A 72,089-nucleotide genomic window follows, 5' to 3' on the forward strand; every position below is an offset into this window, starting at 1 on the left:
TTAGGGCTGTGATAGACTGTGAGCAGCAATTGGTGACAATTCGAGATGCTAGTGGGGGAGTGCTGACAGTCTATGGCGAGGGAACTCAGAGTGGGTCAACGTTCTGTTCGGCCGTCAGAGCAAGGCAGAGTTTGCAGAAAGGCTGCAAGGGGTTCGTTGCTTATGTGATGGATTCGAGGATTGATTCGAAGAGACCGAGATCAGTTGGCGAGGTTCCGATAGTGTGCGAGTTCCCGGACGTTTTCCCCGAGGAGTTGCCGGGTGTGCCTCCCGAGAGGCAGGTAGAGTTCCGTATCGATTTGGTTCCCGGGGCACCACCTATCGCCAAGGCGCCCTATCACCTTGCGCCTCCAGAGATGTAGGAGTTATCCTCACAGCTTCAGAAGCTGTTAGGGAAGGGGTTTATTTGGCCGAGTAGCTCGCCGTGGGGAGCGTTGATCCTTTTTGTCAAGAAAAAGGATGGTTCATACCGGATGTGCATTGACTATCGGTAGTTGAACAAGTTAACGGTCAAGAACCGTTATCCGTTGCCGAGGATTGATGATTTGCTTAATCAGCTTCATGGGCATCTTGGTTTACCAAGATAGACTTGAGGTCTGGATATCACCAGATGAGGGTGCGTGATGAGGATATCCAGAAGACAGCGTTCATGACTCGATATGGGCACTATGAGTTTGTGGTGATGCCTTTTGGGCTCACCAATGCACCAGCAGCGTTCATGGATCTCATGAACAGAGTATGACGGCTGATGTTGGATCGAACGGTGATCGTGTTTATTGATGATATTCTAGTGTATTCTAGATCCCAAGAACAACATGAGGAGCATTTGAGGGAGATCCTTGGGGTATTGAGGTCGGAGAGGCTTTATGCTAAATTCTCTAAGTGTGATTTTCGGTTACGAGAGGTCCAATTCTTGGGGCATCTTGTTAATCAAAATGGGATATTAGTCAACCCGGTAAAGATTGAGGCGATGATGAGTTAGGAAGTGTCGAAGTCTGCCACTGAGATCAGGAGTTTTTTGGGGTTGGCCGGTTATTATCGGAGATTCATTCAGGATTTCTACAAGATTGAAGTGACACTCACTCGGTTGACCTAGAAGGGTGTTTCTTTTTCATGGGGTCCGGAGCAGCAGACCTCGTTTGAGACTCTTCGTCGGAAGTTGTGCGAAGCCCCTGTGTTATCCCTTCCAGAGGGAGTTGAGGATTTTGTGGTATACTGCGATGCATCGATATCAAGGTTGGGTGTAGTGCTTATGCAGAGGGGGCATGTGATAGCATATGCATCGAGGCAGCTGAAGCCTCATGAGGCTACGTATCCCACTGACGATCTGGAGCTGGGAGCAGTAGTGTTTGCCCTCAAAATCTGGCGCCACTATTTGTATGGGGTTCGGTGTACCATTTACACAGACCACAAGAGTTTGAAGTATTTGATGGATCAGCCCAACCTAAATATGCGGCAGAGGAGATGGCTGGATGTGGTGAAGGATTACGATTGTGAGATCCTGTACCACCCGGGCAAGGCGAATGTGGTAGCCGATGCCCTGAGTCAGAGGGCAGAGAGTGTTCCGATATCAGGTATGTATAAAAGAATGACCGTGAAGACTCCGGTGTTAGATACCATTCGTGAGGCTCAGGCAGAGGCTGTGAGACCAGAGAACCGCAAGAAGGAGTGAGTGATTGGGCAGGTATCTGAGTTTGTGACTGATAGCCGAGGGCTTATGACTTTTCATGGTCGGATCTAGGTGTCGTTTATTGGCGGGGCACACAGTGTTTTGATGGAGGAGGCGCATAGATCAAGATTCTCGATCCATCCCGGGGCCACTAAAATGTATTTGGATCTGAAGAGAGACTATTGGTGGCCTTGTATGAAGAGAGATGTTGCGTGGGTTGTAGAGAGGTGCTTGATCTGTCGTCAGGTTAAGGCCGAGCACTAGCATCCGCATGGCAAGTCGCAACCACTTGAGGTTCCCCAGTGGAAATGGGAACATATTTCTATGGATTTCATCACCAAACTGCCAAGAACCCTAAGGGGTGTTGATGCAATTTGGGTGATTGTGGATCGATTGACAAAAAGTGCTCACATCCTTGCTATCAGTGAGAGTTCTTCCGCAGAGAAGTTAGAAGAAATATATGTGAAGGAGGTGGTGTCTCGGCATGGGGTGCTGATTTTGATTGTGTCAGATCGAGATGTACGTTTTACTTCCAGGTTCTGGAAGAAGTTTCATGAGAAGTTTGGTACGAGGTTGCATTTCAGCACTGCTTATCACCCTCACACCGACGGTCAGAGTGAGCGGACTATCCAGACACTCGAGGACATGCTTCGGGTATGTGTATTAGACTTCGGAGGAAGTTGGGACATGTATCTGCCTTTGGCTCCCTTCGAGCTGTTGTATGGAAGGAGGTATCGGACTCCCATTTGTTGGGGAGAGGTAGGACAATGGGTGATGGGTAGTACGGAGATAGTACTCCAGACGATTGAGCAGATTCAGTAGGTCAGGCAGAGGTTGCTGACGGCCCAGAGTCGCCAGAAGAGTTACGCAGATAGGCGTCGCTCAGAGCTCGATTTTCAGGTTGGTGATTTCGTTCTTCTGAAGGTATCACCTTGGAAAGGTGTGATTCGATTCAGGAAGAGAGGCGAGTTGGGATCTCGATTTATCGGTCCATTCAGGGTGAGAGCTAGCGTGGGCAGAGTAGCATATCTTTTGGAGCTACCTGCCGAGCTGAGTCAGATTCATGATACCTTCCACGTGTCTCAGTTGAGGAAGTGTATTGCCGATGAGTCAGCAGTGGTTCCATTGGAAGACATTCAGGTGGATGCGAGCCCGAACTATGTTGAGAGGCCAATCGCGATCCGAGCTAGGAGAATCAAGGTTCTGAGGAACAAGGAGGTGTCCCTGGTTCAGGTCCAGTGGCAACATCAGAAGGGGTCCGAGCTGACTTGGGAGCTGGAGATAGAGATGCGGGAGCAGTATCCAGAATTGTTTGCGGAGCGAGACTTCGAGGGAGAAGTCTGATTCTAGTGGGGGAGAATTGTAACATCCGGATTCCCAGGTATCTCATTTTAAGTATTTATATTGAATATTAGAGGGGGACTTTGCGAGTAGGCGCTCAGACTCGCCGAGTTGGATCGCGCATGTGTTGGTTTGATTTTGTGGAGGACTCGGCGAGTCCATATGTGGACTCGGCGAGACCACGTTGTTTAATGAAACCCTAATTTCTCGAGTTTAGGACCTATTTAAGGACCCTTATAGCCACCATTTGCGGCTACTAGACCATTGAGAGAAACCCTTATAGTGCTTGAGCGTTTGTGAGAGAGAAGAAGCCATTATTGGACCTTTGTGGGTTTGTTTTGCAAGAAGAAGTTGATTCCAGCTTAGAGGAGGCCAATGAGGTTGCTTATTTGAGGAATGCAAGCAAAGGACATCATCCTTGAGGTAGCATATCGATCCTTTTTCTGTTTTTTTAAAGAATCTATGGATCTAGGGTTTTCTATACCCTTTATTGGGTTGATTTGTTGGGAATATGGTCCCTTATCATGTTTAGACATCAGATCTGGATCCATAGTGGTCCAGAGAACCTATTCCATCTTGCTTTATGAGGAGTTATGGAAGAAATGGACTAAGGATGTTGTATTTGGGGCTAAATCATCAAGTAGTGTCATTTGGACATTGCATGAGCATCAAGTTCGAATCTTTACATGATTATTGAGCTTGGGAAGATTAGATCTATGGATTAGAGGAACAAATCTGACCTTACAAGGTCATTTGAGTGTGAGCATGGAACGAACTCGACGAGTCCATGAGCAGACTCGACGAGTCGAGTCGAGGTTGCCACTCGATTCGTGACATGTCTAACTTGTCGAGTGGAAGAAAGAATCGACGAGCCAAGAGAGTCTGAAAAGATTCAGAGGACCTTCTAGGACTCGCCGAGTCACCTTTGTGCACTCGACGAGTCGGGTCAAAGTTGACCGTTGAATTTCATTGACTTTAGGGTTCTGGTCAAGACTGATTCAGGAGAGTTCAGGGAAGGGTAGAATGGTCTTCTACCCAGTCTGTAGAGATGAGATCATGGGAGAGTATTGATCGGGAATGTTATTTGAATAATAGGAGGAGGCTAGGTCGAGACGTTGAGCACGAGAGTTTATCTGACTTCATGGAGCTGAGTCTTCTCACTATGCCTTACCCGATGGGGTGATTATGTGTGACCAGAAGGTCTTATGTATATGATGAATATGTGATGTATGTTGCATATGTTATATGTTATGATATGAGTATGATGATATGGACCGGAAGGTCAACAGAGTCATGGGATGGAAATCCCCTGAGACACCTGGATCGGAAGATCCCATAGAGTTATGGCCTAGAAAGGCGTATGTGCTGTACGTGATATTTGGGGAACTCACTAAGCATTATTGCTTACCGTTTGCATGTTATGTGTTTCAGGTACCAGTGATGATCGTGGGAAGGCGTCGGCGTGATCAGTAGACACTTATGGTGGAGATGTTTTGAGATTCTGGGGTTTTTGATTTGTACTCGTGTTATGTAAAAACAATTGATACAGGTTTTTGAAAATTGTGGTTGGAGTATTTCTATTAAATTAAAATGAAAAATTGTTTTGAAATTTCACGGTGTTACAAAGAATATGGAGTTCAAGCAAAGCAATTTGAGAGGGAGAATGAAAGGAAGCAAGAGCCTCAAGATGAAGTAATCCCAATTGACCCTTTTCAAAAGAACGTTGGATTATACGTAGACAATTTGAGGGGAGGAGTGAACTACATGTGAAAATATATGGATACTTTGTTTTCACACTTTAAGATCGAGAAGCCAGTTGACTTCCCACAACAATTCCCATACATTCCAACGTGAGAGTAGTTTTGGGGAGTCAATGATGTGGAATCATGCACGAGTGGAGGAAATAGTGATGATGAGCACGAATGATGACTATCCTTATACTTTTAAATTTTGTTTTGTTGTGTAAATCGAATGGTGCAATTTGTTTCTTTGCTTCACTCTAGGAATTTAGTCTTATTTTGTTTGTGTATATTATGAATTATCGCTAGAGAGGTTAGCCGAGAGCGAGAGTAGACATAAAGAGTCATGGTTTTTCATAAGTGTGGGGTGTGGAGAAATATAAAGAAAATAATGCAAGTATTGATTTCAACGATTGCCAGGGCATGGTCGACACATTCCCTCGCTATGGAGATTTCACAAATTGCGACATTTCGTCAGTAATCCTAGCTTCCACAACGCGATTTATATTACCACGCCGTAGGGGATTACTTATTCAAGTAAATTCTCCTGCATGGTTGACAATTTCCAACAAAATAGATTCTACTACATGCAATTTTTTTTTTTTTGCATTTCACACACCACCTTTTAAACGATGGCAATCTTGATTTATATGTGGGTATATTAAAACGTAGTGGATCCCCAACTTTCAGTTTACAAGATGAAGATGATGAAATTTATCCCACAATTATCGATTCAATCTCGTCATTACTACCCCAGGGGAGTCTATTCATTTTTCTCCCATTTTATTGTTTTTATTTATCTTTTGCATATAATAAGGGCATTGTAGTAAATAAGTGTGGGTAAGGGGGTTGGAAAAATATTTTCAAGCATAGAAGTTGAAAAATGCTAGGAATTTAAAATTTTATATAGACTTGAAAAAATAGTATAATATTACAAATTTAGTCAATTTTTAAAAATTTGATATTATTGCATTTGGACTAGTTTCGTAGTGTTATGTGGTATGATTCAATGCAAACTCTGAGATTTTGGTGAGCCAATATGTTATAGTGTATTTGTGGCTTCCAGGTCATAGTGAAATCATGAGATAAAAGTGCAATCTTGTGTAGTTTGAGGGACATAAAATTTTCAGCATCGTGTACCAGAAATATATCCAGGAAAGCTTATATAGACATTTCACTTTAGACTAATTCCTTAAACGAATAAGGGTTGAGGTTAAGTTCCTTTCTTAAGCATATGTTTTTCTTTTAGATTTTTAGTTTTGAGTGAATAACAATGTAAGTCCGCAAAATTGGCTTGACGTATCAATCCGATCCACTTGATGGTGCAAAATCCAAATCAAGTGGATGATCCAAGATAGAATGGAGAAGAAGGAGAAGAAGAACTTGATGAATCTTCAATGTAATGATAATATGAATGATAAATCCTTACACAAGATTCACACACACTAGTTCTCTCTCTAACTTTATCTCTCTAGCACATGATATGAATGAATACTCCTCTAGAACCCCTCCCCTCCTTAGTCTAGACTTATAAAACACTCCTCCTCCACCCTATTTATACCTATGGACTAAACCCAAATGCTAGACCGAAAACACATGGGTTTTCGGTCAAAGCTACAAATAAACCCAAGGAGTTTTCAGCCTTAGACCAAAAACTACAATATATAAGAAAAGCAAAGGATAAACCATATTTTGACCCAACAATCTCCCCCTTGGTTTATATCTTTCTTTTCCTTTGACCCAACAAACTCCCCCTAGGATTGTAGCATGCATTTCTTCTCAGTCTTCACTCTATGAGCTTGGCTTCATCGTTTATCTTTGATTTCTTCACAACTTCAAGATGAACAAATGAATCTTCTACGTGAGTGATTTCATCTTGAACATTTGGGCTTCTCTTCAAAATTTGACATTGAACGTACGTTGGGTGTGGATGCTTCATTTAGAGATTCTTGAAAATTGGCGCTTTCGGCTTGAGAATCTTCAGAGAGAACGAGTCTTTTGGATCACTTTAGCAGGTACATAGATAGCAGCAAATTGATTGTGGAGGCTTTAATGAATTTTGTCACATAATCTTCAAGCACAACTTCACCTTGATTCTGGGGTTGAAAGATTGAATGTTGAAAGAATAATCTTCATTTCTTGTTTCTTCGAATGAGAATTCTTCGACAATCACAGATGAAGCTTTGGCTTAGAAAATCTCGATACAATCTCAATGAGTCTCATCTACATCTGAATTCACTTTTCAAGACAAAGAAAAATTTGAGATAAAAACAAAACTAAAATAAAACTTAACACACATTTTTTTTTGGATTTTTCATATTTTCTGAAAAAAAAACATAAATAACAATATTTTTGAATTTTTGGTTTTCTGATTTTTGTTTGGTTTTTTTAAAATTTTAATTCTCCCCCTAAATTTGTGCATAGAGGAAAACTATGAACAAATTTAACCAAAACAAAAATAATAGCTAAATTTAAGACTAATTTGGGATCAAAGTTGTCAGGCAATCCAATATCGTTTATCAGCACACGCCTGCATGTCTAGATCTGGTCAATCACCGGTATTGCGGTCCACTTAAACATAAAGGATATTGACAAATTGGACAGATTATAAGTGACAAGTCATTGTGATATATATTCCTAAATGGACCATTTTGCTGACAACGACCAATGATATTATTGTCCACTTAAATTAAGTAGCAAGATCTACAGACAACCTATTAAATGGTTCAATTTTAGAAGCACTAGAATGTTTTTCCCACTTCATGATATACCTCAGCAATCAAGAACTTCCAAAGAACTCCTAACTTTAGGTGAGTATTCAATCATTAAGAAAGAAGTTAGATATAGAAGTGCATATGTTGTGTCCCAGTTCGGATGTCTTCCAATCATGCAGAGGGAACAACATATGTCTAACATAGATAGAGGAATAGAGAGATAGTAGGGTGCATATGATGTGTCCCAGGTCAGCGTTGGATTAGTGTTTAAGTCCATAACTATTTTGGTATGTACTTGACCCGATGGTGCATGGTCCTTTTGGGTTGCCTTCACCAAAGCAACTTCATAGGATGAATTATGGAGAGAGAAGATTAATTACGATTTATTAATATATTATGAGAATAATATATTAAAGGAGAAATCATATTGTTTAATTAATATTAGTCAACAATTAATAAGAATTAAGTTTGCGGCTAAAAGAGATTAATTAAACTTAAGGGACTGCAACTGTAATTATAAGATAGTTGCATTTGGTCTATGGATAACCATGGAATAATAGGTTGGACGAATTCTATGGGGAAACCCATTAGAAATCGTCCAAGGGTTATTCTAAAAGGGTCCATGGGCTGCTTAGGGCTTAAGCAGTCAAATTAGGGTTTCCTAGATGAAAACCCTAACAGCCTACATGTATATATAGTACCCTTAAGCCCCAAAACGTGGCTAAGAGTTCCACTAGGGTTTCCACACGTTTTGGGCAGCCTCCTCTCTCCTTATTCTTCATCCTTTTGCCCTTGGTGTTTGTGAACCATTAGAGGAGTGACAATTGTGACTCTAAGCTTTCTAAAGTCATTACAAGGAGGATTTGAGATTGTTATTGCTACATAACAATCAAGGTAAGATCTAAATCCCATTCATAAGTTAATTTGATTAATTGTATGCTAGAACTAGGGTTTAAAGTCTTGGATGAATTGCATGTACAATAGAGAAACCTAGATCCAAGCATTAGGGTTTGCATGAGCACATAGGATGTTCTAATGGACAAAACCCATTAGTCAGATCTTCCGATCACGTAGAGGGAACAACATATGGCTAATATATAGAAAGAATTGCATAGATAAGGGGAAGCATAGAGATAGATCTGCATATGTTGCATTCCAGTTCGGATATATACCAATCATGCAGAGGATGCAACATATGACTGAAATATAGAAAACAAGAAAATAATTTCCTACAGACCTACTTTATTAGAACCCCCAGTTGTCCTATCAGTACCAGAATTAAGGACATAAGTTCGTACATCGAAGAAATGTTTAGCCACAGTTCTATATAATTAACTTTAATGTATCTCGCAAGTTCCCATGTTTATCTTACTGCTCAATCTACCCAAGCATCGTATTATCAGTCCAAATGAGACTATCTAAGTCTATACTGTCAAGTCCTTTCGATTGTAAAACTAAGTCTAGTCCTTTTTAATCCTTCGTTCCTACCTACACATTGAACACAGAGTGTAAACAATTTGTCTTTCGTGCATTACACGAATTTCAAATTGCCCTTTAGCACTAGACTTCATGTCACTTCCCAATAACAATACCTACAAATGAAAAACTATAAAAAGTTGTCTTTGAAACGAATCATTGTAAGAGAAAACTCAGGAGTACCGAGAAGAAAACTCAAACCGTAAGTCACTAATTGAATTTGCATCCAGAAGATCTAAGAATCGCACGCATATTTCAATCTCAGAACAGGTCCGAAAATTCTTCACATCATTAAGCACAAACCCCATGTGTGATCCTTTACTTTCTTCCTTTCCCGCAAAGGACACATACTCTCAAACACAGTTCTGAATGTTGTACAGTTGAGAGATGTCTCCTATCATGTGCCTGGAACAGCCACTATCAACAAACCAAAGTCTGATGATATGCCTCCATAGCTGTTCCGACACAGAGTAGGATCAGTTGGTCTTTAGAACCCATTCCATTTTGAAACTGGGTTGACCGTTACCGTCTACGCAAGGTACTCTCTTCCATGACATACCCTGCATATCACAAACAGAAGATGAAGAAATATTAGAATCATTAGAAGATTTTGGAGATTGAACCTTTGGTACCCATCTGTAGTTGGGTTTAACCCATTTCTTGTTCGATCAGATGGGTGGCTCAGTACTTGCTTATGAACTTGAAGCTGGCCATCGAGATGACTTTGATCTAACCAGTCTTGTCTTCACTGGAGCATCTTTTGAATTTTGCTTCTTGGCCGACATTTCCTTCTTGACCTGGGGAATTGGATTCTTGGCCTTTTCACATTCTAGTCACCATTGTTTAAACGTGGCCTTGAAGGGTTTCTTTTGAAAAATCTCTCTCTTGATGTATTCGGCCACCCTTGTGCATAGCCGGCTGTTTCACTTGATCTGGTGGCCTGTATTTACCAACATCAGGTTGATTAGAAACAATAGATTCAGAGTTCAAGGAGTCATTGGTATGACAGTCAACAAAATTTATAGAACTAGACTTAGTTATGTTCTCCTTTTCCTCATCCTTTACTACTTTCCTACACAGGAAGTAGAATCGTTAGTATCTTTTATCTCAACACCCTCAGTTGACCCAGATTGTTCAGTCTTAACTGAAGCTGGAATAGTGGTTTGGCCATACTGAGCAGGTATTTCTTCCTCGTTGGTCTCAATGGGTGGGTTATAGTTGTCATCGAAAGGAGGTGGAACACTATGATACCCTAGACCCTTGGTTAGATTATCTTTAAATGTTAATTGTTTCTCAATCATGGATGCAACTACCTCACTTGACACATAAAATTTCTTAAGTTGAATTCAGCATCTTTATATTTAGCTTTTAATGCATCAAGTTCAGCATTCAAACTGGCAAGTTTTCCCTTAACATACTCATAATTCACACATGTATTGTTGTATTCTTCTTGAAGTTTTCTAAAGTCCTTGGTTTTGGCCTTTAGTTGTGCTTTTAGGGGTTTTTGACCTTTCCTTTGGATATAGCCTTCATATTTAAGGTCCTCATTTTCTCTTTTTAATATATCGATTTGTTCACGAAGAAACTTAATCGTAGTTTCACAAGATTGAGAGCATGAAACTTCATTGACCGGGATGTTTGTGGAACTCATTTTTTTTACCAAAAATTCCCTATGATTGTAGACCTCAAAAGTCAACCTTAAAAGTCATGTTTAAAAAGTCAAACTTAAAAGTCAAACCGAAAAGCGAAACTTAAAAACTTGAAAGTTAAATGAGAATGTCGATTTTTAAGGTCAAAAGTCAAATTAGGAAGTCAATAATTAAAAGTCAAAACTTTGGGCTGAAATCGAAACTTTAAAATTTGAAAAATTAATTTTTTAAGCAAAAATTGTAAAAAATCCGAAAATATGAACTAAAAATGCAAGGCTATATGATTTAATCAGGGAGGATGTTAAACATCTGGCTGGCTAGATCCATTGGTAAGGTGGCGGGTTATGTATGCAAGAGAACCGAGTTCGATCTTGTCCCACACAGGATTTTTGAATATTCGCTACTGACCGCAAACGAGGACCACACGCGTGAGGACCGTAAACGTGTTCAGACCGAAAGCTCGCTTCAACCGAACATGTGCTGGGCCACAAATACGAAGCGAACACATGCAAGAATTGCCGACCGAACACGAGCGCAATGTCCGAAGCTGAAAACGTCCATGGCCGAAAACGGATATCGGCTGTAAACGCTACTGACAACAAATGAGATTTCGGCTACAAACCCTCGCAAAATAAAAAATTAAAAAAAAAACAAACAAAAATCAGAAAACCAAAATCCAAAAATATTGTTATTTCTGTTTTATTTTTTTTTCAGAAAATATGAAAAATTCAAAAAAACTGTGTGCTAAATTTTCTTTTAATTTTGTTTTTATCTCAAATTTTTCTTTGTCTTGAAAAGTGAATTCAGATGTAGATGATGTAACGCCCGTAGATCTGGGCTAGTCAATTTAGAGACGTTAAGCATCAAAAATGACTTGTTGATAGAAGATTATTTAGAATGAATAATCTTAACTAAGTTATAGTATATGTTACAAGGATTTCGTACATATAAAGAACGTTGAAATCCGAGTTATAACGAAGAAGTTATGACCTGTCGAAGTTTCGCGACAGAACCGGCACGACGCAATGCGATGTAAATAATGAATTTACGATAGAGCGGGATTTGGCCTTAGCGATCTAAATGAAAGTCGTAGAATACGTTAAACCGAGAGTTTGCGTAAAAAGAACGTCCAAATCTGACTTCGTATGAGGAAGTTATGATTTTTCTAAGTTTCAGCTTAACAATATGCAGCCCGAAACTCGAATTTGAGATCGAGTGATTTTTGGTCCAAGCAATCTAAACGGACGTCGGATGAAGAAGTTATGAATTTATAACGGAGTTTTTCTATCCTGGCCTACTAAAATAATATAATAAAAATAAATTCAAAATTTGCCGACGGAGTCTAAACAAAAGTTGTAGACCGTAGTCTTACCTATGCAGGGATATATAGAACGTAGAAAACGGATCTCGTATGAGGAAGATATGAATTTTTGAAGTTTATTAAGTAATTAAACTATTTAATTTAATTATAAATGCGGATATTATCCGAAGGAGGGAGGAGTCATCGATCCGATCCGAACTACGCCCAGCGTAGTGCCGTACGCCCAGCGTACTCCGATGCATGAACCACTCGAGTGTTCCGCGTTCGTAAGCGATGATGACTCCGGTCTGATCCAGACTACACCCCGCGTACTGGAGATTACGCCCAGTGTAACGCGAGGAATCAAACCCTATATAAAGGGTGTGAGGGCAGCCGACCTTGTTGCTCATTAATTCTTCTCTCTCTCCCGTTTTGCCTCGATTTTCGTGCAAGAAATGTCCCGAAGCCCTGATATCATTCCCGAGACCCGAAGCAAGTCCCGAAGCCCCGAAGATCCCGAGAAGAAAGATTCCCGAGCCGAAGCTCTGCCTGCATGAAGCCCGGTTTTGGAGGAAAACATCCCGGTTTCGTCGCAAAAGATTATTTCAAGAGCCGTAGTGTAACATCCTAAAAATATAGGCCAAAATTTTCATTTTTAAATACGCCATTATAAAACCAACAATGTAATAAAACATCTGTAATATAATGTCATGTCAAAACCAAAGTAGAAATAATCAAACGTGTTATCATTAAACAATATCAGAGTGTAATCTCAAAGATCTCGTGTGAGGAAAACCATAGTGTGATGCGCTGCGATCAAGCCGGCTCCCTTCCTTTAAACATGAAGTACCTGAAACCAAAACTGAAAACCGTAAGCACAAAGCTTAGTGAGTTCCCCCATCATACCTCATACCATACAATCACATAGCATACATACTGCCAGGCAATTCTGGGGTGCCCGACCAACCCGTGTCAAGCCATTCTGGGGTGCTGACCTACCCGTGTCAAGCCATTCTGGGGTGCTGACCTACCCCTGTCAAGCCATTCTGGGGTGCTGACCTACCCGTCGGTCCTAACAACCGACCCTCGGGGACTATTCCACCCCCTCCTGCTACTATCACATATACCATAACATAAACATACTATCAGACATATCTGGGGTGCCTGAACTACCCTTCGGTCCTAACAACCGAACACGGGGACTGGTCCCCTCATACTACCTCTATCGCATATAACATAACAAGCCAGCATGCAAACATATCATCACATACTGTCAGACGTATCTGGGGTGTCTGACTACCCTTCGGTCCTAACAACCAAACTCGACTACTATCACACATAACATATCATGCTAGCATATAACATATCAAGTATTAGCAAACCTAGATGATATCACAAAGACAATCATCTATTATACGTCTCCTACTAGTGGGCCGGCATTATGGCCTTAGACCCACCGCTACTGGAAGGTAACTCACCTCACGCTGCTGAAGTCCCGTAGACACAATCTCACACTGCTGAAATCCCGCAGGCTGAACCCCAACTATTGGTTGACAGATTCCCGAACTGTCAACACCAAAATAACACCCAATTAATAATTGGGTCCCAACACATAACCATAATACATACTTGGATAATTACTACATTACCCCAAGATTGGCTTATTTAAGCCCAACAAGGCCCAATCCATAAGCCCAAAGCCAACTAGGAAACAAAGCCCAACATATGGCCCAATTTTCTAAATTGGGCCCAAACCCTTACAAGGTCTTACCATAAGGCCTAACCATTTAGTCCAGTCCAACATTCAACATTCTAATGGCCCAATATCACATAATCTTAAAGGCCCAAACTATGGCCCATATATGGCCAAATTTTCCAAATTGGCATATGGGCCTTACCACAAAGCCCATTAATTATACTAGTCCATTTGCTTGATCTTGGATGGCCCATTTTAATCCAAGTGAAATTAGGGTTTCACATAAAATGATGATTAGGGTTAAGTTTCCTACTTAACCCATTAAGGATTTAATCCATTAAGGACTTAATCCATTAAGTCCAATATCGCTTAGATTAATCTTTACCAATGATTATTATTTAATATCTCAAGTTATTAAATAATTCCCGTGTGACCCGATTAATTCCCCAAATTAAGATTTACTGGCATTAGGGTTTTTCAAAATCAAATACTAGCCCATTATTAATTTGTTGGACTTTTAGGTTATTTAGGGCTTTATTGGGCCTATCAAGCCCACTAAAATGTCATCAAGCCCATTAGGGTTTTATTGGGTCAATTAGAGTCCATTAGACTCATTAGGGTTTTCACTAAGCCCATTTGGCTTCATTGGGCCCATTAGGCTAACAAGGCCCATTAGGTTTTCAAGCATCCCCAATCGAGTCGACTCACAAGGCAAGCACACCGCCACCCGACACGGCGGCCGGTAGCGACAGGAGGCGGCAGCCACCACCCTACGGTGGTGGTTTGAGATTTATATTATTTCAATTATTACAATTTACAATGAAGTTACAGCTAAACACACACACACACTACACTAATTAATCACACACTCAACCACCAATTAATCATACACTCAACCACCAAAGGGTAGCCAGCGGCGGCAGATGGTGGCAGCCACCACCTCACGGTGGTGGTGGTGATCTCCAAGGTTTTCTAGCCACCCAAAACTCACACACAATTACTTCCTAATACACCACAGCGGAGAATAACACACACACACACACATCCTTTTCTTGGAAAAAATAAATCCAACACCCACCTATGGTGGGCGGCGACTACAGCAACACAGGAAACGGGCGGCAGCAGCGGCCATTCGCGACAACAATGTTGTCTTCTGCGTCAGCCACCATGGTCGGCGGCCATGGTGGTTCTTCATGAGCTCCAGCCGACAGAAAGTCACACACACCCACGCAACTACATCACAACCCACGATCCAGCCTCCGTTTCACGGTAGCGACGACCCAAAAATGCTTTCAAGAACACAGGAGGAGGAGGGACGGTAGCAGCAGAACAACAGCGCCTACGACGACACAATTCTCACTGGGGAGGGCACATTGGCGATTGTTCGGTGGTTTTTCCTCAATTACACACGCCGCCCGACAGAAACAATGGTGGTGCAAGCGGTGGTATTCGACAGCAAGGGATGAGGGGCAATAAGGTGGCGGCGGAGGGCTCTAATGACCGGAGATGGTGAATAAGGTAGATGGTGGCGCCGGACACGAAATGGGAGAGTGGCGGCTGTTTCATTCCTTAGGTTTAGGGTTTCATAACGTGTATAAATACATCCGATACCCATAAATATTTTTCCATAATGGCAGGGTAGGCCCCTGCAATCCAATTTCCTTTTAATATTGGGCCATATATTACACTTTACACCCCACATCTGAAATCCTTTACATTATAAGTTTAGAATTTACTTTTAGCCCCTTACTCCATAAAATCTTTTCAACCTTAATCCAATGACTTTAAAATACTTAATAAATTAATCCGAAAATGGTATTTTTAGTCCCTTAAACTTTCAATTATGACTTTTAACCCCCGAACTGACTTCTTGCTACACTATTCCGCTTTTAGGGCTATTATGTATTTATTACTTTATTTATTCATTAAATAAATAAACGGGGTATTACACGTAGCGATGTCCGATCTTCTTCTAATCAAGTGAGTGTGTGGTTACTTTCTTCTAACACATAAGTATGAAGTATTTGCTATGAAATACGTGCTATGTGTTTATATATTGTGGTTTATTTGAGATGTTGGTGGAATGGATGAACTATATAGGTTTTAATGAGTTAAACTGTATATGTAATTTGTAACTACAAATATGTGGTGTATGACATGGGTAGATGAGATCCGTGAGTATGGATTAGACCAAGAGGTTAGTTTTAGATCCAGGAGTATGGATCAGGTAAAGAGATAAAACTTGTTATTAGTCCAGGAGTATGTATTAAGACTAAGTTAATTGTCCCTAGTCCGGGAGTATGGATTGGGCATAGTTACAGATCCGGGAGTATGGATCGGTTCAGGATTAAGGTATAGTTAATTGTCCCTATTCCGGGAGTATGGATTGGGTACAATTATTGATCCGGGAGTATGGATCAGATCAGAAGGTTAGTTTTAGATCTGTGAGTATGTATCAGGTAGTTTTAGATCCATGAGTATGGATCAAGTAGTTTTAGATCCGTGAGTATGGATCAGGTGAAAGGGTTAGTTTTAGATCCGTGAGTATGGATCGGGTGAAAAGGTTAGTTTTAGATTCGTGATTAGGGATCAGGTAAAGAGGAAAATTTTAGATACGAGAGTTTAGATCGTGTCATTGTGAGGATCGATGGGGTGGGATAAAAGTTGCCTTTATATGGTGAAATTGTACAAGTTTGAATGTTCTATATTTATAAATACATGATATAACATTGTGGGATGAAAACCCTATATGCTCACCAGGCTCCCAAGCCTGACCCACTCAGTTTTCTTTGTATCACAAGTATCGATACGAATACATATTTCACAAAGAGATTTAAAGGAGGTATAAATCATTAGTGTAATTGAATGTAAGTTTTGCTTATGCTTATATGTCTGTATCGGAACATGACATCCCGAGGTTTTATTATTAAATGAAAATACATTCTCTTTGAGAAATGTTTTGATAAGTTATTATCATATCTTGTTTTGGGAACAAATTTCGCAACCGTTTTCTTTAAAAGATTACTCTGATTTTAAAAACAAAGCATAAACAAATCGGTCTTTTCTGGCCATGAAATTGGGGATGTCACAGATGAGACTCATGGAGACTGTATCGAGATTTTCTGAGCCAAAGCTTCATCCGGGATTGTCGAAGAATTCTCATTCGAAGGAACAAGAAATGAAGATTATTCTTTGAACATTCAATCTTTCAACCCCATAAGCAAGGTGAAGTTGTACTTGAAGATTATGTGACAGATTGCATTGAACCCTCCTCAATCAATTTGTTGTTATCTATGTACCTACTGAAGTGATCCAGAAAATTCATTCTCTCTGATATTATCTTTGAAGATTCTCAAGTTGAAAGCGCCAATTTTCAAGAATCTCTACATGAAGCCTCCACACCCAACGTGCGTTTAACGTCAAATTTTGAAGAGAAGCCCAAATGTTCAAGATGAAGTCACTCACGTAACTCTTCTTCTCTCTAGTTTATCTCTCTAGAACACCTTGATTTACACACTCACTCTTCTTCAAAATTGGCTTGACATATCAATTTAATCCACTTGATGGTGCGGAATTCCAATCAAGTGGATGATGCAAGATAGAATGGAGAAGAGGGAGAAGAAGAACTTGATGAATCTTCAATGTATTGATAATATGAATGATAATCCTTACACAAGATTCACACACACACTATGTTGGTGATTTGTTATCATCAATGTTATTTAAGTGTAATAGGATTACTTTGTTGACTAAAAATGATCTTGATAAATATTAAACAAGTAAGGAAGGTGTGGGAGTACACACTTGTTTAAGTTCGATCATGTATGAAAGTATACTGTCATTTAGGGGCGAAGCCCCTGAACGAACGGGGGTCCGGGGGCAGCGCCCCTGGGAGCGGGTTCTAAGGGACAGAGCCCCTGGTTGGGGTCGAGCTGCCAGGTCAGCGCGAGAAATTTTTATTTGAGTTATATTGCTATATTAAAAATGCATCAGAAAATCCAAATTTTGAATATTTGACCCGGTTTTGACTTTGCATTAATCCTTATACAAAACTCGGATTTATAACAGTTTTTACTATTGAGAAAACTGTTATATGACAGTTTTGACAGTTTTTTAGATAAGGAAGGTTTATAACCAATTTTAGTCACTTTTCTGGTACTCACGAAAATTACACCATCTCTTTCTCTCTTTCTTTTCTCTCTGATTTTATCTGAGTCTTATCCAATTGAGGATTTGGGTGTACCACCCAAATACTACGATTTGAAAGTGATTATCACGATTCTCAAATTTCCAAGTGCCACTAAACCATATTTCTAACACACTAGTTCTCTCTCTCTCTCTCTAACTTTCTCTCTCTAGCACATGATATGAATGAATGCTCCTCTAGAACCCTTCCCCTCCTTAGTCCAGACTTATAAAACACTCCTCCTCCACCCTATTTATACCTATGGACTTAACCCACATCCTAAACCTAAATTCGACCGAAAACTACAATATCTAAGAAAATGTAACATCCCAAGATTCAGGTACAACTATTCAATCCTCCTCCTTTCCTCTTATTGTCAAGTTTAGCCCTTTTGAGAAATTATGTGGCAAATGAGTACGCTGGGCGTACTCATGCACTTATTTTGGACGCGGAGTCGCCAAGGTACGCTGGGCGTACCCAGAGTTACGCCGGGCGTACCTGGCACAGGTGCAAAAACCCTAATCTGTCTTGTGCACTATTTAAAGGGTGCTAAGGCTTATTTCTCAGCCTCCATATCAGTGAGTGAAACCCTAAGAGAGAGCCTCCCGTCTTCCTTAGTGTGTGTGAGTGTTATTGGAGTTAATTGTGCAATGGTGACTTAGTGAAGAAGAAGGAAATGAGCTCTTGGAAGCTAAAGCTTGAAGTGCCAATTTGGATCTGAGATCTATAGAGAAAGGGGCTACACTTAGAGGTATAAATTTCAAAACTTTCCTCTTCTTTTGGTTGTTGTTGCATGTGCCATTTTTAGGGTTAAAAACCCCAAAGGTGGAGACTTTATGAGTGTAAGGTGCTCCATGGTCCGAGATCTGCCCCTTTTCAGTGGTATTAGTGGTTTAGATCCATAAAGTTTCCATCTTGGTTGTTAGTTTGAGGTCATGCTTGAGTAATAAGCCTTCTAGAGTTAGAGAATGGAATATTATGGGAGTTGGTGACTTGTTCAGCCATGCAAAGGCTTAAAGTCATCAACTTTATGGATTAAGAGGCTTAGATATGGTCTGATCTAGAAGTTGGGCGTCGGTCTTAACTTTTTAAGACCTCAAGAGCTAAGGGGCTGAAGCAGGGGAGTACGTCAGGCGTAATCCCAGTACGCGCCGCGTACTGGGTGGCGTTCTCCGATTCTGAGAGGCAGCCGGGTACGCTCAGCGTACACATTTGGTACACGCAGCGTAACCCGGAAAGTTGACTTTTGGTTGAGTTTTAGGGTATGGTCTATTGTGGGGCCTTTTAAGTTATGAGAGGGGTAAAATGGTCTTTTACCCTTCTGAGAGTGTCATAAGAGGACATAGTCTAGCCTTTGAGATTTATATTAAATAGGGTATTTATTTCATTTGATTAGGTGGAGGCTAGGCCAGCGTTTACTGAGTCAGAGATTTAACGAGATACTAGAGGTGAGTCTTCTCACTATACTTTACCTAGAGTGGTAATAGGGTTATGTGACAGTATATTTTAGAGCTATGTGCCAATGTATTTGCATGCTATTTATGTGTTATAATTGTTGTGATATGTGATATGCATGATTCAGAGCTTACAGAGCTAGGACCGGTGGGTCCATAGAGTTAGGACCTTTGGGTCCACAGAGTTAGGGCCAGAGGGCCCACAGAGAGTTGGGACTAGAGGGTCCCACTGAGACACATTGACTAGCGGGTCAAACAGAGTTATAGCCTCGAGTGGCTAAATTGCGTTAGAGTGGTATTTTGGGGAACTCACTAAGCTTTATGCTTACAGTGTTACATGTTATGTGTTTCAGGTACCAGTGACGACCGCGGGAAGCCGCCGACATGATTCGTACACACACACATGGGATTTTATGTATTTCGATCTTGGGGAATGTTTTGTGAAACAAGGATATGATACAATGACATTTTATTAATAAATGTGTTTGCAAAATGTGTTTTGGAAATGCGAACCTCCTCCATGGTCAACTGAAAGGCATTGATTACCGGGAGTTGAACAAGCTGACGGTCAAGAACCGTTACCCGTTGCTGAGGATCGACGATTTGTTCGATCAGTTGCAGGGAGCATCTTGGTTCTCCAAGATTGATTTGAGGTCTGGGTATCATCAGGTGAGGGTGCGAGATGAGGACATCCAGAAGACAGCGTTCAGGACTCGTTATGGGCATTACGAGTTTGTGGTGATGCCTTTCGGACTCACCAATGCACCGGCGGTGTTCATGGATCTCATGAACAGGGTGTTCAGGCCGATGTTGGATCACTCGATGATCGTATTCATCAACGACATTTTGGTGTATTCGAGATCCAAAGAGCAGCATGAGGAGCATTTGAGGGAGATCCTTGGAGTTCTGAGTTCGGAGAGGCTTTATGCCAAATTCTCCAAGTGTGATTTCTGGTTGCGAGAGGTCCAGTTCCTAGGGCACCTCCTTAACCAGAAAGGGATATTGGTCGATCCGGCCAAGATTGATGCAGTGATGAGTTGGGAGGTGCCGAGGTCACCCACCGAGATCAGGTGTTTCTTAGGGCTGGCAGGCTATTACCGGAGATTCATCAGGGATTTCTCCAAGATCGCCGTGCCACTCACCAGGTTGACCCGGAAGGGTGTTGCTTTTTCATGGGGCCCAGAGCAGCAGGCCTCCTTCGAGACACTTCGCCAGAGACTGTGCGAAGCCCCAGTTTTAGCCCTTCTGGAGGGGATGGATGACTTTGTGGTGTATTGTGATGCGTCGATATCAGGGTTGGGAGCGGTGCTGATGTAGAGAAGGCACGTGATAGCATACACATCGAGGTAGCTGAAGCCTCATGAGACGAGGTATCCCACCCACGATCTAGAGTTGGGGGCAGTGGTGTTCACCCTCAAGATCTGGCGTCACTATCTGTATGGGGTTCGGTGTACCATATACACGGACCACAAGAGCTTGAAGTACTTGATGGATCAGCCCAACCTGAATATGCCACAGAGGAGATGGATGGATGTGGTAAAGGATTATGACTGCGAGATCCTGTACCACCCGGGTAAGGCTAATGTTGTAGCCGATGCACTTAGCCGAAGGGCGGAGAACGCCCCAATGCGAGATGTTTGTTTGAGATTGACAGTGATGACTCCGATGTTGGACACCATTCGTGGGGCCCAGGCTGAGGCCGTGAGATCAGAAAACCAGAAGAGAGAACGAGTTGTCAGGTTGGTATCGGAGTTCGTTACCAATAGTCGGGGGCTTATAACATTCTAGGGTCGGATCTTGGTACCGTTTGTGGGCGGGACGCACACCATTTTGATGGAAGAGGCTCTTCGATCGAAGTTCTTGATCCATCCTGGGGCCACTAAGATGCATTTTGACCTGAAGAGGGAGTATTGGTGGCCCTGTATGAAGAGGGATGTCGCGTGGTTTCTTGAGAGGTGCTTAGCCTGTCGTAGGTTAAGGCCGAGCACCAGAGACCGCATGGTAAGTTGCAGCCATTGGAGGTTCCCGAGTGGAAGTGGGAACAGATTACCATGGATTTTATCACCAAATTGCCAAGGACTGCTAGGGGAGTCGATGCAATTTGGGTGATTGTGGACATGTTGACGAAGAGCGCCCACTTCCTTGCTATCAGTGAGAGCTCTTCCGCTGAGAGGTTGGCAGAGTGTATGTGAGAGAGGTGGTATCGCGACATGGAGTACTGATCTCGATCGTATCAGATCGAGATGTGCGTTTCACTTCCAGATTCTGGAAGAAATTTCATGAGGAATTGGGTACGAGGCTGCATTTTAGTACCGCATACCACCCATAGACTAACGGGCAGAGCGAGCGGACGATTCAGACGCTCGAGGACATGCTTCGGGCATGTGTATTGGACTTCGGAGGGAGTTGGGACACGTATCTACCCTTGGCAGAGTTTTCCTATAACAACAGCCATCATTCGAGCATCGGTATGCCGCCCTTTGAGCTGTTGTATGGGAGAAGGTGTCAGACTCCCATTTGCTAGGGAGAGGTAGGGCAACGTGTGATGGGTAGTACAGAGATAGTACTTCAGACGACTGAGCAGATTCAGCAGGTCAGACAGAGGTTGTTGACCGCTCAGAGTCGCCAGAAGAGTTATGTGAATAGGCGTTGGTCCGAGCTTGGGTTTTAGGTCGGAGATTTGTGCTCCTGAAGGTATCTCCTTGGAAATGAGTGATCCGTTTCAGGAAGAGAGGCAAGCTAGGGCCCCGTTATATTGGTCCGTTTAGAGTGATCACGAGGGTGGGCAGGGTAGCATATCGTTTGGAGCTACCTGAGTAGTTGAGCCAGATTCACGACACCTTCCATGTGTCCCAGCTGAGAAAGTGTATGGCCGACGAGTCGAAAGTGGTGCCTCTGGAGGAAATTCAGGTGGATGCGAGCCTGAATTATGCTGAAAGGCCAATCGCGATGGTGGACCGCAGGATCAAGGTTCTGAGAAACAAGGAGGTGCCCCTGGTTCATATTCAGTGGCAACACCGGAGGGGGTCCGAGCTAACTTGGGAGACAGAGTCAGAGATGCGGGAGCAACATCCGGAGTTATTTGCAGTATGAGACTTCGTGGGCGAAGTCTGGTTCTAGTGGGGGAGAATTGTAACATCCCAAGATTCAGGCACAACTACTCAATCCTCCTTCTTTCCTCTTGTTGTCAAGTTTATCCCTTTTGAGGAATTATGTGGCAAATGAGTACGTTGAGCGTACTCGGGAGTACGTTGGGCGTACTCATGCGCTTATTTTGGACGCGGAGTCGCCAAGGTACGCTGGGCGTACCCAGATTTACATCGGGCGTACCCGGCACAGGTGCAAAAACCCTAATCTGTCTTGTGCACTATTTAAAGGGTTCTAAGGCTCATTTCTCAGCCTCCATATCAGTGAGTGAAACCCTAAGAGAGAGCCTCCCATCGTCCTTAGTGTGTGTGAGTGTTGTTGGAGCTAATTGTGCATTAGTGACTTAGTGAAGAAGAAGGAAAGGAGCTCTTGGAAGCTAAAGCTTGAAGTGCCAATTTGGATCTGAGATCTACAGAGAAAGGGGCTACACTTAGAGGTATAAAGTTCAAAACTTTCCTCTTCTTTTGGTTGTTGTTGCATGTGCCATTTTTAGGGTTAAAAACCCCAAAGGTGGAGACTTTATGAGTGTAAGGTGCTCCATGGTCCTAGATCTGTCCCTTTTCAGTGGTATTAGTGGTTTAGATCCATAAAGTTTCCATCTTGGTTGATACTTTGAGGTCATGCTTGATTAATAAGCCTTCTAGAGTTAGAGAATGGAATATTATGGGAGTTGGTGACTTGTTCAGCCATGTAAAGGCTTAAAGTCATCAACTTTATGGATTAAGAGGCTTAGATGTGATCAGATTTAGAAGTTGGGCGTGGGTCTTAACTGTTTAAGACCTCAAGAGCTAAGGGGCTGAAGCAGGGGAGTACGTCGGGCGTAATCCCAGTACGTTCCGCGTACTGGGTGGCGTTCCCCGATTCTGAGAGGCAGTCGGGTACACTCAGCGTATACACTTGGTACGCGCAACGTAACCCAAAAAGTTGACTTTTGATTGACTTTTGGGGTATGGTCTATTGTGGGGCCTTTTAAGTTATGAGAGGGGTAAAATGGTCTTTTACCCTTCTGAGAGTGTCATAAGAGGACATAGTCTAGCCTTTGAGAGTTATATTAAATAGGGTATTTATTTCATATGATTAGGCGGAGGCTAGGCCAGCGTTTACCGAGTCAGAGATTTACCGAGATACCAGAGGTGAGTCTTCTCACTATACTTTACCTAGAGTGGTAACAGGGTTATGTGACAGTATATTTTAGAGCTATGTTCCAATGTATTTGCATGCTATTTATGTGTTATAATTGTTGTGATATGTGATATGCATGATTCAGAGCTTACAGAGCTAGGACCAGTGGGTCCATAGAGTTAGGACGTTTGGGTCCACAGAGTCAGGGCCAGAGGGCCCACAGAGAGTTGGGACTAGAGGGTCCCACTGAGACACATTAACCAGCGGGTCAAACAGATTTATAACCTCGAGTGGCTAAAATGCGTTAGAGTGGTATTTTGGGGAACTCACTAAGCTTTATGCTTACAGTGTTACATGTTATGTGTTTCAGGTACCAGTGACGACCGCGGGAAGGCACCGGCATGATTCGTACACACACATGGGATTTTATGTATTTCGATCTTGGGGAATGTTTTCTGAAACAAGGATATGATACAATGACATTTTATTAATAAATGTGTTTGGAAAATGTGTTTTGAAAATGCGAAAAATTGTTTTAATTTTACGGTGTTACAGAAAAGCAAAGTATAAACCATATTTTTGACCCAACAAAACAATTTAAAAAGTATGAAGATCAAGAAGAAAAGTTCAAAACTTCCAAATATTGAAGAATCAAGATAAAGAAAGTGAAGAATTAGAAAACATTACCAAAAAGCCAAAGGCGTATTATTCATAGTTGTAATTTTTCTTTCTAGGTTATTTTATCATATGTATTCTTGGGAACTTAGCAAAAATACATTGAGGTTAATAAAGTCTTTTGAGGATGTATTCAGAGGGATGCATAAAATGAATGTTCTTCAAAATAAAGGGGAAACGTTTATGAGGATTGTGAGTATTTAGGGCTTGGGAAGTAGTTATATTTTAGACCCAAATACATGCATTGAGGTGATGCGTAATTATCGAGTTTAATTTAGATTGTTTTGTATGATGTTGGTAGGCAATGTTCTATGTGATGTAATAAACTAAGTTTTGCTTGAGGGCAAGCAAAAGGTAAGTGTGAGGTATTTTGATATTGTCATATTTATAAATATTTTTATGAGTTATTTCATTATATTTTAATGGTTTCTTGTTCTAAATACAAGGACTTTTGGTACTTATTTGCATAAATGATATATTTCAGTTAGAAGGCTTTTTTGAAGAAAAGGGACTAAAATGGAAAAAAAACTAGAATTTGGAGGGTGAAATTTGCAAATAAAAAATACATATGCCTCAGAAGCGTGTCTCAAGGCGATAACCACAGTGTAGTAAACTTTGGCCCACGACGTGGCGTTTGGAAGATTCCCGATTAGAGTATATTGTCTTTCCTATGACGATAAGGAAACAGATACCATGGCGTGGCAAGCAATTGGGCACGACGTGGTGGCTAATTTATGGCAATTTTTCCTCCTGTATAAAGGATGAACTAGAAGACCATAATAACGAGAAATTTTAGAGAGATTATTTCTAAGAAACCCTAAAAGACCTGATTTCGACCGGGAAAGAAGAGAGAAGAAGACTAATTAGCAAGAAATCGATTCAAGCATTCAGTTTGCATGATGCTTAGCTTAATATTCTATTTGATTAGTCATTTTTCTATTATAATCATGGGCTACTACCCTTAGCTTTCATTTAGTGAAGATGAACCTCAATTTACTATGATTTAATATTAGATCTATGGATTATTAATGTTGGTTTTTACTTGTGTTTGCTAGATCAATCCTTGCATGTTAATGTTTCTATCTCTATTGCCTTGCCTTTAAGTTTTGTGTAGTTAACTGGGCATTGATTGCATGAATTTATACTCCTAATAGTTTATGACCATTAAATTGCTAGAGACAGAGATTGACCATGTCCTAGTATAGGTAATAAAGTTAGTTGCTTAATTGCGTTAGAGGGCATTATTTGACCACAGTTATCGCTAGTTTGTCCGAATTAACCATACGAAGACAAACCTAGATATAGTCATTCATAGTCCAAACATTAAATAAAATCGATTAAGTATCCTTAGTCTACATGATCATTATGATTAAGTGTCATAATATGAAGTAAGCTAATTAGTCTGACCATGACAGTGAGTGATAAGTAACCAATAGAAGTAATCCATAGTCGAAATTACTCATAGGAAAGGAAGGGGATCCAAAGCTAAACGAAATTATGTTAATTCTCTGGTTAAAACTCATTTTTTAGTTGTTTTCTAGTTAATTGTTAATTAAGTTTTTCTGAGCTTGCAAAATCATATAAAAATATTATTTCATTAGTTTTTATTTTAATAACTAGATTAACATTTAGCAATTTTAATTTCCAAAATGACTCCATTCCCTATCTCCGATCCAGTACTTACTTTACTACACTACTATGTGACTAGGTACACTGCCTAATTTGTGTTTTAGTTTAGTTAAAGAGACAAGGGTTATAAATTTAAAGCTTTATAACTGATAGTATAAAACACATCACTAGCCCACCCAGGTTACGCATGCCAAATGGTTTATCCATGCCATGGGCTTATTAGGACATCCCTACTATCCCGCGACCAATTGTGTCTAACCCACTACGATCCCCTTCATTGTCAAGCTATTCAGCGACTCGACCGTATGAAAACAACTAGACAAACAATGCCCATTTGTCTAGGTCGCCCCTTTTTGAATCTAACGACAGGCTAATCTAGTGAAAGGTCTTTGTGTTCTCTGTCAACATGGTCACGGGATATTCGGCCCGTGACACTCAGCTGCCTTCGCTAACGTCTCCTGATGCCGACTTTATCGAAGCATTAGTTCTTCCCTATTGTTGTTGCATCTAGTTCTAACCACTAAATTTGTCGCCACTGCCGTTGTAACATCCTATTTCGAGGTAATCTTTAATTAAAGGCTCATATGGTAATTGAGCAAGTGAAGGCCCCGGTTCTCAAAGGATTGAGTTTGGACCTTAAGGAATGAAAAGTTGAAAAACTTTTAGCTTTGGTTCCCCGAGAGACTGTAGGTCATTTAATATGGAACCAAAACTAATAAAATTATTGCCTAAGTTGAAGTACAAACCATAAACTACACGCTCGAAAAGATCTCATGTCTATCTAACTTCAAACGAATGAGTTTTGCAAACGTTTCACATATTACACATAAAAGCTTAAAAGCTTAAAAACTTTCAACTTTGATACTCTGACTCCGGGTGAGTATAACTCATTCAATATGGAACCAAAATGATGAAAGTATAGTCTAAATTGAGGTACAAACTTTTAAGTACATGCTCGAAAAGATCTCATGTAAATTGGACTTCAAACAAATGAGTTATACAATTTTTAAAAGTTTTATAGATTACATATAAAACTGAAATACTGAAAAAATTTCGGCTTTGATACCTCAAATTCGGGGGGGGGGGGGGGGGGGGGGGGGGGGAGGGGCGGTAACTTATTAAATATGGAGTCGAAAATGATGAAATTATAGCCTATATTGAAGTATAAGTTATAAACTATATGCTAAAAAAGAACACATTTCAATTTAACTTCAAACGAATAAGTTATGAAATTTTTAAAAGTTTCACAAATTACACATTACGTCGGTTTTCGGGTTTTTTGGATTCTGGTTCTAGACCCATTTACCCGGTCCTATACCGGAACCAAACTGGAATCGGTGTGCGTGTGTGTGTATACACACACACACACACCCACACACACACACACATATATATATATATATATATATATATATATATATATATTGATTCGGTTCTACTAAATCCATTTTCCGAGTTCTGGGTCCATTCAGGTCGGGTTTAGAACGGTTTCACCCCTATTTAACCCTATTCTTGAATTTTTTTGAAGGAAATGGAGGGAAAAAAGAGGAATGAAAGAAAATATTAGTAACTTTTTATTTTCTTTCCTTCCTTTCTTTCTTTTTCATTTCTCTCAATTTCCTACCTAATCATCAAAAAATGGAAGGAAATAGATCTTAAAAAAATATGTCCTTTCTTTTCTTCCATTTCATTTCATTCCTTTTCTTTTCTTAAATGAAACTCGAGAATATCATTTCATTCCTTTCACTCCTTAAAAAAGCTCAAGATCACCTCTTGTATTTCTCTTCCCTTCCTTAAAAAACGAACATTTCTTCCTCCCATTTCATCCCTTGAAAAAACTTGAGAGTAGTGCATTAGTAAAACCCAACAACTAAGTTTCTTTTAAAATGGTAGTAAAACACTTAATTGAACTTTAAGATGTGAAAAATAAAAAGATATATAATTATAATTCACAATTTGAATCATTTTACTTCAAACCAAGAAAAGGACTAAAAAGTTTTGTTGAAGTCTTAATTTACCATAAGGGTTATTGACATTATAAGACATCAAAGTTTTTCGTTTGGTTTTAAATGACCATTTAATTTTTTTTTTGGACCTGTTAGATTATTATACTCAAAAATTACCCGTCTTAAATGCCATTTATCTAAAATTTTCCAGGTTTCCCCGGTTACATTACATATATGTATATTGACTTATGATAGTCAAAGAGTCACCATACAATTTCTTCTGAGATTTTTTGCATCGTGTTTCCAACAATCTTGTCCTCTTCATTAATGATCAGCGGTGATAGTAGTGGATGTTGATTCACCCCTGGAGTAAATGAAGATTTCCTAACTCTCCACCTTGATTGAGGCGGCATGCCACCATACCCATCTGAAAATCTTTGTTCTTGAACATGATTTCCATCGCTATTGTTGCTTTGACCAGAGTTTTTAAGCTTTAAAGCATCCAGAGTTTTAACACAATGTTGAATCCTTTTCACCTGAACATTTGATGAATTAGAAATCTTTAAAAACTGAAATCAAATGTTTCTCCTTCTGTAACTTTACATCACCATAACTGTAACTTCATCTAGTTTAATCAGTTGATTCATTAATAAGTCGAGTTTTAGAAGAAATTAGTTAACTTATTTACTAAATGTGGCTTCAGAATTGATATTGCTTTCATGGCAAATTGACTCGTATTTGAACCGAATTTGAATGGTTGGTGGAGGAATACAGTTCGTTTTAACATTCGGGTCTCGCTTTTGAGCCTGCATTCTTCCTGGTCGGACCTCACATTCCTTTTCATCTCCGACGCCGGGAACGGAGCCCCCGTTTATGGAAGTCATCTCCGGTGCTCTGTTCCTCACACTCACCATCTTGAATATGCTCTTTGTTACCCAATTTAACTTCTTACTATATGTAAAACTCATATTCATATACTAGTAGCAGTTGAAATTCAACTAATTTGTCGACAAAATTTCCAAAAACGCTCAGACCAATTAGCAACTGTTACCGAGGATGAAAATCTCAGCCGGACTTGCTGGTAATCACCGGAAAATCATGAATCTAGTCGGTAAAGACTGAATTTTTCGCAATATTGAAAGGAAATTCTAGATTTTCAAAAAGAGCTTGAAAATGGAAAACAAAATCCAATTGAAAAATTAGTAAAACCTTCCAAAAATGTTTAACCTTTTATAAACGTTTCTCCGATATACCACTGCAAAAACTGATGTAGATCGAATGAAAAAGTAGAGAGTTTTGTAGGTTTTATCCCTCTCCCTCTCTTTATTATTTGGAAGAGGGGGGTGTTTGACTTATCTTTTGAGAGACAAAAAGGATTTTTAAAAAAAGATAGAAGGGAAAAGATGTTTGGTAAAAATATTTTAAAAGCTACTTTTTAGATTTTGATATAAGGAAAACTGACTTTTTGGAAAAGTCAGGAAATCCTGTCTTTTTGTAACTTTTTCCAAAAATCCTTTTGGCCTCTCAAAAGATATAACAAACACCCCCGAATACTAAAGCTAGGTAGAGAGTGATAAAAGGCAACATAAGTCAAACGAAACCAAAACAAATTAAATGGTTATTTAAAACCAAACGAAAAACTTTGATGTATTGTTATGGAAATAACCCTTACCGTAATTTCGTAAAGTTTCCTTTTCTTGTAAGTTCATTGTGGTATGAGTTCTTTATTTGATAATTTTACAACTTACTACTATAACAAATCAGGTAAATAAATGTCATGTTACATGATTATGATTCAAAGTTTCTCTTTAGGTTTTTGTTGTAAAAGTGATTAGATCTTGTTAAATCTTACATTTTTTATATTAAGATTCATTGACTCAAATAATACAATGAAAAATGATGATGATATAAACAACCAAAACCCTACGTGTGGTTTGGTGGACGGAATATCTTGATCCTTAAACCACAAGCATAACCTTTTTCATAATCACGACTCGTTAGAAATCTCGTAGGGATCTTCATTCAACTTTAAGTAAAATCGACCGAGACGTTCTGAAGCCTTCTTGACCTATAATAGGCAAAACATGATCTCCATTTTGAAAAATATTAAAAATCTAAACAAGACGCCAAATCAGATTAATTTTTCCCAAATCAGATTCATTTTTCCCAAATTTACCTGATCATCCCAATCTGTTCTCCAAATCAAATATACGATTGTAATTGTTTGTGTTAGAACACCACCAATTAGTCCAATCCATATACCCTGCATGTCAAGTAATGAAGTAATATGAATTTGTGGTTAACATCGTTTTTATGAAACGAAATATCTCTATTGTCTTCAAAATAACTAACAATCTTATTATATTATGTTAATAGATAATGAACTATTGTTTTATGCTTTCCATAAGTGTACAATATACAATGTATGTTGTTAAGTTTTAGATTTGTTATGAATTTTGTCAAGACTTTAATTTCATTATGAATTTGGTACAAAATGGTTTTTTTACAAATCTATACAAAATTAGATTCGTTTTCTACAAAATTATAACTTTCTTACACTTTTATATATTTTTTCTTAAAACTATTTTACTACCTTTTAAACCTTTTTTGCACCTTTTATTAAAAAAAAATGTTAACAAAATTTTAAAACTTTTTTACAACCTTTTATTATTTTTAGCGCATTTTTTAAACTTTAAATAAAATTAAATGTTGTTACACTTTCATACAATGTTCTTTTACAATTTTTTCCTATTTTCCACTTTTTTGTGTTTTTACTTATGTTTGCTTAACAAACTAGACCAAAAGTGTAAAATAAAATATTGAGTTGCTATACTCGGTATAACACGTGGAAAACATAGCAAAATAATTCATTACTTTTGATGTAATAAAAAATATGTTTGATGGTCATTTGAAGACAATAAATCAATAATCGCTAATTCATTTTTCAAAAAACAATGTTAACCCTACAAACTTATCATACAAAATATCGACGATAAAAGATCTTTCAGCTATTCGACAAATTAAGATAGATATTAATTGCATGTACCTTAACTTCAAGAGTCGTCGTATACCCAAGTAAAGCTCCCAACGGAATTCCGATCAGGTAATAACAAACGAAGTTCACGACTGCTACAGCTCCTTGCATTCCAGCTCCAACTGCCACCCCTGATAACAAACAATAACACTAACTTGTAAACTTTCCCAAAATAGAAAGCTTCAAATCTTGAAATTTAAAGTCCAATTATGGTGAACACTAAGTTGTAAGCCTCTGTTTGTGCGTTAATACGTACCTTTGTAAACATTAACCTTTAAACTTTACAATAATAGAAATGAACAAGAATCTTTCATATCAAAATTGTGCACGCTACACGCTAACCCTATACACTTAATTTCTGGAAATAGAAATAAAGACGATATATTTCAAGTCTCTATTTAGAAAGCGTAAAGGCATTAACAATTTATTGAAATCTATAGAAGTTAATGGACTGATGCATTATTATTCCATTAATTTTTCGTTCCATTTTTCACATGTTTTTATTCTTAGGATGTATTACACTCTACAAAAGTTTAATGTAATTATATTTTAATAGAATCACTTATTGTTAATCATTTTAGATAAAGAAAAGCATTCATTTTTCCAAATGAATAGTTTGATTGTCATTAAAGAGTTCAATATCCACTTTATCCAACATCAACATGACACCCCACTAGTATGGTTGAGGCTAACATATTGAGTGTTAACTAGATATTTCATCTTAGTTCAAACATTTCATTAAACTACGTATTATGGATGCTCTAAGCATGGTGAACTTACATTTATGTCTAAACTTTTCTAAAATATAAATGTTACCAAATGAGAAGATATTGCTACCTGATAGTACTGGATATACACTGTTCAACAATACCGAAAAAGAAAGAAGAAAAGAGAGATCCGATATTGCATCTGCAACCCTGACATCGCTTGTAAACAAGTATGCAAGTTTTTTTCCAAACGTCAAACAAAGAATGAAGAAGAATAAGCCAATGGTAATGGAAGTCCCCAACAAGACTTTTATTGTAAACTTCACTGCTTTAGCGTTTCCTCTTCCTAATTCATTCGCCACCCGAACACTGTATAAATGTTTAAATTTCAATATGACACGTATCAGTCACATACCAAAGTTTAATTAATACACAGAAAATTCTTAAGAAATCAACGATCACCTACCATGCTGAACCTAAGAAACCGAGGTTTATCATCAACTCCCATACGTTAATATTCAGGCTGTGAAAATTGTTGCCAATTAAGGAGATTGGTTTTCTAGCAAAATGAGTGGAAAAAGGAGGAATATGATCAAAAAAATTGATACCAAATAGAGAAGGCTGCTATTGCGACCTCGGCATCTTCCATGTATCCAGCAAGTAAGACCAGAAAAGCATTGTACCATAACTCTAAGCTACACATTGTTTAAATCACAGTTTAACTTTTCATGTGACAAAAATCACTTCAATCGTAATAGAATTCATGTGCTTTTGTGGAAATGACTTTTTATGCATGGTTAAACCAAATAGTTTTTATACCACAGTTTGACTTTTCGGATTGATTGTAACAAAAATACTTACCAGACCATCACACCAGAGGATATTGAGAGCTTCACAACTGGTAACAGATCCTTAAAAGCAGCAACTGTGAATCCTTTCCATGAATGCGGACACCATCCCCCAAAAATGTAGATGAATTCGCCAATCACAAGGAACCAAGATGAAAACGACAGTGCAAGCATGGCACCTGAGAGCCCCATGTTCAACTTATATATAAAAAGTAGCGACAAAGGTATATGGATCGTGAATTGGAAAATTGAAATCCATGCGATGATCATGTTCTTTGACTGTGCTTGCAGATACATTTGTATAGTCAAGCTGAAAACGAAGTTGTATACAAAAGGGATGAACCATAAGGATATGTATCCACCACTGTTTGCTATTGATTCTTCCTCGCCAACAAGCTTAAAGATTTGTGTACCAAAGATGAAGACTGGGAGCAAGATGGTCAAAGTAATCAAGTCCACAATCCATGATCGTTGCAAGTAAATACCCATCATATGGTTTTGTCCGGCTCCAAATGCTTGTCCACAAAGGGTTTCGGTTGCACTCGACATTCCCAACTGTGGATATGATATATATACATTTTAATTAGAACGAAAATGGTCGATTCAAGGGATTTTTGGTTTGTAGAAAGCTTAGAATCATCATGAGTCATGACTGGTGGCTTTTGTTAATGATAACCAAACCATTATGGTCAACTTACAAGTATTCCATTGACAAACCGAACACTAAGTGCTTGAACAAGTGCATAACCAGCAAGATCTGTTTCGCTGATATGTCCGATGAATGACTGAGTGACAACAATAGTTCCAAAAGCGCAAACCCTTGCTATAATACCAGGCAAGGCGACCCTCCATATCTTTTTTGATTCGACCCATATCCTTCGTTTCAAGTCACTATCATCTTCTTGTCCCTGTTGAATAAGCTTTGTTTGCATCTCGTCATCCATCCTGAGAACTTGGAAGTTATGAGCATATAGAATAACGTGTTAAAATTTCAGTTTTCCTGGAAAAAAGATTGATGTTCTGGTAGATTAGTGAATAGTAGAAACCGGACTATATGACAGGCTTAAATCATAAAAAAAAATCTGATTAGCAAGTTAATTTAGTTAAAAATTTATGGCAATAACCTTTGTTGAGACTTTAGATGTGTAATAAAAATGCAACTTTTGTTATACTTTCAATTTATATATTTTGTTATAATTGTTTATCTAACTATATCAATAGTTGAAAATCGGTAGGTGTTCAACCGACAAGCGCACAATTAAAGGACGCGGAGAAATATAAAGAAGACAAGAGATCAGTTTAGTATTAATGTTGGGGGTTTAAGTTTACAATTACATTCAGATACAAACGAAATTATGTATAGACGATGTGGGATGCTAACATAGTATCACCATTAGTTTGTTATTTATATTCTTCTCCTTCACCATTTTTGATGTGCGGCACCCTTTATGCCATCCACAAACAATCATTATCCACAACTCAACAATCCCCCCCCCCCCCCCCCCCCCCCCCCCCCCCTTTAGAGGATTACCAACAAATCAATCTCAAAGGGACAACTGAAGCTTAACACGAATTCTAAAAACAAAAAAAATATCTCACTTGGAGGTTGATCAAAAAATCAACTTCTATCCAAATCATGTACCTCTCACAAACCTCATCTTCTATTAAGTCAACACCTTCTCATAGTCATATAGAAGGCCAATTAAATTTCAGCACAACTTCAACTTTTGTGGTGTCACCACCTTGGTAAACGTATCTACTCCATTCTTTGTACCAAGGATTTTTTACAAGGATAACGATACCATCATTAATAAGCTCTTTGATGCAGTGGTATCTCATCTAAATGTGTTTATTCCTTCCATTAAATATATGGATTCATTGTGAGATGAATTGCACTTTGATTGTCAGAACACAAAATGACTTAAAATCCCAACGAAGTTTCCAAACCATTTAAAAAACCTCAATCATGTTTTGTCTGTTCAAAAAAACCGAACGAACTTAACATTTTGTCTAAAAGTCCAACAAAGTTCCAAACCATTCAAAAATTTCCAATTTTGTTTTGTTTAAGTTCATTGGGTTTTTTTTTGAACAGTCAAAACATGATTAAAGTTTTTTAAACGTTTTGGAAACGTCGTTGGTCTAACAAGTCATTTTCCCGATACGGTAATAAGCCACGTCTTCTGTTTCTCTTATTTGACTTTCAGGAAAGTGTAACTTAGTTAGGCCTTTTAGACAAAAGGTTAAGTTCGTTGGGTTTTTTTTTAATTGAAAAAAATGATTGGAGCTTTTTAAACGGTTTGGAAACTTCGTTGGGCTCGTACGTCATTTTCCCATTGTCAAAATAAAGAATACAACGTATCACCCTATTGCATGCCAACTTTGATAAGTAGTTCTTTAACCAGATAAGCTCCTTTCCATCCTCAATGGTCATGTATTCAACTTTTATGGTTGAAAGAGAAACACTAAATGAAGTCTAGGCATCTAACTAACTAATGTACCCCGATAGTGGACTAGTGGACACATAACTTGTATAACTTGTAGTGTTGTTTATTAAATCTGAACATCGAACCAAGTATGCATTGATTAATCCTTCAAAGATAACCCCTTTTATTTAGAAACATATGGCAACCTTAGAAGTATGTTTCAAGTAAGGTTTTGAAAACCGGACCCGAACCGGCCTTCTAGTTCGATGGTTCAGGTGGTCCAACCGGTCGGACCAGTCTTAACAACTGGAAAACCGGATGATGTCATAATTATATTTAATTATATAAAAAAAATACAGAAAATGAAAAAAAATAAATATTTTTAAAAATTTTCCAGTTTTGAACGGTTTTTACCGGTTCGCATGAATACACGTTTTTTGGCATTTAAGAACGGATTCGGGACCGGCTCCCGGTTGAACCGGTCAAATCGGACGGTCCGATTTTCAAAACATGGGTTTCAAGTAACATAACAACCATTTGATTACTTCCTAATGCTCTTTTACCATATTGAATATAAACCTTCTCACGACTCCCACTACATGAGCAATGTTTGGCCTCATGCAAATCATAACATAAATCAAGGTGCTTGCTTCCCATGCATAAGGAATCCAAGCTCTCTTTATTGCCTTCACCTATTTGTGGTGATTGTTTTTTCGAAGTTCAATGTGACCTTCCAAACATGTACTTCTGCCTTTTGCATTTGTCATGTTGAATTGCTACAACATTTTCCTGATGTACTTCTCCTAGGAAAGTTTTATAGTACATGTAACTTTATCTCTTTATATGCTCATGCCAAGTATTCATTTTGACTAAATTGTTATACAAAATTGTTTTTAATGCTCGCGTATGAAACGATGAAATTGTAACTCTTATGTGATAAACACTGTGAACAATGTCATTCATACGCTTATGATTCATGTTCATCTTCCACTTACATACCATGTCAAATCCCTTCACATCACTACCTACATTCTTAATTATTTATTTATCTTCCACCTCGATCCAAAATTTCACTATTTACTGTTATTATTTCCAAGTCACCATCATATCCTAACTTTGCATATTTGGGTTCTTGTATTATCAATGCCTCATCGTGCTACAAAAAATTACCCCATTACACAACTTTATGCATTTCTTTCAGGTACATGTATGATGTGTGTGGGTGTTTTTTTTTTTTTGTTGCTTTAATATCTCTATTAAAAATCATCATCACATAACATGTTGCATTGGATAAGACCATATTCCCATTCGATTCTAATATTTTTACTCCTCCATGCGATATAATTTTCTTGACAGTTTGTATGCTCCCTCATTGATCTTGCATGGCGTTCTTGATTTCATTCCTATCAAGACTACTACCACTGGCACCTTTTTATGTGTTGCGTGTACTATCAAAACCTCATCATCTAATATAAACTTCCCCATACACAACTCTATGCATTTCTCTTAGTTACATGTCCCATGGGTGGGCTTTTCTGCCGTAATATTTCCACTAAAAATTATCATCATATAATATATTGCCTTGAATAAGGTCATCTCCCTTCAATTCCAAGAATTTGACTAATCCATGGCATACAATTTTCTTGATGTTCCTTACACTATGACATTGATCTTGCATCACTTTCTTGATTTCATGCTTTTCAAGACTGCTACCATGCACACCTTTGACACATTATAACCACAACCCTCTATCCTTCAACCATATTGCCATTCTTGATTTCATGCCTATCAAGACTACTACCACTTACACCTTTTTATACGTTGTGTGTACTATCAAGACCTCATCATCTAATATAACCTCCCACTTACACAACTCTATGCATTTCTCTTAGTTACATGTCCTATGGGTGGGATTTTCTGCCGTAATATTTCCATAAAAATCCAGCGTCATATAATATATTGCCTTGAATAAGGTCATCTCCCTTCGATTCCAAGAATTTGACTAATCCATGGCATATAATTTTCTTGATGTTCCTTGCACACTATAACCACAACTCTGGTATTGATCTTGCATCACTTTCTTGATTTCATGCTTTTCGAGACTACTACTATGCACACCTTTGACACACTATAAGCACAACCCTCTATCCTTCAACCATATTCCCCTTCCTCATGATACCAACTGCATAATCACCATATCAATGTCACATTATTGTTCGTACAATCATCTATATCAATGTTATCCTCTCATCTAATGATGAAGTATTTTAAACAATGCATTGTTAAACCCACTAGATAAATTAACCTTCATACCACTACCTATTGGTATATGGCTCTTTTATATCTATAGGCTTTATAGGATCCAAATGTTAATGCCATTAATAAATACTATAATTCTCTGATTTCTAATGGAACTTGAATCCTTAAACCACTACCACTAGTAGTTAATATTTCTAAGTATATATGGCTTTATGAAAATAAATTTAGTGATGATGGTTTCCTTGCTCTTTATGAAGCTTGTTTGCTTACTAATTGAAAAAGTCGGCATCTATGGTTTGGCTATGATGAGAAGTTTAGCCTAATTGTAAAATTCTCTATAATTCATATAGTTTTTATCCTTGTGGTTTCATACTATTTCCTCGTTCACTAACTAGACCTAAATATACTTCACTTCATAGTCATCTTCAAAAAATGATTTACAAGCATCAACATTAGGTTTATCTTTGGATATAATGTGCAAGATACACACAATATATCGTCCTTTTAATTATATGTGAAGCTATAGTGATTGATAATACCTAGATTTGAATAATGTAATAGGTAGCTCTTGTTTCCATATACCATACATTATTTCCCTTATCATGTTAAGTCTTGGTGTTTAACAATTGCAAAAGGGGGGTAGTGTGGCTTGATTGGATGGAATATAGGGAAGCCAAGTCTCTAAAGGGTGATGGTTGTTAGGTTTTCACAACTTGGTCCTAATTTGGTGCTTATTGGAAGAGGCCTACAAATAAGGGTGGATGGGTGATGGGTTGAAGATGGTGTTAGGTCTGCATGTCACATGGTTGGTATTGGATCGAGCATGGATTCAACTCTAAATAGGACTAGACAACTAACTATAGCGGTGAAAAGAACCCTCATTGGGGTTATTCAGCAACATCCTATCGTATGCCCATGACAATGTTGTCTGGCTGTTGTATGGTTATTGTTGGTGTGTGTGATATTCTCTATGACCACAATGTTTATTCTCTAGAAGGTCCCTACGATTGAAGGACTTTGTGTTAAGCAAGATAAGGGCGAAAGAGGTTTCTTGAGGGTGTTGTGTTCGTGGTTTTAACATACTTCTTAAAAGGTTGTAAGCAGGGTTCGATGATGTATAAGGCCCCCACTGTAGTTAAACATGGAGAATAACTCGTCGATCATGTATGCGACGATGTTTCTTCATGAGTACCATGGCAACAATATTATCAAGAAGATATGTGATCATTTTGATGTAGGTATAATAAGCTCTAATGGATGAATCACATAGTTATATAATTTAAGCATCTTTGTTGTCGCGTAACAATGTGTCCAAATTGATCAAAACTTCACGGGCCATTGCATTCTGGTTTAAAATCATTTGAAGAAGGGTTTTAGAAATTCTCACTTATAAATCTAAAATATAAACAATTTTATTCTATATGGGTTCTTCATGGATCGCATCGGGTACATCACATAAGGCATCAATGTGCTCAAACACACAATGAGTTTCAAAGAGCTCGCACCAAGCATCATAATTGAGTTAATCAAGGTCAAGAACAACATGAACTTAGGCTTTTATGATGGCAATGCCATACAAATTCTCTAGGGAGGGGGAACCGTCCTTGGAGAGAGAGAGAGAGAGAGAGAGAGAGAGAAAGAGAGATTACTAGGATTTAGAGGGTTTGCTCTGGTGCCATATTGGATAAGGGATAATGTCATAAAAGTCTTAAGTTTGGCAGAAAATGTCGGTTTTACCCTTCGACGGATTTTTTGTTCATTTATGTCGCAAACTTGTCATTTTTTGTCGGTTTTCCCCTTTTTACCTGTAATAGTAGGTTTTCAGGTTACCATAAATTACTTTTTGCGAAAAAAACCCTTAAGTTTACAAATATTTTTCAAAAAATCCTTAAGATTATAAAAGTATAAAATATAAATATATTTTCAAATTTTGATAAAACTAAATGGTTTTTAAAAATTTAATTGTCAAAAGTTTATATCAAACTAATATAAGTTTTATTGTACTTATATTATGAAACCAAAACTGAAAGTATTTTTAGCTTTACATACATTAAATTTTATATTGGTTCGATATAAACATTTTATATTTAAATTTTAAAAAAGTAACCTACTTTTATCAAAATTTGAATATATTGCTCAATTTAAAACTTAAACTTTTCAAAGTAAAATTAAAAAAACGTCTGTTAGGTAATATTTAACTATGATAAAATAGTTAAATATATGAATAATATGATAGTTAAATTCAATTAATTTTGTTAAAAGAAAATAACAATATTTCTATGTTTAAAAAGTTTGTATTGCAGAAATAATAATGTATTATATTTTTTGGATTCGTTGTATATATCCATAGCTCGTAAAACAATTTTGGAGGTGATCATAGTCACTATATGGTGACATTATTTCCATGCAATTATTTTTTTAAAGGATGATGAAAATATTTTATATGCTTAAAACTTTTGTATTTCATAAATAAAAATATTAACATATTATTTTTTATAAAAATAAGTATACTTGTATAAGTTATTATTTCTAAAACACAAACATAAACATTTTAAACATATAAAATATAAATATATCAATTTAATTTATTGTATAAATATATTTTGTTTTTATGAAAAATATGATATATTATTATCTTTGAAATACAAACCTTTTAAACATATAAAATATTTTTATTTTCATTTTAAAAAAAAAATTAATTGAATTTAATTAATGTCAGAATATTCATATGTTTAACTATTTTAGCATATTTAATTATTAGTTAACATACATTTTTTAATTTTGCTTTGAAAAAATTTAAGTATTAATTAAGGAATATATTCAAATTTTGATAAAACTATGTAACTTTTTTAAAATTTAAATATAAAATGTTTATGTCGAACCAATATAAAATTTAACGTAGGTAAAGCTAAAAATATTTCCAGTTTTGGTTTCATAATATAAGTACAATAAAACTTATATTAGTTTGATATAAACTTTTGACAATTAAATTTTTAAAACCATTTAGTTTTATCGAATTTTGAATATATATTTATATTCTATACTTTTATAATCTTAAGGGTTTTTTTGCAAAATATTTGTAAACTTAAGGATTTTTTCGTAAAAAATAATTTATGGTAACCTGTAAACCTGCTATTATAGGTAAAAGGGCAAAATCGACAAAAAAAAATGAGAAGTTTGCGGCATAAACGAACCAAAAATCTATCGAAAGGTAAAACCAACATTTTTTGCCAAACTTAAGACTTTTTATGACATTATCCTTATTGGATAATGTATATCTAGTATCTATCTTAACATAAGACGGGATAAATATAAATACAATGATGGACTTATACAATTATCATCTATAGAAGGCCAATAATATGGGTCTATACTATTATCATTATGTTCACAAATATTTTCCACCCAAATTTCTGTGTTCGTGGTGGTTGTATTTGTTTTCGATTATCATCATATTTATAAAAGTTAGATTGAGAGTGTTCTTTGTTCTCTTAACTGCATATTTTTTTTTCCGTGCAATGTGTCTGTGTAATTTGGGCTTGTAAACTAGATAAAGTGATCGATCTGTGATTTGTTTTGATTTTTGAAGGGTAGGGGAAGGCCGGCAATAAGGTGGGTATAAATTATGCAAAATTTAGTGATTTTATGCCTTAATTAACTATATGATTATTACTAGCTATATTTGATAGAGTTTGAGATTTTTGTAAAGGGTAAATGACACAAAAAACCCTCTTTTTACACAGAAATTCGATTTTGACACCGTGTTTTTTTTATGTCAATTTTGACACTGTGTTTTCCAATTTGTTACAATTCTGACCACTTGATCGGTTAACCAAGTTGCATGCTGACGTGTCAGTTTTAATGACATGACATGCTGACGTGTCAAAATTGAATTTTTTTTCTCACAAAAAACAATAAGTTTTCATTTTTTTTTTCGATTTGGACACTAAGTTTAATTTTTTTTTCAACTTTGACACTATGTTTTTTTGTTCCAAATCGAACATCATTTTTTTCAATTTTGTTCAATGTTGACAATTTTCTATTTGAAACCGTATAAATATTTTTTTAATATATTTAAACGTATAAATATGTTTTTTTTTCATTTAAAAACCATAGTTTTGTATAAATACATTTTTTTTTACACTCAAACCATAATTTTATATATAAATATGTATTAGTTATATAAAAATTGTATTTTATATTAAATATGCAACTTTATAATGTGTTTGAAGGTTTGGAGGCATGTAGTCGATCAAAACTCAGATATCAAGTTTGCAACCCATCAAATTTTTACATCTTATTAGAAGCTTATGGTTAGTTTGATTCTCATGATATAACTAATCCTTTGAATGTAAGAAAAAAAACAACTTGTATTTAAATAAAAATGTGGTTTTTAAATGAAAAAAATATGTTTATACGGTTAAAAATGTAATAAAAAGTATATTTATACGGTTTCAAATGGAAAATAGACAAAATTGAACAAAATTTGATAAATGATGTTCCATTGGAACAAAAAAACAGTGTCAAAATTGAAATAAAAAATTAAACTTAATGTCAAAATCGAAAAAAGTGAAAGCTTAGTGTTTTTTTTTAAAAATCAATTTTGACACGTTATCATATCATGTAAGCATGTCATGTCATCAAAACTGACACGTCATCATGCCACGTCAGCATGTAACATGGTTAACCGGTCAAGTGGTCAGAATTGTAACAAATTGGAAAACACAGTGTCAAAATTGACAAAAAAACACGGTGTCAAAATCTAATTTTTGTGTAAAAAGATTCTTTTTTTATGTCATTTACCCTTTTGTAAATGGTTTTTGGTTTAATATATTTTTAAAGCCATATATGTTTGCAGAATCGGTTTTTGAATTCAGATATTTTTGAATTATGTTATACAAATGAAGAAACTTAATAACATATTGATTTACCACATGATTTGCAGCCAAAAATGTTTATCCCGATTTAGTTTTTCTATTTTATTATTGTTTGCCCGGACCATTGGATCCCACGTTTCCAACTAATGCACACAGATTGATTATTTTCTTACTGGAGCATTACCCAATCCACAATGGATAAGATACATGTGACATGTAAGGATATGATTATAGTTTAGAATTTGAGAATTTAGTGTCTTGACAAAAGAATCCGAAAAAAGTTTAAAGGGTACAACTAAGCCCTGTCGAAAATACCCGTTACCCGAATTATCCGTCTGATTTTTCGGGTATCAAGTAAATCGGGAATCACGTTAATTTTTTCGGTATTTCGATAACCCGATTTTTTTTTTCAGGTAGAGTAAAGGGTATGCTTTTTGGGTTCCAAGTATACACGAAATAATGAACGGCCCAATATCCTTTATTCCTTTATGAGTTTATCCATGATTGATTCCCAAATGCTAGCTCCCTCGTTCTATTTTCTTTATGGTTTGGTTGTGTATTTGATGTTTAATTTTTTTTTTTTCAACTTTGGTCCATAGCAGATATAAAATGACCATTTTACCCTCATCTATTTGTTTTAGTTTTCTTTTTATATTATTTATAATTTATAATTTTATAAAATTAAATATTCTCATCTACTTCTCTTTCCTATGTCAAGATCGGGATCTTATATTTGATCGTTTTCCACTTTGAAAGAATGTGATCGTAAGATCGAATCGAATCATAAGATCCTAGCAAAAACATGTTAAAACTTAAAAAATACATTTTATTCGTATGGTAACTACTAGTTAATAATAAATAGTTATATATATATATATATATATATATATATATATATATATATATATATATATATATATATATATATATATTCGTTACATCATTTAACAACAAACAATTCAAAAAGTTATTCGACATAGTTCAAAAAAGTATTCGATAATAAAAAAAGAAGGGATAATAACTTGAGCGGATAACGAACTATATCATTTGTATATATTTGGTCACTTAACTTTTTTTGGTATACTATTAATCATTAAACTTGTTTTTTTGTTTAAAACATATCACTATTACCTGCAATAGCAGGTAAAACTTATTGTGGGGGGTTTGAGTTCCATCTTCGACGACATTTTCGGCGAAAGCAAGTTCCGACGGCATCTCCGGTCATACTTTCCGACCAAACATGATTTTCCGGTTACCTTCTCTGGCAAAACATGTATTTTCCGGCAATTGAGTTCTTGAAGGACCTTTTTTTTTCCCAAAATTCTATGGGGTTCTAAGATCTGAAACATGAACACATACATATTTGGAGCTTCATATTTCAAGCTTTTCCGATATGGACAAAGAAACCTAAAGATTTCAAAAATTAAGCTTCTTTTGGAGATGAACGATTTCTGATTTGGAAAAGCAGTTCTATTTTTCTCTTTTCCACAGATTTGATGAACAACAAATCTTCAAAAAAGTTTTTTTGGTAATCCGATGAACACAAGATCTAGAACTCAAGATCTTCGAACTTCAAGAACTCAATCTCTATTCTTTCTCTTTCTTTTCTTTTCCAGATCTGAACAACAAATCTTCTTTTCCAGATCTGAACAACAAATATTCTTTCTCTTTTTCTCTTTTCTAGAGATCTTATGAAGAACAAATCTTCAAACTCGTGTTTTCTGGTAATCTGATGATCACAATATTTGGAACTTAAGATCTTCGAACTTCAAGAACTCGATTCCAGGAAACCCTTAAACATGATCTTGAAACCGTAAATCCACTGATCTCTTGTGTTCTTGAAATCGTAAACCCACTAAAATCATAAACCCTATAACACGAACTTTAAGTTCCTACAATGGTGAGTTCAATGACTTTTTGAGTTCTAAAATCGTTTTAAGAAATGTTCAAGAACACCATTTTTTATATCTGAAGTTTACAGGATTTTTAAGTTCTAAGACTCTTTCATATCTGATTAATGGGTTTGTTTCAGAGAAAAAAAAAAAAGAAAAAAAAAACAGAGTCGAAAAATATGTGAAGTTCTGAAACTCTTTCATACATGGCCGGAAACCAGAGAAGATGATCGGTAAACACATATTTGGCCGGAAACAATACCGGAAACCGGCAAAACCCACTATTACTGGTCACACTGGTATAATGTACACGTTTCAACAAGTTTAAAGGTTAATAAAGCACGAAAAATAATTTAGTGATCAAATATGACAAAAAACTAAAATATGTTATCCACTCAAGTCATTATCCCTAGGAAAAAAATCGGAACAATCCTATGATCTTACAATCAATTCTACAATCTTTAAAACCAATCCTACGATACTATCTAGGGTCTTGATAAGATAGGAATCAATTTACCTAGGTTAGATTTTAGATGGTACGATACTACAACAATCTTACCGAAAAACAATATGATATTCCCATTTCTATCTTCTCCATCTCTGTTTAGAAGTCTAGAGACAACAACCTCCCATCTTCCGCGCTCCCCTCTCCGTCTTCATCCTTTTCTCCCCAGAAAAACTCAAACCACGAAGCCTCCTTATCTCCGATTAGAGCTCTCCATCCTTTACTTGCCAGAGAAAGACAAACTAGGAAGTCAATGGAAACACTCGAACAAGAGCATCAACAACATCACGGTAGTGCTTCATTTTGATTCGATTTATTGCTCTCTGAGAAGAACTTTTTACAGAAATTTGGTTTCTCACATGAACCACAAATTAGAAAATTGATTTCTCCGATAAGGTGATGCTTCTCTGATGGTGGTGGTGGTGCTTCACGGCTTTTGGTTTTCATTAGTTATCAAAACACGATTCAGTATCAATTTGTAAGTTTGTTACATGCGATTGTAACCAACTTGAAACAAATTAGTGCAAAGTTATGGTCTAAAACCTTTTTAGGTTAATGTGTCCAGCAAACGTTAACATTTCTAGCTTCTATAATGGATGAGATGATTTTGGTTTGATCGGGTATTTTCATTTTACCTTTTAGGGTTAATGGTGACAAGGCAAGAAGAGGAAGTCTCTGATAGGTGGTCAGAAAAGATGATCGGACAGCGGGGTAGGCTCAAAAGGGCAACAAAAGAGACAAAGGGTCTGTGTTTAGTCATGGTGGGTTTCATCGGTGATTTTAGATGAAGGTGGTATGTCGGTGGATCTGGTTTCTGTCATAATTCTTATTTTCAGTGATGGATGTCGTTTCTGGTGGAATTTCAAATAGATTAGAGAAAAGAGTATACGACTTTCAGTTCAAAACAGTGGACGTAGTTAAAAAAAATTAAAAGGGCAAAAAAAAGTTATTTTATATTTGTCAATGACCAAATAAAAAACATTAAAAAAATAATAATAAAAATATTACAGATTAAAAAAACGAGACCCAACATACAACAAGTTACTCAAAACCATATCCATATGACCATTCGTGTAATTCTCTTTATATTATAAACTTAATTTACTCTATGTTATAAACTTTTTTTTATGAACCACTTATATTATAAACTTATTAAAAAAATACATTTGTAGAAGTAAATATAAGAATTATAGTATAATATATAATATATAATATGTAATTCATCGTTCATAATTTCTAAATTAATATTGATGTTATAAAAACTTATTAAAATAAAAGTGGCAGATTTAAATATATTGAAAATTTTAGTATATTTTTTTATTTATCTAAAAACAAGTTTTCTAATACTACTAAAATTAATATACTAAATTACTTAAATTTGATTCAAAATATATCTTGAAACTTTTTAGTTTCTATCATGTCAAATGTTTCTGTTTTCAACAGGACAAAGATTTTTCTAGGAAATCAAATAATAGAAGCGAATATGAATCTAGACTCTTTATTATTTTAATTAATTTATTTAATAATTAAAAATAAGATTCAGTGTGACCCATGTCTGGACATAGTAATAAAAACAAATAAGTTTTGTTTTGTATAGAGTTCAAAATCACATATATGGACAAGTAAATAGAAACAAAGGCATTCATATGGTGTGTATAAAGCTGAAAATCACATCATCTTTTGCACCTTTGTTTTTATCCATATTTACTTCCCACTCTCTTGCACCAAGCAAAATATAAGGAACTAGACGCTGATAATCATGTGCAATATGCATCACCATACAAATCATGTATTTTCGTTCAAAAGAAAATCACACAAATCATGTTTTCATTGAATTTTCTTAACAGCTAACTCATACACCTACAAATCATTCTCTTAAATCTAGGTATTGGTTTTTTATAGTACTTGAACCCTCAACTTAAACAAAACTGATACTACTAGCCACAAGACATTTGGTTTCAATAATTAGATACAAAATATAAGACTTAAATTAATAACACTTCAATCCCTTAAAACAACATATAAAAACCAAGGTCGATGCAATCATTAGATCCAAGATACAAGGTACAAGACAAACATTCAGAAGTTGATACAAGACTAACGTTCAGAAATTGGCAAAGGCTTATCACCAAAATATATATTTTATAGCATTATTTAGTTTGATAATTAAAATACTTCACACCAAATTGGTCGATTAGTTGCACCTTTCAACGAAAACTTGTATTGTCTAGATTATAAACTCTTTAAACAATTTAATGGCTAAATCTTATAAAAACAAAACATTATTGAGTGAGAAAGAGGAGACTTACTATACAAGGAAATATGATTTGTAGAAAGCAGCCACAACTTGAACTCAAATCCGAGTGGTGAAGTGAAGGAACGAAGTGCTATTCACTTATATTTGGTATATACTATAAAGAGTATAGACTCAAAAGGAATAGAAGCTATTTATATAGGAGAAATATATGTCCATGTTATGAACTTTTTATTATTGGGCCTCTCTCTTTTTATTGTTGCATTGGACTCCAATGGTACTTTTTGGCATTTTATTTTTATTCTGTTTTACTTTTTATAAAGATACAATACTATAAATTTAGGAGTGACAAATTTTTAGGTAGTTGTAATTGGTTTTGGCATTTTATTTTTATTCTGTTTTACTTTTTGTAAAGATGCAATATTACGAATTTATGAGTGACAAATTTGTGGGTGTTTGTAATTGGTTTTTGGTTATACGAACTTACCATTCTTGTGAGAATATTGATAAGAACATTAAAATTAGTGGTTTTTGCATTTTCATAAGAAATGTGTTTCTATAAATTGAAATTTCGCAAGCTAATGTTTGAAAAGTTATCCTGTTGATATTTAGTTTGACATAGAACATTAAAACGATGTTTTCTATTATTAAACATTTGTAATATAGGTTAATACGTTTGAAATACAAAGAATAAATAAAAATACATATATATTATATTACTCAAATCAAGACCATATTATTCATAAATACAATGAATAAAACTGCAAATGTATGTAAAAGATGTATAAAGAAAGGGAAAATGATACACATGCCCTACGAACTTTTTAGGGTTAATTATTTTAGTCCTTAAACTATTTTTGTGGCTTTACGAGGGTACGAAGTCGTGGGTTACCTGCCTTTTTAGTCCCTTTGACATGGTATACTCGGTTTGAGTGCCACATACAAAAAACTTAGGCCCATCTCTCTCATATTCATCATCTTCGTGTGTTAAAATGGAATGTTGACTTCTAAGATTGTTGTTAAATCCTAAAAATCTCCTTTTCTTCTTTCATCATATCCATTTTCGACTGCTCTCTAATGTTATTTTTCAACGCCCGCATTGTTACTTTCTTTTGGAACCATTCTTGGATGTGAGCATGTTTTGGAGTTACGACTCCAGATCTAGACGTCCATGGCATTGTGAGACTTCAAGTTGCCAGCTTTATTAAGTCTTGGCCCTTCCCCATGCCCTAGAACTCTTATATAGCTTAGTTTTGGTGTTTTTAGCTTCATGACGCCATGCATGAACGTAAAGTTAGTAACTTTACGTGGTAACTTAGTCCTAGGGGACCAGATCTATGATTTGGAAGCATTGAACTTGACTGGAAGTGACTGAATGGATTTAGATTAAGGGGGACTCGACGAGTTGTTCATCCAACTCGGCGAGTTGGGTCGTGGTCCCCCAACCTTTTATGTTACTGAGCAAACTCGTTGAGTCTAGGAGATGACTCAGCGAGTTGGCCATGGTTTGGGGCTTTGAAGATTAAGGAACTCGACGAGTTCAAGGAAGAACTCTGCAAGTTGTGAGTGAAATATCCCGACTCTGTTATGAGGAGGAACTCGATGAGTTCATGAAAGAACTCAACGAGTTGGATCGAGATTTCCAGGGTTTTTTGGATCATGGAACTCGATGAGTTGATGGACCAACTCGGCAAGTTGAGTCAACCAGGATGTTGACTTTGACCAAGATGTTGACTTTGACCAGAGTTGACCCTTAAAAGGGTTATGAGTATGAAACAGTAATTGAAGGAGATTTTATGTGTAGGAGTTTGAGAGGAGTTGATTCCAGAGCCAAAGACAGTTCAGCTATGTCACTACATTAAGGTGAGTTACCTTCCAGTAGGAGTGGGTCGAAGGCACCAATGTCGGCCCACTAGTATTGATTATAGATGAGATGATTATCTTTGTGATAATTATCTGCCATGCCACTATCTGTTATGTTTTATGTGCTAGTATGTTATGTTATCATGTGGTAGTGGTAGGGTGAAATAGTCCCCGGTTACCGGCTGAAAGAGACCGAAGGGGAGGCTAGCACCCAAATATGCTAGGCAGTTACCGGTTGAAAGAGACCGAAGGGGAGGCCAGCACATAGATATGCTAGGCAGTTACCGGTTAAAAGAGACCAGAGGGGAGGCGAACACCCAAATATGCTAGGCATTATATGTTTATATGGTATGTGGTATAATGGGGGAACTCACTAAGCTTTGTGCTTACGGTGTTCAGTTTTTGTTTCAGGTCCTTCTTCTTCAAAGGGAAAGGAGCCGGCATGGTAGTAGCGCATCACACACAGGATTTTCCACATATGAGATTCTTGGGATTTATACTCTGAAATAGTTTTATCATGACATATTTCGACTATTGATACTCTGTTTTTTATATGAGTTGATACTATGGTTGTTTTCAGACAAATGGTTTTATAATTATTATATTTAAAATGAACTTTTGGTCCTGAATTTTGGGGTGTTACAAGTTGGTATCAGAGCCTTGGTTTGAGGTATTCGGGCACACTCTTGGGTGTGTCTAAACTCAAACTAAGGACTTGGTATGAAATTTTTTAAAAGAAAATCATTTTTATAAAAAGAATTTTAAAAGAACATTGAAAAGAGAAAAGAGTTTTAAGAAAGAACAAGGTGTGTGATGCGTGCAATCGGCCGAGCTCAAGTAAGTTTCCCCAAGATACCCACACATGTTTGTTATGATATATGATATGATTATGAGAACTACATACTAGAATAGGGCTAAGGATCTAGGAAGGATGCCTTATATGCCTACTGTATGTGTATGAGAACTACATGCTAGATTAGGGCTCAGGATCTAGGAAGATGCCTTATATGCCTGCTATATGTGTTTAGTGAGTTACATGCTAGAACTGATTAGTCAGTGATTTGATGGCATGACTAAGATATATTTGGTTTTGGTTACTCAAAGCCCGAATGCTACTTGCTTTGTGCTTTTGGGAGCTCTAGTTATCTTTAACTAACTAGTAAACAAATATGTTAAGTTACATATTACGAGGACTAAATAATTTTAGAAGGGTTGGTCTAGCCCTATTTCACAACTCTTGTTTTGAGTCCAACCGTTGTAGGGTAGAACCTCTCATTTGAAGAATTATCTGGTCTTAGTGATATGTAATGGTATTCCCGAGCAAGTTAGGGAGTGATAGCAGGGACTTCTTATGTAGCTGATGGCGGAGAGTGGGTTGGAGATTACCCTAGGGTAAGCCTATGACGAGATTAGCATGGAGAGCAATAGTAGTAGAAGGGAATTGGTGAAGTCAAGGCAACCCTTGAGGAAAGTACGGATAGATATGGAAGGTAGTATGGGCCCATACTACAGAAAGCAGAGGATCCGTACTCCGTTCAAGGAGGGATGAGATAGAACCAATGAACTTGTAGAGTGTGTGAGACCTCTCGAGGTTAGGTATGACCCTGAAGATTATGTGTTTTGTTTCAGAATGGTGGTAACACATCACGGATCGGGAGGTTCAGGTTCATGTTCAGTATCAGGTTCAGGTTCGGGTGCAGGTTACGAGCCGGTTGATGACGTACTATGCGAGTGCATCGCATCTGTGATTACGAGAGGCATCCTTGAGGCCACCCTGGTGATTTTCGGGTCGATCCAGGAAGAGATCATTGAGCTGATGGAGGATCGCCTGAGGGCATTTTGGAGTGACATGGCATCTGGCCAGTCAGGGACGTCTGCACTCTCCTTTATGGATTTCAGGGGATGTGGTGCGCCATACCTTCACGGAGTGAAGGACCCCATTGTGGCCAGGAGATGGATAGCATACATTAAGTCTGCACAGTTGACGAGCTTCTGTCCTGAGGGGTCGAAGGTTTGGTATGTTGCAGGATGTTTGAGAGACAGAGCTAGAGATTGGTGGGAGGCAGTCGGTGATTCGCTGGGAGCCCCAGCCATTGAGGCTATGACTTGGTCGGACTTTGTGACCAGGTTTACGACTGAGTTTGCACCGGCTATGGAGCTTCAACAGCTGGCCAGGGAGTTTCTTAATACGAGGCAAACTACCGAGACAGTGGCGGAGATTACTACCAAGTTTAGAGAGAAGGCTTTACTGGTGCCCTAGTACGCGGGGGATGGGGAGATGAGGAAGAACCGGTACCATGACATGTTGAGGGATGACATCCACAAACATGTCAGATACTCGACATGCCCGACTTTGGATGACATGATAGCGAGGGCGAAGGAGAGGGAGATTAACATAGAGCACACCAGAAAGAGGAAGGCGGAGACTAAGCAAGATACTGGGGTTTTAAGGAAGAAACCCAAGGGATTCAACTCTAGGTCGAAGGGCCAGCAGGGTCGGGGCCGCTGTGGGAAATACGACAGGTCACATGAGGGAGTTTGCCGAGCTGGGGGATCAGGGTGCTATAAGTGCGGAAAGACTGGGCACTTTGGCAGGGATTGCACTGCCCCTGCCCCCACCTTTCAAACATTAGACCTGATTTGCTTTCATTGCAATTAGAAGGGCTATAAAAAGGCCAACTGCCCAAGATTGGTACCAACATCACCAGTGGTGGCGCCAGCTCCAGCGACCCTACGGATCACGGATGGCCGACAGGGCTTGACAGATGCTCCAGTGGTAAGGCACCGAGCTTTCCAGCTGACCGCTGAGGAGTCACATGTCGCATCGGATGTGGTGACAGGTATGTTTTCTTCTCCCTAACTCTTATTACATGCCGGTTATGATATTTATGTTCTATTTTTTGTGTTTTGCTTAGGATCGTTCCATGTGAACGGTATCTCAGTCCAGGTGTTATTCGACTCAAGGGCTACCCGATCATTAGTCACTCTTGCACTTAGCAAGAGGTTTTCTGAGTCTTCGGTCATGTTGGATTGCCCTTTAGAGGTCGACATTACTAATGAACGATCTGTACGTGCATTGGAGGTCTACAGAGATTGTGTTCTGAGGATGTATGACGAACGGTACCTCGTGGATTTGGTTCCCATTCCTTTGCGTGGGAACAAGGTCATCATTGATATGGATTGGTTAAGCCCTAATGGGACGGTGATCGATTGTACACAACAACTGGTGCGTTTCAGGACCCCAAGTGGGGAAAGGATGTGATTTAGGGCGAGAGGCCGCATCGACGACCAACTTTGTCCTCAGCAGCAAGGGCTAGACGCTACCTTCAGTAGGGTTGTGCAGGGTATCTCGCCTACGTTATGGATACTCGGGAGGTGGGTGAGGCAACTGTGAGCAATGTGCCAGTGGTGCGAGACTACCCAGACGTATTTCCACAGGAGTTGCCTGGGATACCTCCGGAGAGACAGGTGGAGTTTAGGATCGACCTAGTCCCTGGTGCGGCTTCGATAGCCAAGGCACCATATCGGTTGGCTCCTTCTGAGATGCAGGAGTTGTCTACACAACTGCAGGAGCTGTTAGACAAGGGATTCATTAGGTCGAGTAGTTCACCTTGGGGAGCCCCGATCTTGTTTGTGAAGAAGAAGGACGAGTCGCATCGTATATGTGTAGACTACCGAGAGTTGAACAAGGTAATGATGAAGAACCGTTACCCACTCCCGAGGATTGATGATCTCTTTGACCAACTACAGGGGGCATCTTGATTTTCCAAGATAGATTTGCGTTTAGGCTACCACCTGATGCGAGTCAGAGATGAGGACGTACAAAAGACTGCTTTCCGGACTCGCTATGGCCACTATGAGTTCGTGGTGATGCCCTTTAGGCTCACCAATCCCCCTGCCGCCTTCATGAACCTCATGAACTGCGTATGCAGACTGATGTTGGATCGGTCCTTTATCGTCTTTATTGATGACATATTGGTTTACTCAAAGACACAGGAGCAGCATGAGGAGCACTTACGAAAGGTGTTGGATACCCTGAGGAGGGAGAGATTGTATGCCAAGTTCTCCAAGAGCGAGTTCTGGCTGCGCGAGGTGCGGTGTTTGGGGCACCTTGTCAACCAGAACGATATTTTGGTCGACACGACAAAAGTGGAGGTCGTGATGAGATGAGAGGTTCCGAAGTCTCCATCTGAGATTTGGAGTTTCCTCGGGTTAGCAGACTATTACCGGAGATTCATACATGACTTCTCCAAGATAGCAGTACCCTTGACCCGGCTGACGAAGAAGGCCCTTGTATTTCGCTGGGGGCCTAAGCAGCAGGCGGCGTTCGAGACATTGAGGCAGAGGTTGTGCGAGGCGCCGATCTTAGCCCGGCCAGAGGGCGTAGAGGATTTTGTAATATATCGCGATACGTCCATTTCGGGTTTGGGCGCAATGTTAAGGCAGAGAGGACATGTCATCGCCTATGCCTCGAGGCAGCTGAAGCCTCACGAGGCGAACTACCCGACGCACGATCTAGAGTTGGGGGGCAGTTGTTTTCGCCCTAAAGATTTGGAGACATTACCTCTATGGGGTCCATTGTACCATTTACATAGACCACAAGAGATTAAGGTACCTCATGGATCAGCCAAATCTGAACATGAGGCAGTGTTGGTGGCTAGAGGTGGTGAAGGATTACGAATATGAGATCCTCTACCACCCAGGGAAGAACAATGTTGTGACTGACACACATAGCCACAAGGCATTCGCAACCTCGATTAGAGATATCGGTTTGAGGATGACAATAGTGACTCCGCTACTAGAGAAGATCCAGGAGGCCCAGAAGGAGGAACACCGGAAGAATGAGCATATAGTGGGTCAGATCCCCTCCTTCGACTATGATAGCCACAGGCTGTTGACACTAAACCGCAGAGTGTGGGTTCCATATGCAGGTGGTGTGTGCTAGATCCTGATGGAGGAGGCGCTCAAGTCCAGATTTTCCATCAATCCCTGGGCGACGAAGATGTATAAATATCTTCATCCTAATTACTGGTAGCCCTGCATGAAGCGAGATGTAGCCTGGTACGTTAAGAGGTGCTTGACCTGCAGGAAGGTCAAGGCCGAGAACCAGAGGCCTCACGACAATACGCATCCATTGGATATCCCTATGTGGAAATTGGAGGATATTATTATGGATTTCATCACGAAGCTTCCCAGGACCGCACGGAGAGTGGATTCGATTTGGGTCATCGTGGATCAGTTGACCAAGAGTGCCTATTTCCTCCCGATCCAGGAGAGAATTTCGGCCGAAAAGCTGGCCGACATCTACATCAGGGAGGTAGTAGCTCCACAAAGAGTGCCAGTTTCCGTGATTTCTGACCGAGGCGAGCGATTTACTTCCAGATTCTAGAAGAAGTTTCATGGCGAGTTGGGTACTCGTCTGTATTTTAGCATGGATTTTCACCCCCAGACGGACGGTCAGAGTGAGCGGACCATCTAGACCTTGGAGGACATGTTGCGAGCATGCATATTAGACTTCGATGGTAGCTGGGATACCTACCTTCCCTTAGCAGAGTTTTCCTACAATAATAGCTACCACACGAGCATCGACCATCCTCCCTTCGAGATGTTATATGGGAGGAAGTGCAGAGCTTCAATATGCTAGGGTGAGGTTGGGCAGAGGGTCATAGGGAGTACCGGAGTGGTACTCAAGACGATGGAGAGGACCCAACAGATCCGGAGCAGGCTTCAGACTGCTCAGAGTTGGCAGAAAAGTTACGCCGACAAGCGCCGTTCAGACCTGGAGTTTCAGGTAGGAGATATTGTAACAACCATTATTTTTCAAGTCATTAAAAGTCAAACCCTCTAAATAAAATTCGATTTTTGTTTATTTTGTTAAGACTATGAAGGTTAAATGTGATTTAAAATATTTAAATAACGTTTTTATATAAGTATTTTAATGTTTCAGATATAAACATCTGGGCTAAAAATACAATTTTAGGGCCAAATTAGGAACCGAGAACATGCGAAAGATCCTACTCTTCAGAACGAAAACTCCCTTCTGACCAAGAACCCTGTAACGACGTAAATTTTCAAACAATTTTTCTCATTTTAAAAACATAATATAACTCATTTAATAATTCTCAAAATCACATGTCCTAAATGTCAACAAAGAAAACACAATCCCATAATCATAAAAACAATCTCTCGCCAGTGTGTACAATCATGTCCGTGCCTTGCCGCGATCCTCAAAACTACATGAAAGACATAACACATAACACATAACACAATAAGCATAAAGCTTAGTGAATTACCCAAAATTTGACATACAACACAATTGCCACTCCAGAATATACTCTGTAGGACCCTCCGGTCGATGTGTCTCAGTGGGACCCTCCGGTCCCACAAATCAGTAACTCAATACAATACACATCAAGCATATCACAGAATAATAACATGATATCTCAATACACAACACATACACATAAGACCCTCTGGTCACACATAAATTACCACTTAAGGTAAGTATAGTGAGAAGACTCACCTCGTAAGCTAACAGTGAAAACCTCATATATGGAAATCCCGCACTCTACCCACCATTCTGGCCTCCGCCTATCACATAATAATTATCCCTAATTAATATTGGTCCTCGAGAAGCTATACTCACCCTTTTATACTCATAGAAGGGTAAAAGACCATTTTACCCCTCAATATGCTCAATAGCTCATAACTTAACCAAACCCTAAAAGTCAACAAATGTCAAAGGCAGGGAGTACGTTACGAGTACTCGATCCCTACGCTGCGCGTACTCGGCTGCCATGTAGGCATCGGTGATGCGCACCCGTACGCCGCGCATACTAGATTTTACACCCAACGTACCTTCCAGTTTCCTTATTCTCACTCTTTTGGTCTTAAACGATTAAAACCTTGGCTCATCTCATAGATCCAGACTCTTTAATAGCTCTTAAACCATAAAGTCAGTGACTTCAACAACTCCAAAATATACAATGTTTTGCCACAAGGGAGCTCATAACTCATGCATGGAGTGATTTCAACATCCAAGATTGGATTTTTATGACAATACACTACTCACATGCTCAAAAGGGGTCGGTCCTCGTCTCTGGAGTACAAGATCTCAACAAGTCTCCACCTTTTTGGGACAAAACCCTAAAATACTCAAATAAGATGCTGATAACAAAAGAGAGGCAAAGTATGAAACTTTATACCTCAACAAGAAGCTCCCTACTCAGATTTTCTCGGATCTAGAAGTTTGGACTCCAACTCCTTCTTCTTCAAGACTTCCTCTTCTCTTCAAAACCACACAAAAACTCTCAAGGCTCAAGCACACACACACACAAGCTCTAGAACAAGGTTAGGGCACTCTTAGGTTTTTCTATCTAGGGATGGTGGCCAGGAATGAGGCCATCATATCCCTTAAATAGAGGAATCACCCTAAATTAGGGTTTGCATTATGGGCCTAGTACACATAGCGTACCCATGGGTACGCCCAACGTACTAGGTAGCCTCCACGTTACAAGCACGCTGATGAGTATGCTAAGCGTACACCTCAGGTACGCCCTGCGTACTCGTTTTTCACTCTTGATGAAATAAGGACCAAATTAGACAACAACTCCAAAGATCAGGGTTCTCAAGGTATACTTGGAATCGGGATGTTACAACCCTCTCGATATATTTGATTTAAATCATAAACATAAGTCATTTCTCAATTGTCCAACCGAAACGCACCCATTTTCTCTCGAGTGTCATGCAAGAATCTTCAAAACTTCAAGAAAAACCCTTCAAATCTTCATAATTTTCACAAAAGAACACCAATAACAGTCTTCAAATCTTCAAGCTGACTGAAATCCCTCCTGACCGAGAACCACTAGACCGAAATCCCTCCTGACCGAGAACCCTTCCGGACCGAAGACTAATTTCGGTCAGAACCAAAAACTCTTCTTTTGGACCCACTTTCACATCGAAAACGCCTAGAACTATCCCGATTAATTCCCAATGAATTTGTAAGTATTCCTTACATAATTAAAGTGTTGTCTAAGACTTTAATTATTATTTAAACATCACTTAATTTATTATTTAAATTAATAGCTTATTAATTTAAATATGATATTGTTTATAAATATTATTAGCATATGACTATCGTTACGTATTCTAATCCGAGGATCATCGATAGCACTTCGCGACTTAACCGAGCACACACATTCGAGGTGAGTTCATACCCCTTATGTTTTCCCAAATTTTAAACTGTTTTTTTTTCCGGGGGGGGGGGGGGGGGGGATACAAGTAAAACACAAGAAATGTTGTGTTTAAAAATGTAAATTGCTTATTGTATTTTCTTACCATTAACATGCATTTGAATGTGAAATTACTAAATACGCCAAACATCGTTACTGTTAAACTACAAAATATCTTAAGGTGCAATGATTTTTACATCAAAGGAACAAATGAACTATTCTACAAACTTATAAACTCTAATGAGTATAGTTTATGGAACAAAGGAAACTATTTTACTAAGATCAGGTTCCAACATAGAAACAAACTTATAAACTATAATAGGTACAGTTTATGGAATAAACGGACTATTTTTTTCTACAAATTTACATGTTATTTACTGAAAGGTTTTTCGCTTTATTACTCATAAAATCGTTGAAGCAATTTGTGATACGCCTTCACGTACTTATCTAAGTACCTACCAAATCCTGACTTATAACCAGAGTCTCTAGTAGGGAGAGTGAGATATGTGTGTATAGATCTATACGGGACTGACAACCCCGCACCTTAACTGTTAGCTACAGTTAGGCCAGCAGGAATGGGGTGACAAATGTCGTTAACATTCTGATGCCTGAAGAACGTTGTGATCAGGCCATCATTGTTTACAGTATGGTTATAAGAACTCACATGGAGAAAACAACGACTCATTTACGTAGTAATATACTTTTTAAATAGTCTAAAAGGTTATTAACAGCGCTTCTAATTTACAGAGCAAACATATTTTCAGCTTGTTCTATTTATGAATAAAACTAGGTATCATCAAATTAAGTATGGCTTTTATACTTGTACCTTTCGGTCTTGGAACGTTTATGACTACAACTCAGTTTCTATGGAAAATATAGGATTTTCCAGTATCAACATCATTATTTTACAAGTAAACAGTTTGCAATTCAACTTTCTAAAAGTAAATACGATTACTTATTGAAAACAAGGTTTTACAGTTGAGCGGGTGCAACTAGGAACATATTTACAAAAGATTCAACACTTATTTACGAGTCATACCAATTACATGAATCTAAACCTCGAATCACAAATTATAAACATAAGAAACTGATACTTTCTGGTCTGAAAGTACTATGACTATAATCTATTTACAAAGAAAATATTGGATTTACTGGAGGAAAAGATTAACATTTTCAAAGAACAAAGAATATACTTTCTATAACAAAAATACTTATGAACTCACCAAATTTAATGTTGACACTCTTTCAAACCACTAGTATTCTCAGGAAAGTTAGTAGACAGGTACCCTCGCAGGTGTTACGAAGATGGAGCTTAGTAATATCACGTCTTATCTTTTTCTATAGTTTTAATATTAAGCAATGTAATGTTTTGAACACAATGTAAATACTATGATATCAATGCAATGGTTGTTGTTACTTTGGTTACTATTATACATGTATTGTGATACTGTACATGACGTCCTCCACCCTGAACGTTTCTACCGTTCCGGTTTGGGGGTGTGATAGATTGGTATCAAAGCATTGTTTATAGTGAACTAAGTATATCAATAAATAAAAGATATACAATTATAAACACAACGGGATAAAAACACTCTGACCAAGAAGTGTACTTTTAAAATATATTAACATTTTCATAAAAAGTATACATACGTGCCTATATATATGTGTGTATATATATATATATATATATATATATATATATATATATACACATACACTAGAAAAAGTATCACAAGAAGAACAAAACAAAAGTACTTAGATGTTGGACACTACAGTCAAACCTAGATAGATATGTAATCATATCTGGGATAAATATAGCCTGATCAACTATATTTATTTGAGATACGACCAACATGTGTTTGGGAGTGATAGTGGTGTTGCAACAAGTCTAAAACTTACCAACTCTATTTAAAAAGGAATACTAGAACTAAACATAAAGTTTAAAATACTATAGGAGTATTTTATGATACTATACAAATAATCATAAGTCTAAAAACTTATTAACTACGTATACCAAAAAGTTCTAGAATCAAACATGTAATTATACTATAGGAAGATTTTAGGCACTATAACTAACTTATGTGAAAACTAAAAGTCTCTTACTGGTAGGTCTATACTTACTGAGTGTATACGTTAAGATTATACATAGTTGAGATCTTATAGACTTAGAATTTGTGATTTTCACTCTATTTTCTGTTCCTTGTTTGGTTGTGGTCTTAGAGTAGGATCGCTTATTCGAAGGTCTATTTGATCTTGGTTATATATAATCTGTATACACTACGTGATTTTAGGAGGACCCTGTAAGGATTATCAAAAAAATTTCAATAGAAATACTTTTATTAACCTCATAGATTCTTTAGACACTCCCATTATTGCACGAATAACATAAATAGATGTAGTCACTCCACTATAACAACCAAGCAAATGAACTATGGAAGAACCAAAAGAGGGTTCATGAGGGAGATCCTGAGAAAGGATTAGACAAAGAGAAAGCCCCTAGAGAGATCGTTAGCAAACCCTACCCTATCAGAAACACCATAAGAATGATAACACCATAGGAAGGATAAGAGAAAGCAAACCCTTACCGCTGAAACTAGGGCAATCAAAGCTAGGATAGAGAGCAGAAGAGACTATCCCGAATCGTGTGAGGAGGCCGAGCTCCTTATGCATCATGTTAATAACTTATAAATGAATATAACTAGTGAGTTAGTGATTATACTACTCACACTATGTGTTAGGCTTATCACTTCTTTCGTAACAGCAAATACTAGTATATCAAGTCATAGAATTTCGTATAAGGGTGGTAACTATTAAAATTTCATAAGTTTATTTTACATAGACTTCTGTTATGAATTGATCACAAAAATCTATAAAATCCAGAACATGATACGCATAGAACCAAGCTAATATAGTTTAATAGACACACAAATTATAGCCACTACTAAAGACATACCACCATTTCACTATTTAAAACCTTAGGGTATAAAGATACCTCCCCGTAGACTTATACGGTGCGATCATACCAACTCTAATGCACCAGATCCCATGAGAACTTTGCAGTTAAGCGTGCTTGGGTGATAGTGGTACTAGGATAGGAAAACTTAACATTTGTACCGTACCTATTTCTACTCTTTACATTAAAGACATCATAGGAATGTAAGTCGAAACATTGAGAATCGTATACCAAAACGAGAAATTTATATGTATATATAAAGAGATAAAGTACAACTAGCAACGACTATAGTTACATACGAGCTCGTTTCTCGCCATGCAACAGAACCATGCCTCCAACAGGAAGTAACCAGCCAACTGGCGAAATGTCATTTCTACAGATAGACTCCGCTACTTTTCAAGCTGTGGTCACAACTGCCGTGTCAGCCGTCATGGCGCATCTCCATGCAAATAACACTAGTGAGAATGGAAATGATGTCGTCAATCCCAACCGCAATGATAATCTAGGAAACCAAAGAGTGCCTACCTACAAGGATACCCTAACCCACAAACCTAAGAACATGAAACGAAAGATCAGGAGCAAGAAAGGGGGCAGTTTGACTCAAGGGCCTACCAAAACGCAGCGAGCAGTAGCACTCCTTACTCCAACTAGTCATACTACCTCGACATCAACAACACCATACTATGAAAATCTCCCACAATGTAGCAAGTGCTACTAATATTATTATGGAGTCTGCAGAGTGTTGCATTGCATCAAATGCAACAAGAAGGGGCACACCGCCCGCCTTTTTAGGACTCCGTCCCAACACATCACTTCAACCACCAATACTGGTACAAGTCAAGTATGCCATGCATGTGGTGAGACGGGACATTTCAAGAGAGATTGCCCAATAGAGAGAAATGACGGAGGAACGGGAGGAGTTTAACAACAGGACATGAAGAAGCAATGAGGGACTCTTACGGGATTTGTGGTACGTCTCTAAATAACATTAATTAAGAATCGAATTCTCACTGAAAAATATTTTCTAATTAAAAAAATTATAAATTGCTCCTTCATCCGAATAAAACACATCATTCACATAAAAACTAAGGATCCTTGCAGCTGAGCTATTATGGCTGAGTGTAAGCATTAGAGTCATATATAGTTAGGATTATGCAGGCTTAGAGTGAGTGATTCCGCCTTATTTCCTTCTTCTTGTTTGATTGTGGATTTAGGGCAGAGTCACTCAGTCGACGGTCTTCTCAATCTTTGTTATACATGATCCGTATACACCGAGGGATTATAGAGGGACTTGGTAGGATCATATTACGAGAATTCATTACTAATTTTAGGAGCACTCTTACTATCTATACTCGCTAAATGTAGTGTAAATATTCGCAACAGTAAGAACAAGAATAAGAGCGAAGGCACTAAATACATATACATAGAATACGCCATCGCTCTAAACAAACACTTCTTCCTAATCGACTTAACATCCGTTACGATAAGAAGTTCCGACGTGGCCATTAGAAATTGATTGGATTGGTCCTCATCATACCAAATCCATGTGCTACGGAAACACCCTTCGCCTTAACCAACCATCTAATGAAATCTTTTCGACATATAACGATAAACTCAACATAAACCTCTATGTCATCTCTCGCTTCAAAACTCAGAAGTACCCATGCGAGGGGTACCACACCTTCCTAGCTCACACTGTATTAAAGTGAAAAACACCAAGAATGTTCTGAAAGTCCGTCACCTTCCTGAAGTATGCTCAGCAAACCTCTCAGGAATACTACTCGTATAGAAAGTCAAGTTCAATAATAGAGACTAAGGACCCATGCAACGAACCTATCACTACTAAGTGTATACGCGAGGGTGGTATATAATTAGGATTCTACGGACTTAGGATGTGTAATTCCACCCTACCTCCTGTTCCTTGTCTGGTTGTGGACTTACGACAGAGACACTCATCCGACCGTCTTTTCAATCTTAATTTTATACGACCTGTATATGCAAGTCGATGATAAAAGACTATGAGTGAATGTGCTGCTATTCTAGTGAATGTAGACAAGTAAACCAAACCCACACCATTCCTCGTCTTAAATACAACTTTCCATCCCTATGCAGACAATCAGATTAAACAAGGCAAAGTCACATACTAATAAAAAAAAGGGTCCGCTGGGACGCCAAGTAAGAACCTAAAGTCACTTTGAAACGAGAAGATAAATAGGAATAAAATACCCACCTCTTTCCCTAGTTAAAATAATAACAACTCAGAATTCGAATTTCGGGACAAAATTCCCTCTAACGGGGGGATAATGTAACAACCCGTTATTTTTCAAGTCATTAAAAGTCAATAAAAGTCAAACCCTCTAAATAAAATTCGAGTTTTGTTTATTTTGTTAAGACTATAAGGGTTAAATGAGAGTTAAAATATATAAATAATGTTATTTATATGTATTCTAATGTTACGGATATAAACACTTAGACTAAAAACACAATTTTGGGGCCAAATTAGGAACCGAGAACATGCGAAAGATCCTACTCTTCAGACCTAAAACTCCCTTCCGACCGAGAACCCTCTTAATATATATGATTTATCTCGAAAACATAAGTCATTTCTCACTTCTCCAATCGAAAACACACCCATTTTTCTCTCAAGTATCATCCAAGAATCTTCAAAACTTCAAGCAAAATCCTTCAAATCTTCAAAATTTTCACCAAGAACTCCAAGAACACCAAAAACAATCTACAAATCTTCGAGCTGACGGAAATCCCTCCTGATCGAGAACCACTAGACAAAAATCCCTCCTGACCGAGAACCCTTCCAAACCGAAGATTGATTTTGTTTAGAACCGAAAACTCTTCTTTTGGACCCACTTTCACACCAAAAACGCCTAGAACTATCCCGATTAATCCCAAGGCTTTTGTAAGTATTCCTTACATAATTAAAGTGTTGTCTAACACTTTAATTATTATTTAAACATCACTTAATTTTTTATTTAAATTAATAGCTTATTAATTTAAATACGATATCGTTTATAAATATTATTAGGATACGGCTACCATTACGTATTGTAATCTGAGGATCATCGTTAGCACTTCGTGACTCAACCGAGCACACTCATTCGAGGTGAGTTCATACCCCTACGTTTTCCCGATTTTTAAACTGTTTTTTTTTTTTTTGGGGGGGGGGGGGGATACAAGTAAAACACAAGAAATCTTGTGGTAAAAATGTAAATTGCTTATTCTATTTTCTTACTGTTAACATGCATTTGAATGTGAAATGACTAAATACGCCAAACATCTTTATTGTTAAACTACAAAATATCTTAAGGTGCAACGGTTTTTACATCAAAGGAATAAATGAACTATTTTACAAACTTATAAACTCTAATTAGTATAGTTTATGGAACAAAGGAAATTATTTTACTAAGATCAGGTTACAACACGGAAACATACTAATAAACTATAATAGGTATAGTTTATGGAACAAACAAACTATTTTTACAAATTTACATGTTATTTACTGAAAGGTATTTCGTTTTATTACTAGTAAAATTGTTGAAGCAATTTGTGAGACGCCTTCATGTACTTATCTAAGTACCTAACAAGTCTTGACTTATAACCAGTGTCTCTTGTAGGGAGAGCGAGATATTTATGTATAGATCTTTATAGGACTAACAACCCCGCACCTTAACTGTTAGCTACAGTTAGGCCCGCAGGCCTGGGGTGACAAATGTCGTTAACATTCTGATGCCTGCAGAATGTCACGATCATGCCATCAGACGCTACAATATGCTTATAAGAACTCACATGGAGAAAACAACGACTCATTTATGTTGTAATATACTTTTTAAACAGTCTAAAAGGTTATTAACATCGCTTCTAATTTACAGAGCAAACATATTTTCAGCTAGTTTTATTTATGAATAAAACTAGGTATCATCAAAGGTTTTACAGTAGAGCGGGTGCAGCTATGGAAAATATAGGATTTTCCAAGAGCAACATCATTATTTTACAAGTAAACAGTTTGAACTTTCTGAAAATAAATACGATTACTTATCGAAAACAAGGTTTTACAGTAGAGCGGGTGCAACTAGGAACATATTTACAAAAGATTCAACACTTATTTACGAGTCATACCAATTACACGAATCTAAACCTCGAATCACAGATTATAAACATAAGAAACTGATACTTTCTGGTCAGAAAGTACTATGACTATAACTTATTTACAAAGAAAATATTGGATTTACTGGAGGAAAACATTAGCATTTTCAAAGAACAAAGAATATACTTTCTATAACAAAAATACTTATGAACTCACTGAATTTAATGTTGACACTCTTTCAAACCTCTTGTATTCTTAGGAAAGTTAGTATACAAGTACCCTCGCAGACGTTATGAAGAGGGAGCTTAGTAGTATCACGTCTTATCTTTTGTTATAGTTTTAATGTTAAGCAATGTAATGTTTTGAACACAATGTACGTACTATGATATCAATGCAATGGTTGTTGTTACTTTGGTTAATATTATACATGTTTTGTGATACTATACATGACGTCCTCTACCCCCGAACGTGTCCGCCATTCCGATATGGGAGTGTGACAAATATGGTTCTTCTGAAGGTGTCACCTTGGAAAGGTGTCATCAGGTTCAGGAAGCGAGGCAAGTTAGGCCCCTGGTATAGTGGTCCTCTCAGGGTTATAGCCTGGGTGGGCAAGGTGGCGTAAAGTTTAGATTTTCCCACCGTGCTTAGTCAGATCCACAGCACCTTTCATGTCTCCTAGCTGATGAAGTGCTTGGCAGATGACTAGGTAATGGTGCCCCTAGAGGAGATTCATCTGGACGATAGTCTGAACTACATCGAGCGATCAATAGCCATCCTCGACAGGAAGTTGAAGGATCTAAGAAAAAATAGGGTTAAGTTGGTGAAGGTGCAATAGCAGCACCACAATGGCTTGGAATGGACCTGGAAGACAGAGGACGAGATGAGGGAGCACTACCCCGAGTTATTCCTAGACGCAACATACTTCGAGTAAGAAGTCTAAAACAAGTGGGGGAGATTTTTAACCCCCGGATCCTGGTATGTATTTTTAAAATCGAATTATTCATGTTTGCAAGGGGACTCGACAAGTTGGAGGTCCAAAATCATCGAGTAGGAACGGAATTTGGGACGCGGGACTTGAAGTCTACTCGACGAGTTGAGAGCCTCAACTCGACGAGTGGCGTTTCCAGAGTGAAACCCTAATTTTCAGGGTTTTACACCTTATTTAAGGACCTTAACACTTCATTGTGGCCTCCCTCATGGCCTCCCTCAGTCCAAGAAAACCCTAATTCGTGATCTTGAGCCTTTTGAGTGTGTGTGAGTGAAAAGAAAGTGATTCTTTGGTAGTTCCTTGAAGGAATGGAAGTTAGAAGTGCTTGGTTGAAGGAAGAAGTTTTGGATCTAGAGATTTCTTTGTCAAGGTAGCCTTATTGAGGTATAAAGTTTATACCTTGACTATTCATTTACTAGATCACTTCATGGAGTAGTTTAGGGCCTTAAGAAGCCTATTTTGGAACCATTCTTGGAGGTAAGCATGTTCTGGAGTTATGACTCCAGATCTAGACGTCCATGGCCTTATGAGACTTAAAGTTGCCAACTTTATAAAGTATTGGCCCTTGCCCATGCCCTAGATCTCTTATATAGCTTTGTTTGGTGTTTTTAGCTTTGTAACGCCATGCATGAAAGTAAAGTTAGCAACTTTACGTGGTAACTTAGTCCTAGGGGACCAGATCTATGATTTGGAAGCATTGAACTCGACTGGAAGTGAATGAATGGATTTAGATTAAGGGGGACTCGATGAGTTGTTCATCTAACTCGGCGAGTTGGGTCGTGGTCCCCCAAGCTTTTCTGTTACTGAGCAAAATCGTTGAGTCTAGGAGATGACTTAGCGAGTTGGCCATGGTTTTGGGATTTGAAGATTAAGGAACTCGAAGAGTTCAAGGAAGAACTCAGCGAGTTGTGAGTGAAATATCCCGACTTTGTTCTGAGGAGGAACTCGACGAGTTCATGAAAGAACTTGACGAGTTGGATCGATATTTCCAAGGTTTTATGGATCATGGAACTCAACGAGTTGATGGACCAACTCGGCAAGTTGAGTTAACCAGGATGTAGACTTTGACTAGAGTTGACCCTTAGAAGGGTTATGAGTATGAAACAGTAATTGAAGGAGATTTTATTTGTAGGTGAGTTACCTTCCAGTAGGAGTGGCTAGAAGGCACTAATGCCTGCCCACTAGTATTGATTATAGTTGAGATGATTGTCTTTGTGATAATTATGGTATGCCACTATCTATTATGATTTATGTTCTAGTATGTTATGTTATCATGTGGTAGTGGTAGGGGTGAAATAGTCCCTGGTTACCGGTTGAAACAGACCGAAGGGGAGGCTAGCACCCAGATATGCTACACAATTATCGGTTAAAAGACACCAAAGGGGAGGCCAGGACACAGATATGCTAGGCAGTTACTGGTTGAAAGAGACCGAAGGGGAGGCCAGAACCCAAATATGCTAGGCGTTATATGTTTATATGGTACGTGGTATGATGGGGGAACTCACTAAGCTTTGTGCTTATGGTTTTTATTTTTTGTTTCAGGTCCTTCTTCTTCGAAGGGAAAGGAGTCGGCACGGTAGCATCGCATCACACACATGATTTTCCACATATGATATTCTTGGGATTTATACTCAGACATTGTTTTATCATGACATGTTTTGACTATTGATACTCCGGTTTTGATATGAGTTGATACTATCGTTGTTTTCAGACAAATGGTTTTATAATTATTTTATTTGAAATGAAATTTTGGTCCTGAATTTTGGGGTGTTACACCTTATAGACTTGAAAACCTTATTTCACCAGCCTCCTTGTCCCATTTACCCTACATTCGAACCCTAATCCCATCTTGTGTGATTTTGGAGCTTAGAAAGTCATTTGGAAAAGTAGTTTGGTGCTTTGAAGAAAGGTGTCCATCATTGAAGATTCATTGAAGGAGTGAAGGCTTATAGATCCAGAACCTTATCAGCTTTTGGCACTTACTTGAGGTATAAAGACTTGAACCTGATGCTTATTAGCTTAGATCTCATTTTGTTTGGGTTTATGGACCCTTTTGGTCCCATTGATGAGATCTTAAGAGTCCACATCATTTTTGAAGCTTAGAGAGTTGCCACTCTTAGTGTTATTTGGGTCCTTGAGTCATAAAGTTGCCATTTTTGAGGTTGAGATCCATCCATGCATGATTTAGGGCCATTTTCATGGAAGTAGAATGTTATATTTGGAGTTTAGGTTCATTTGGGGAATGCAAAGTCACCAAGTCAGTGACTTTATGAATCTAGACTTTGATTAAGACTCAAATATGTGGTTTGGACCATTGGGATAAGCATTAAGTGCTTAATTTCAAAAAGGTGGCTTGATAGAGGAGTACGCTAGGCGTACAAGTCTGTATGTGCAGTGTATAAGCCAGCAAGTGACTATGCGCTACGTATAGTTGAGTACGCACTACGTAATAAGTCAGAATAGGCTTCGCACCTTTGGGCCTCGGTTTGGGCAATTTCTTGGACCATGTTGATTTGGGCCTTAGTGGGCCATCTGAAATCAGGCTTTTGGACTAAGTGATGGGTTATTAGCAAAGCATCATTCCTATGGTGTACATGCAACCCTAATTGCTTTGATCTAGGTTTTTCTAATTTGAACATACAACTATGAATACCAAAGCAATAAACCCTAATCTAGCATGCTTATTTCAAAATTGACATAATAAACAAGTTAGAATGATTACCTCAACTTGTTATGTAGTAATAACAAGAACTCCTTGACCTTTGAAAGCTTAGTGCCCAGTGTTACACCTCTAATGGAGTCAGAAACACTCTTGCAACAACATGACTTAGGAGAGGGAAGGAAAACGGCTAGGGCTCTCTTAGAAGACTAAGTGGCCGGAAATCCTTAGTAGAGGGTTCCTTATATAGTAGTGGCTACAAGGGTTTTCAGGTGGAAACCCTAATACATGACTTAGGTAACAAGCAGCCCATGAAATCCTTTCCTTAGTGCCCATGGACGAATTATATAAGGCTTCCTTATAGAAATTCGTCCATTCCACTCTATGGAGTCCATCAGCCCATTTATGCAACTATCAATGATTTGCATAATAGTCCCTCAATTATTTAACTAGTCTCTTTTGACCACTAAATTAATTCCAAATTAATTTCTGATCAATACTAATTAAAGAATATGATTTCCAAATAATATATTAATCTTGTAATATATTAATAAAACCATTTTGAGTATGAATTTATTATTCATATAATAAATTATACTCTCTCTTGTCTTGTCATCCTATCAAGTTGCATGAGTGAAGGCAACCCAAAAGGACCATGCTCATAATCAAATCAAGTACATACCAAAAATAGTTATGGGCTTAGACACCTAATCGAACAGTCTCCCACTTGGATAAGTCTGATAACTGTTATTGCAAGTACAACTTCAGAAGCTGATTAGAAATCTGTAACATCCTAAAATTTCTAGGTATCATATTTGAGAAATTCATGTTCCTTAGTAGAGCAACTCGATGAGTTGGATGCCCAACTCGGCGAGTGGAGTCGTTTTGGCCGTGTAGGTTTAGTGACCAACTCGGCGAGTTGGATCACTTTGGAGAAACCCTAATTTTCCAGGTTTGTGTCCTATTTAAAGGGAATTAAGCCCTCATTTTCTCCTCCCTTATCTCCAGAGAGACCTGTGAGAAACCCTAGATCGGTTCCATCCATAGTGAGAGAGAAAAAGACTAATTTGGGTGCTCTTATGCAACTTTGGAAGATGATTTGGAGAGCATCTTTGCTAGGATCAAGGAGGGACATTTAGATCTAGAGATTCTTTAGTGGTTAGCTTCTGTTGGAGGTAAAATATGCTAATTTGATCATTCTTTGTGTAGATCTTGGTTTGGGGGAGTTTTTAGGGTTTTCTCCCATCCACGTTGTGTTATTGTGTCTGTTAAGCATATCGTGAGGTTGAAACCTCAGATCTGCACTGTAGCAGGTCTTGTGAGCCCAAAGACCTAAGCTTTATGGAGCTAGAGGCAAATGTTTGAGCACCAAACCCTTGTAAGAGCTTGTATTGGCATTATTAAGCTAATATGCCATGCATGAACGTAAAGTTGCAAGCTTTATGTGATTTTTGAGCTTTAGGAGGTCATATCCAAAGTATAAAGTAGCATTTCTGCCTTAAAACGTATGAATGAGAATTTTAACTTAAGGGACTTGACGAGTCGATGAGCCGACTCGACGAGTCGGTTAGGGTTTATCCTTATGAGTATGAGCATACTGTAACTTGGCGAGTTGACGGGTCAACTCGACGAGTTGAGTTGGTTTTCATGAGGCTTCTGAGGAAACGAGGGGACTCAATGAGTTGCTTTGATGCACTCAACGAGTTGGGTTAACATGGACTGTTGACTCGAGTTTGACTTTTGTTGACTTTTAGGGTTTTGACCAAATGTGAGTAACAGAGACCATGAAGGGGTAGAATGGTCTTTTAATCTTCCCAAGAGTTAGAGAGGGGCTAGTATGAGTTTATTTAGAGTTTTGATTTTAGTTAGAGATAATTATCATTTGTTTTAGGCAGAGGCTAGATCGGTGATTCATGTACGAGGTGTATTTGCTTTCTTGCTTCGAGGTGAGTCTTCTCACTATACTTACCATGAGTGGTATATTTGTGCAACCGGAGGGTCCTATGTGCTTAATTGATTTATATGATATTATGCATTTTGTCTGTGTGATATATATGTTGTACTCTGTGCTTACTGAGATAGGACCGGAGGGTCCAAACCGAGTTGCGGGACCAGAGGGTCTTCACTGAGATACGAGACTGGAGGGTCCAAACCGAGCTGTGAGACCGGAGGGTTCTCACTAAGGCACATGACCGGAGGGTCCACACCGAGACACATGAGACCGGAGGGTCCATGGCGAGTTATAGCCATGAGAGGCTTATTATTTGTGGACGTGGTATTTTGGGGAACTCACTAAGCTTCGTGCTTACCGTGTTGTGTGATATGTGTTTCAGTTACTTTTCAGGATCGCGGGAAGGTGTCGGCTTTATTGTACACACGAGAGAAAGAGTTATGTTTTGAGGATAATGTATTTTTAATCAAACATTTATCAAGTTTTGTTTTGATAATTAGATAATTGGGATTTTTGTGAAATATGTTATGAGAATTATGTGATTTTAAAATGAAAATTTTATTTGAAAATTTACGGTGTTACAAGTTGGTATCAGAGCCTTGGTTTGAGGCATTCGGGTGTACTTTCGGATGTGTCCGAACTCAAACTGAGGATTTGAGAAAAAATTTCAAGGAGAAATGATATTTCCAAAATGAGTAAGAGTTTTAAGAGAAAAACGAGATGGAGCGGTGTGTACAATCATCCAGAGCCCCATCGGTGATTTCCCAAAATACCCTTATTTATTTGTGTTATGAGTTATTTATGAGATATTAGGGGTGTATGCTAAAGGGTAGGCAAGGTACTTCATATTTTAGGGCTAGAGTTGCTTGATTTGTGATGCCTTAGCCTAGGAGATACTATTGATTGATACTATCTGCTATTTGCTCTATGTATGTGCTGAGTAGGAGTATCTAGCAGGAATCTTTTAGAAAGTGATTTGAGTAGCAAAGTAATCTAGGAGAGATACCTAGATGTGAATTTGAGGAATCTACTGAGAGAGTGGTTAGATACCACGAGAGGTAGGATTGCCTGAGTTCGGTGATTCCTTTTGAGTTGTAGATAGAGCAAGTGGAGTTGTATACTAGATGTAACAACCTAAATTTAAAAAGAAAATTTTCATTTTCTAATTAATCGACCATGATTCATAAAACATGAAGATCCCAATAATTTTTTTTTTTCAAAACCATCAACATTACGTCCTCATTAATTTCAAAACATCAGAGTGTCCCCCAAATTATATCGGAAAGAGAGAGATAGAGTGCACGCCGCATCATCTTGCCTTGCCTTGGCCCTTGGACTCCGATCCGATGTACCTGAAACAAATTCACAAATGGTAAGCTGAAAGCTTAGTGAGTCCCCCAGAGCATACCCCACACAAACCACATATCACATTAGCTATAAAGCTACCTCTACCTCATATCATGTGTCAATTTGCCATGAAGCTATCTCTACCATTAGCCTCAAAGGCTATCTCTACCATCATCCTTAAAGGCTATATCTACCATTAGCGATAAGGCCGTCTCTACCATTAGCCATAAGGCTATCTCTACCGTTAGCCACAAAGGCTATCTCTAGCACATATCATGCACACATACATATCACACCTCTACGTAACAAGTAAGCCAAATATCACAAAATGGGCCTGCCTTGGTGCGTTAGACCCATTGGCATGGTGAGAAAACTCACCTCATAAAGCTGAATCTGCAACTGAATTCAGGTATGTCCTATGCTTCTCTTCACAAACTGTTTATAATCAATGAGTAAATAACTCAACGTAATTCCATAAATACCCCCAGGGTCTACCCTGGTCAAGTTCAAAGTCTATAGTCAAGGCCAACAGTCCATATTGACCTTAACTCATCAAGTTCAATCATTCACTCGTCGGGTTCCCTTCTTAACTCATCGAATCATCGAGTCACATGAGGGACTCGTCGAGTTCCTTGATGTTTATGGTCGTAAACCACCAACCGTACACCCCTGACCATGAACCCTTGGTCGTGAACCCTCTCGACTCGCCAAGTCATCAGAAAGACTCAATGAGTTCTCATGTAATCAGTTCTTTCCAGTGGGCTTTAAGGTTTCAAACTTCAGATCCATACTCTCCTAGTGAAGATATCATGTAAAGTTGCGAACTTTACGTGCATGCATAGCCTCACATGGCCATAACACCAAAACTATCCTTCAAACAAGGTTCTTATGCATGGTGAGGGAAAGAGCTCAATAAAAAGAAGCAACTTTATGATATTTGGGACCTAAGAAGGTCCAGATCTGGAACCATATCCTTGTGATAGGTCCATATTTAAGCCTGCTTCCATTTCCTCAAAGTTGGCCACAACTCTCAAATAGAATTTATGCTTATGGTAACAGGTTCATACCTCAAATCAATACCCAAGATGAACTAGATGCTAGATCTAGTGTTTTCCCCCTTGATACTTCTTCTTCAAGCTTGGAATTCTCCCCAAAAACTCAAGGATAAGCTCCCAATTGATCTTACTATTGGAATAGTGTCTAAGGCTACAACTATATTAGGCAAGTATTTGACCCGGTTGTGCATGGTCCTTTTGGGTTGTCTTCACCATAGCAACTTGACAGGATGATTTATAATGAGAGAAGGAATATTATTAATATATTATAAGAATAATATAAGGAAAAATAATATTGTTATTTGATTAATATAAGTCATAAATTAATTAGGAATTAATTTGGTGACTTAAAGAGATTAATTGAATAAAGGGGCATAAACTATCAAATGTGTGATAGTTAT

At 37.9% G+C, this 72,089-nt stretch overlaps 1 protein-coding gene across 4 annotated transcripts; it reads right to left on the reverse strand.

Moving 5' to 3' along the window:
* Positions 1-27,918: 27,918 nt before the first annotated feature.
* LOC145101691 (protein DETOXIFICATION 24-like) lies at positions 27,919-46,740 on the reverse strand. Of its 4 annotated transcripts, XR_013705771.1 has the most exons (10): positions 46,598-46,740; positions 33,031-33,332; positions 32,346-32,887; positions 32,093-32,179; positions 31,951-32,007; positions 31,615-31,853; positions 30,790-30,908; positions 29,920-30,006; positions 29,671-29,811; positions 27,919-28,279 (listed from the first exon to the last, which is right to left on the reverse strand). XR_013705771.1 is itself a non-coding variant. In XM_079038945.1 (9 exons), exons 2-9 carry the CDS (start codon positions 33,274-33,276, stop codon positions 29,731-29,733), a joined length of 1,458 nt encoding a protein of 485 aa, XP_078895071.1. In that variant the 5' UTR covers positions 33,277-33,332; positions 46,598-46,740; the 3' UTR covers positions 29,492-29,730. The 4 variants fall into 4 exon arrangements, 3 of the variants coding, with proteins under 3 accessions (XP_078895071.1, XP_078895072.1, XP_078895074.1); XM_079038945.1 differs by lacking the exon at positions 27,919-28,279 and having other exon boundaries at positions 29,492-29,811; XM_079038946.1 differs by lacking the exon at positions 27,919-28,279 and having other exon boundaries at positions 29,492-29,811; positions 33,031-33,277; positions 46,598-46,734.
* Positions 46,741-72,089: the final 25,349 nt, after the last annotated feature.

The sequence above is a fragment of the Lactuca serriola genome, chromosome 4 (assembly GCF_051521515.1).
Source record: "Lactuca serriola cultivar US96UC23 chromosome 4, Lser_US96UC23_V15, whole genome shotgun sequence".
Classification (NCBI taxonomy): Eukaryota; Viridiplantae; Streptophyta; class Magnoliopsida; order Asterales; family Asteraceae; genus Lactuca; species Lactuca serriola.

Bases quoted from the DNA above. Each gene is read 5' to 3' on its own strand.
- LOC145101691 (XM_079038945.1), bottom strand. From the start codon at position 33,276: ATGGATGACGAGATGCAAACAAAGCTTATTCAACAGGGACAAGAAGAT. The intron at 30,909-31,614 runs GTAGCAATATCT...GTTTGTTATCAG, and splicing joins TGTATATCCAGTACTATCAG to GGGTGGCAGTTGGAGCTGGA. The intron at 29,812-29,919 runs GTAAATTTGGGA...TGCCTATTATAG, and splicing joins GAACAGATTGGGATGATCAG to GTCAAGAAGGCTTCAGAACG.